The 71532-nt window shown below is 51.0% G+C and overlaps 1 protein-coding gene across 1 annotated transcript; it reads left to right on the forward strand.

The window, feature by feature from the left end:
- Positions 1–4407: 4407 nt before the first annotated feature.
- LOC147120115 (uncharacterized) lies at positions 4408–55720 on the forward strand. Its single transcript, XM_085984202.1, has 6 exons — positions 4408–4511; positions 4640–4764; positions 21786–21908; positions 41789–41991; positions 42187–42313; positions 55577–55720. The coding sequence occupies exons 1-6, from the start codon at positions 4460–4462 to the stop codon at positions 55718–55720; spliced, it is 774 nt and encodes a 257-aa protein (XP_085840328.1). The 5' UTR covers positions 4408–4459.
- The last annotated feature ends 15812 nt before the right edge of the window (positions 55721–71532 follow it).

The following is a 71532-nucleotide window of genomic DNA, read 5'->3' on the forward strand; positions in this document are numbered from 1 at the left end:
CCAGGTATAATGTCAATCTCGATTGACCATGTCAACGATTGACCATGCCAATAATGTCTTTGAAAAACTTCACCAGGTTAGTTAAACATGATGGGCTAGAAATTGCGTCGCGCCCCATTTGGGGCGATAACATTTGCGGGAGTGCAAAAGTATCGCCGGGCGCTACACAATTGACTCCGATGGGAACTTCCGGTTTAGCGCTCTAAGAGGGAAGTGGAGCGCTAAATCAAGCGCTACCACTTCCTTTAGAGCGCTAAAGGGAGCGAGAGGGGCGGTAACAATGTTCCGTGGAGCGCTGCCGGTTTTACAGGCTCCTTCCCTCCCTTAAAGGGAAGGGACAATGCTGCGGTCATTGAAGGCTAGGGCTGGGAATGGTCGTCGACGGCACCTGCGATACGCACATAGCAGCCCCAAGCACTCTATGTGAGTTCAGGGCTGATCAATCGCAGGCTGGAAAAGAATCAAAATCCAGTCTTCTTAGGCAATCCCTCGGAACTGAGGATGACTTGCTTCCACATTAAAAATGAGTTCTCAGGTGACTGATAAGTCCAATGGGGGACCTACAGTCTCTGTCACAGGTGGGGCAGATGGTGGTTGAAGGGGCGGGTGGGTGGGGTGCTTGGGTTGACGTGCGCTCCTTGCACTGCCTGCGCTTGGCTTACGCTTGCTCCCGGCGAAGAGACTCGAGGTGTTCGGCGCCTTCCCGGATGCTTCTCCTCCACTTTGTGCAGTCTTGGGTCAGGGATTCCCAGGTGTCGGTGGGGATGTTACACTTTTTCAAGGAGGCTTTGAGGGTGTCCTTGAAGCATTTCCTCTGCCCACCTGGGGCTCTCTTGCCGTGCCGGAGCTCTGAGTAGAGCGCCTGTTTTGGGAGTCTCGTATCGGGCATGGACCCATCCATCAGAGCTGATCAAGTGTGGTCAAAGCTTCGATGCTGGGGATGTTGGCCTGAGCAAGAATACTGACGTTGGTACGCCTATCCTGCCAATGGATTTGCAGGATCTTGCAGAGGCAGCGTTGGTGGTACCTTTCCAGTGCTTTGAGGTGCCTGCTGTACATGGCCCATGTTTCTGAGGCATACAGCAGGGCGGGTATCACTGCTGCTCTGTAGACCATGAGCTTAGTGCCGGGTTTGAGGTCCTGGTCTTTAAACAGTCTCTTCCTCAGGCGACCGAAGGCTGCACTGGCACACTGAAGGTGGTGTTGGACTTCGTCGTCGACGTCTGCCCTTGTTGACAGTAGGCTCCCGAGATATGGAAAGTAGTCCACGTTGTCCAAGGCCTTGTCGTGGATTTTGATAATTGGGGGGCAGTACTGTGTGGCGGGGGCAGGTTGGTAGAGGACCTTTGTCTTACGGATGTTTAGTGTAAGGCCCATGCTCTCGTACGCTTCAGTGAAGGTGTTGACGATGGTTTGGAGTTCGACCTCCGAGTGAGCGCAGGCACAAGTGTCATCTGCATACTGTAATGCGACGGAGGTTGAACAGTTTCCCGTTTGTTCTGTAAATTAGCTCCACTCCAGTGGGGAGCTTACTGAGGGTGAGAGGGAGCAGTGCAGCAAGGAAGATCGAGAAGAGCGTTGGTGCGATGATACAGCCTTGCTTGACCCCGGTTCGTACGTGAATTGGGTCTGTGGTGGAACCATTGATCAGGATCACAGCTTGCATGTTGTCATGAAGCAGGCGGAGGATGGTGACAAACTTTTGGGGGCAGCCAAATTTGAGGAGGACACTCCATAATCCCTCACGGTTGACAGTGTCGAAGGCCTTTGTGAGATCAAAGAAGGCCATGTACAGCGGTTGGTGCTGTTCCCTGCATTTCTCTTGTAATTGGCGTGCGGTGAAGATCTTGTCCATTGTGCCCCTTAGTGGGCGGAATCTGCTTTGTGACTCTGGGAGGAGCTGTTTGGCCACTGGGAGAAGGCGATTGAGGAGGATTCTTGCGATGACTTTCCCTGTGGCAGACAGCAGGGAAACTCCGCTGTAATTACCGTAATCGAACTTGTCACCTTTCTTGAAGATGGACACAATTACGGCATCTCTGAGATCCCCTGGCATGCTCTCCTCCTTCCAGATAAGAGAAATGAGTTCATGAATTCGCACCAGTAGTGCTTCTCCGCCATGCTTTAGTGCCTCGGCGGGGATTCCATCTGCTCCTGAGGCCTTGTTGTTCTTCAGTTGTCGGATGGCCTTTTCAACCTCATGCCGGGCTGGGGTTGTGCTGAGATGGTGGCGGGTAGCATGCTGCGGGATGGAGTTGAGGACACTCGTGTCGAAGACAATGTCGTGGTTAAGGAGATCTTCGAAGTGCTCTTTCCAGCGGGCACTGACTGCCTCTCTGTCCTTGATTATTACCTCTCCATTCTTGGCCCGCAGTGGGGAAGTGCCTTGGGTGCTTGGGCCGTAGGTGGTCTTGACTGCGCTAAAGAATCCACGCATGTCGTGGTTGTCGGCTAGCTGCTGGATCTCCTGCGCTTTCTCCACCCACCATCTGTTCTTTAGGTCATGAGTTTTTTGTTGGACTTCGGCCTTCAGGCTTCTGTAGAGCTGCTTTCTTGCTCTCGAGTTTTGTTGCTGTTTCCAGATCAGGAATGCCTTGCGCTTGCGGCTTATTAGCTCCTGGATCACCTGGACATTCTCGTCGAATCAGTCTTGGTGTTTCCTGGTCGAGTGACCGAGCGTCTCTTCACAGGTGCTGATTATGGAGGCCTTGAGTGCAGACCAGACGCTGTGGATACACTGTGTCTCTGCATCACTGGGAGTTATCAGGTTATTTGTGAGCTGCAGGCTGAATAGAGCTTTCTTAGCGGGGTCTTTGAGTGCTCCAGCGTTAATTTTCCTGCAGCATTGTTTCTGTTGCCGCCGCTGTTTTGGGGCTACATTGATGGAGATGACAGAGCGGATTAGGCGGTAGTCTGTCCAGCAGTCATCAGCTCCTGTCATGGCACGGGTGATGCGGACGTCCTTGCAGTCCCTCGCTCGGACGATGATGTAGTCCAGCAGATGCCACTGCTTGGAACGAGGGTGCTGCCATGAAGCCTTGTACTTGTCTCTCTGACGGAACAAGGTGTTGGTTATGACGAGGCCATGTTCTAAGCATTTTGATAGGAGGAGGGTACCGTTGAAGTTGGCTTTCTCTACCCCCTCTCTGCCGATCACACCTCCCCAGAGGTCTGCGTCCTTTCCAACTTTGGCGTTAAAGTCGCCAAGGAGGATCATCTTGTCGCCCGTTGGGACTCGGGACAGCGATTGTTCGAGGCTGGAGTAGAATTCCTCTTTGGTCTCGTCTGTGGCTTCTAGTGTTGGGGCGTACGCACTGATGACCGTAGCACACTGGTTCCGGGCTAGAGTGAGTCGAAGAGTCATGAGGCGCTCATTTATATCACTAGGGGAGTCTCTGAGACGCCCAACCAGTTCATTTTTTATGGCGAAACCTACCCCATGGAGGCAGCGTTCTTCTTCAGGTTTGCCTTTCCAGAAGAAGGTGTAACCACCGCCTTGCTCCTTGAGCTGGCCTTCCCCTGCCCGCCGGGTCTCACTTAGGGCGGCACACTGGGGACATTATTACATTTCGGTCTACTTGACACCGACTGCCTCTAATTAGCACTCCCCAAGTGACCAGCCGAGGAGACAACGCCTCCTGCAGCTGCCATTGTTGACGCCTGGTGATGCTGCAGGGGGCGGAAGTGAATTTTACATCCGGGGCGATAATGGGGCGCTACTCATCGGATGACATCACCATCTCCGGGGTGCAGGAGATTGAGGCGGTAAGTTTTAGTGCCAGCGCTAACCCGCCATGGAAGTTCGTGGATGTCGGTAATTTCACCGCGCCTGGTCGGTAAGCACTTCGCGCCCCATTATCACTCCCCGGAGACGCTAACGGGAGATGCAAAGGAGGCCAATCCCTTTCCTGAAAAGTAATTGTTCTTTAACAATTTATCTTTTTTCAAGTATTCAACCAATACATCTGTCAAGTTTGTTTCAAAGACCACCCCTACAAATTACATTAAGCTAACTTGTCTATGTATCCAGGAATGCCCTGCGACCTTTTTTAAAACACTGTAGCTTATGCTAGTTGCTTTCCAATCTTCAAGAATGTCTCCTGAATTCAGTCACTGAATAGTTACTCATTTTGTGTGACAACTTATTGTCTCATTCATTACATTTGGGAAATCACAACACAAACCATTATGAAAAGGGATGGTGAAATATGGCATTTGAAGAGATTACTATAAATGATATACAACAGCAAATTATGTTTTCTGAAAACATATAATTACATGAACAGTGACATCCCACAGAAAGCAAAGGGAGACAAGTCGGTGCTGTTGATGTGGTCTGCTTACATCATTGTTCAATAATTTACTATTACTTTCATGATCTGAAGTATATAAACCCTGAATACAACCCAACAACAGACAGAGAGAAGGGAGAACATACCTCCACCATAGAACAGGCAGAATGAAGATCATTCTCTTCATCCTGGCTGCAATCCAGATTCTCCACTGTTCTGGTAAGCACTGATGTGTTGTTTGGAATTATTATAATAAGATTTGTTCTGATGATGATCAGTTAGTGGTGGCCGATATTACCATGGTCAGAAATGTATTGATCTGCAAATCGCTTTGCTTTTTGATTCAGGACAAGCGTGTGAAATCTGTGGATTTCCTGTGGTTATTGAGGCACTAAATGCTTCAGTTACAAAGCTGAATGAAATTTCTACAATTGACAACCTCTTCGCTGTGACCAAGCGTAAAGTAAATGCTGTGAGTGTCTCAAAACCTGTTTCCCTTTTTTGTCTTTGACCTAGAAATACATTTTTATTATGGGAATGAATTTCATTTGATGACTTTGTAAGGATTTTACTGTGAGGAATGATAACACTATCAAGAGATAGAAAATAATTATATATAGAAAATAAGGACATATCATTAGCACCACGTTGTATTGAGCGAGTTCAGAACATGGCGAGTGAAGCGTTGGGGCATTTGAAAATCAAGAACCGGTCCTGCTAGGTGTACAGAAGCTAATTTGAATAAAGTATTCTGGCCTTTAAATGTTCCCGGCATGCACTTCCTGCCCACCATACTAGAAGCTTAGTAGGTCAGTTAGCACCTGAGAAAGGGGTGGCTGCACAGCCTGTTGAGTCTGTGTGTCCCAGTTATGTTTAGGATCAATCACTGGACACAGACAACAAGAATAACTTTTAACAGGTCTTTACTATTCGAAGGTCAGGGCTGAACTGCCCAGCAAATCCTTGCACAACACTTATATACCGGTGTGGTCACCACTGGTATTACAGTATTACAGTATACAGCAGCCAAGAGAAAGTAGTACATCTCTTAAGGTAGTTCTCTTAAGGTGGAACAGGTTACATACACCACAATCCTCCCTTTTTAGCTTAACAGTGTATATCCCCATTTAACATAACATAATAACATATATATATACAACTTCATGCAAAACAGTTCAAAGATTCAGTCTCTGAGGAGGCCTCCTGATTCGAGTTGGATAACGCCTTTCAGGGGTCTCTGATTCTCGTTGCTGGGGTGACTCATCTAGTTGGTCTCTTATGGATTGGACATCATCATCAGGTACATTCACTTCTGAGGTAGATGCTTCAGGTTCACTAACTTCTTTCACGGTTGTCTCTGCCGTAACCATGGGTTCGACCCTTGTTCTCGATTCTACCAGTTGGTCAGCATGACGCCGTATTACATTTTCACCAATATCTACCGTGTACATCAGGGGTCCTTGTCTGGCCCGAATTGTTCCAGATTGCCATTTCTCGTTTTTATAGTCCCGGGCTAACACTGGTTGTCCTATTTCGAAACTCCGAGTGTTCTTGTTATTTATATGCTGAAACTGTTTGTTTTCAACTTCCCTCCACACATTTGGTTTTAACAAGTCCAACCTGGACCGCAACCTCCTGTTGTAGAACATCATGGCAGGACTTTGGTTTGTCCCTGCATGAGTGGCGTTTCGATATGCCAGTAGGAATTTGTCCACCTTGTGTTGTAGTGGAATCTGATCTTCACTCATGGCCTTTATTGCTTTTTTAAACGTTTGTACAAATCTCTCGGCCAACCCGTTTGTAGCCGGATGATATGGGGCAGAGGTATAATGTTTCACCCCATTCTTCTTCATGAATCTCTGGAATTCTTCTGACACGAACTGCGGTCCGTTGTCTGAACATATTTGTTCTGGCAATCCATTTCTCGCAAATATCGTTCTTAACACCGCGATCGTCTTTTCCGAGGTAGTGGTAGTCATCTTAATCACTTCTGGCCATTTAGAATGTGCGTCCACCGCAATTAAAAACATGGAGTCCATGAATGGACCAGCAAAGTCAATATGTACATGTTGCCATGGGGTTGAAGGCCATTCCCATGGATGCAGCGGTGCAATCGGAGGTGCATTTTGCACTTTTTGGCACCCTGAGCAGCTTTTCGTCAGCTCCTCTATCTGTTGGTCGATACCCGGCCACCACACATAAGCCCTAGCAAGGCTTTTCACCTTGACTCCCCCCAGATGACCTTCATGCAGTTCCTTTAGAACTCTCTCTCTTAACTTAGGAGGAATAATCACCCTTGTTCCATACATCAATGTTCCTTGACAGACGGACAGCTGTTCTCGTCTTGCTGAGAATGCCGGTAACAGTGGATCGCCATGTGCTGGCCATCCCTTCACTGTCACTTCGTAGACCCTGGACAGTGTCGGGTTGTTCCTGGTTTATCTTTCAATACTTGCATTGGTGACTGGTAAACATTCGATGATGGTCGAGTGAAATAACTCAACAGGGTCAACCGTCGGTGCCTCCTCCTCTGTAGGTAGTGGCAGGTGTGACAGCCCATCAGCATTACCATGCTGCTTTGTACCTTTGAATTCTATCTGATATTGATGTGCCCCTAGGAAAAGGGACCATCTCTGGAGTCTCTGTGCTGTCATCACCGAAACACCCTTCTTAGGGTTAAAAATGGATACCAACGGCTGGTGGTCTGTCAGAAGCGTAAACTTTTGGCCCTGCAGGTAATGATTAAACTTCTTTACTCCCCACACAAGGCTGAGAGCCTCCCTATCTATCTGAGCATAGTTGCGCTCAGCGGAGGTCAATGATCTGGATGCGAACGCAACTGGCCTCTCCTGGCCATTTGGCAACTTGTGTGAGAGTACTGCCCCAATACCATATGGAGAAGCATCACAAGCCAAACGAATAGGCAGCGTTGGGTTGAAGTGAGCCAACACTTCCTCTGAGGTGATCAATGCCTTGCTTTCGCGAAAGGCCCTCTTACAGTCCTCGCTCCACTTCCATGGTACTCCCTTCTGCAAAAGAGCATTCAACGGGTGCAGCACTGTGGATAAATTTGGCAGAAACTTATGGTAATAGTTAATCAACCCTAGAAACGACCTCAATTGGGATACATTATCCAGAGCGGGAGCCTTCACAACAGCTTCGATCTTGTCAGGAGACTTATGAAGCCCCTCCTGGTCAATGACATGACCACAGTACGAGATCCGCTTCTGAAAGAATTCACATTTCTGGCGATTAACTCGAAGACCATATTCTTTCAATCTGGTGAGCACCAGTTCCAAGTTTGCAAGGTGTTCCTCGTCATCATCTCCTGTAATCAGAATATCGTCCAGGTAACATTGTGTACCTGGAATTCCCTGTAATACCTGCTCCATGGCCCTCTGCCAAATTGCTGGAGCCGATGCCACTCCAAAAACCAGTCTATTATACCGGTACAAGCCTCTATGCGTGTTGATCGTGAGATACTGGCGTGACTCTTCCTCAACTTCCATCTGTAAGTACGCCTGCGCCAGGTCTATCTTGGTGAAGTGTTTCCCGCCAGACAACGAAGCGAAGATATCCTCAATCCGTGGAAGCGGATACTGCACCATGTGAAGCACCGGATTAACAGTGATCTTGAAATCACCACAGATGCGAACCTTCCCCGGTTCCCCCGGCTTGTTGCTCGATGAACGCTTCATGACTGGGACAATGGGCGTGGCCCACTCACTCCAGTCTACCTTAGACAGTACTCCTGAACGTTCTAGCCCTTCCAGCTCAGCTTCCACAGCAGGTCGTATTGCAGGTCTGGCTTTGAAAAATTTCGGGTTTGCATGTTCTTCAACCTTGATGTTTGCCGTAATTCCTCTCAGTGTTCCCAGTCCTTGTTGGAACACCTCTTTAGCATCGTCCAATATTCTGGACAATCGTTTAGGTTTGACATCTTTTGTACCGGAATCTACCGTTAGTGCTTTTAAGGAATGCCAGTCCATATTTATTTTCCTAATCCACTCCCGTCCCAGTAGTGGTGGACCTCCCTCAGGTAGCACATATGAGTCCATTCCTCAGCTTTCTTTGCCCTTGTGGACCACCTTTACCTCTATCTTCCCGATGGGGTATACTCTTTGCCCCATGTATGTTTTCAATACAATCTCCGTATCCCGTAGGGGAATATGTGGGAATAACCTTTTGTAATCTTTCTTATTCATGACCGTCAATGCCGATCCAGTGTCCAATTCCATTTTCACTTGGACTCCTGCTATCTGAAGTGTGACCCAAATTGTTTGGAGGTCTGCTTCCTTACCAACATTGTGTACTCTTAGACTACCCAGTTCATTACTGCTGGCGTCTGAATCTGACTTCTGTTCGTTCGAACTGTTCTCTGTCACCTTGTGTACCTTTTTGTACTTTTCCTGCGGTGACTTTTTGTTGCTGGTCTTCTTTCCTGACCGGCATACTTTAGCTATGTGACCAAGCCTGCCACATTTTCTGCATTCCTGATTTTTGAACCAGCACTGGTTCTGATCGTGTGTTGTCTTCCCACAACGATAGCATTTTACTGTACTCAAGACCATTTGATTGGTGCAGAGTTCCGGTGACCGTAGCTGCATTTCCGCAGTGCCTCTTGCTGCGGCTTCTTGCGATGCTGCAATAGTGACAGCTTTATCAAGCGTAAGATCATTCTCTTCAAGCAGTCGCTTTTGTGTTCCTTCTTTTAACAATCCACACACAAATTTATCTCTCAGCGCATCTGCTAGCCCTGTCCCAAACTGACAGTACTTCGATAGCTTAAGTAGTTCAATTAAAAATTCAGCGTTGTTTTCATCTTTCAACTGCGTTCTTCTGTAAAATTTAAATCGTTCCGCTATCATCAGCGGCGTGGGGTTTAAATGATTTTTCAGGACAGTAACAATATTCGCGAAGGTCTGATCCGCCGGTTTATTTGGTGATAGAAGGTGCTTCAATAGCCCGTATGCCTTCGCCCCCATTGAGCTTAATAAGGTTAATGCTTTCTCATCATCTGGTACCTTATTTGCTTTACAATAAACTTCCATGCGTTCTACATACGTGGTCCAATCTTCGACATCACTATCAAAGGTATTAATGCTCCCATGTTTAGGCATCCTTGCAAGTTTAAAAATTTTTTTTTTTTTTTTTTTAAATGGCGGCTTCCCGCGCTTGTCTTCTTCCCCCGCCTACTAAAATGGCAGCTTCCCGCATTTGGCGGTCTTTCCCGCGCTCATCTTCTTCCCCCGCCGACTACAATGGCGGATTCCCGCGTTTGCCTTCTTCCCCCGCTGGCTGCAATGGCGATTGCCTTGCTGCTGCCGTTCTCGCCTCCCCAGCGGTTCTCACTCCCCGACGCTGCTTTGCCTTGCAGCCTCGCTTGCAGCCCGGTCCTTTACACCGGCTGCGTTTGAATTCTCCGCGGCTCTCGTGCCTTAAGCTTCTCAACTCCCCGACGCTGCTTTGCCTCGCAGCCCCGCTCGCAGCCCGGTCCTGTACACCGGCTGCGTTTGAGTTCTCCGCGGCTCTCGAGCCTTAAGCTGCCCCAGTCGCTGCGCCTCTCGGCCTCGATTGCAGCCCGGCCCTTTCTACCGGCCATGGTCGAGCTCTCCGCCCTTATTCCTCCGTTTTCCCTCCCCTACTCCACAGTCAACGCGGCCGACTTTCTGCTCGTGTCGCTGATCGGCTTACCCACCACCGTGGTAGAAGGGATGATCACTGCCTGTCGCTGATGGAGGGCTTCGTGGTCAGAATTCTTTTTCTTTTTAACCTGGGTTCTCGATGCCTCCCGTGCGATGGTGCTCAGCAGGATGATGAGGGCGGATGCCTCTTCTCGACGCCCGTTTTGAGGACGAAGCTGCCTTGGATGTAAATTTGCCGCAGAGTAAGATCGGACTCGTCGCCACTGTTGAGTCTGTATGTCCCAGTTATGTTTAGGATCAATCACTGGACACAGACAACAAGAATAACTTTTAACAGGTCTTTACTATTCGAAGGTCAGGGCTGAACTGCCCAGCAAATCCTTGCACAACACTTATATACCGGTGTGGTCACCACCGGTATTACAGTATTACATTATACAGCAGCCAAGAGAAAGTAGTACATCTCTTAAGGTAGTTCTCTTAAGGTGGAACAGGTTACATACACCACACAGCCAAATTTCTAACTAACATGTATTACAAAAACTTCTATCCCCACTGCTTGAAGTGATCAAATTATCTATATTTTATTAAAAATGGTGAGTAGCCTCAAGATTCAAAATATAGTCACGTGACCAATACATTATAATCAGCCAGACATAATGCTACGTGACAGTCTATTGAAAACACAAAAATCCCATGTGTCAACCTGTTAAGTAAAAATCTTGCTGCTGAAAAGCCAAGAAATTGAGGTCAGTTGCAGAAGTCTCCTGAGCGATAGTCACTTCCTTCTCCCACACTGAGCAGGTTTATAGTCCAGCCTCCATCCGCTGCCTGCCGCCCCCCCCACCCTCCCCCGGCCGCTCCCCCCCCTGCAATGAGTATGTTTTGGCTCTCCCCCAAACAAGATTTCAGACCCTTCCCCTCCCCCCCTCCCCCTATTCCCAGCAAGCTTTTGGCTCCTTTCCTCCCAATGAATAATATTTAAGCCCCCTCCCATCTGCACCCGATGGATAAGATTTTGACCCCTGCCTGCCACCACGTGATGGTTCTATTTTCCATTCCAACCCACCCATTGGATGCCAATTACTTTCCCCCATCCCTCATTAGCTGCATTTCCCACTCACAGGCTACCCCTACCACTAATCATTTTTCCTTTTACAGTAACCCTCTGACTGCACATGTTACTTCAACTTTCAAAAAAAGCTGTTGAATTTTGAAGCTAACTGATTACCTTATCTGTGTTTTGTTGGCAGTTAGAAAAGGTCAATGCTAATGTCTTACTATTGTGAGGCAGCAATTCTAATTTCCTATGAGGCAGACTGAGAGCAAGAGCGAGAGTGAGAGCAAGAGAGAGAGACCGATAGAAACAAAGATTCAAATAGAGAGAAAGGTAGGCAAACAGTTTCTTCATTCTAATTTGATTTCTTTCTTTTACCAAAAAAGTTAATTTTAAAAGCAAACAGAAGGGGCTAAATTCGGTAACCCCCAAAAACGGGCACAGGGATCATGATGCGTGATTAACCCATGCCCATTCAATATAGTGCAGGCAGCACACCAACTTCGTGCTGACTGCTCATTTCAATGAGTTCAGCATGCAGCCAGCATGGACCACACTGTTGATTGGCAGTACACATCAGCAGGGGACCCAAAATCATGAGAGGCTAGAACTAGTTAAAGCTAGCCTGCACTGCTTAAAGCTAGTCTGCACCTCTTAAAGGGGAGGTGCATTGTGGCTGGAGCAGGTTTTGGAAGTCGTTCTACAACTGAATCTGACCTGGGAAACACTCAATAATGGGAGACAGCGTGTTCCAAGGTTTTCTGACACTGGCCTTGGTGGAGGAGGTGCAAAGGAGGAGAGATGTGCTCTATCCACAGGGGGCCAGGAGGCCCTCCAGACACACACACTCAGAAGGCTGTGGGAACAGATAGCCATGGGGGTCACTGCCAGGATTCAAGCCCCAAGGACCTGGATGCAGCGCCGCAAAAAGTTCAATGACTTCACATGAGTGGTCAAGGTTATTGATTGCATATTCAAATGCCATATCCTACCAACTGCACCACTAGCCTCAGCCACTGCTCAATGCACCACACCCCCATTACTCACCTACCAACATAATAGCAAAATACTGCGGATGCTGGAAATCTGAAATAACAACAGAAAATGCTGGAAATACTCAGCAGGCCAGGCAGCATCCGTGGAGAGAGGAACAGAGTTAACGTTTCAGGTCTGGGATCCTTCATCAGAACTGGAAAAAGTTGGAAATGTAACAGGTATTAAGCAGGTGCAAAGACGGGGGGGTGGGGGAGGGGGGTAGGAGGGGAGGAAGGAATTGCAAGAACATACTGTGAAAATGTTGTAAATGGGAATGGCAAAATCATACAGCATGAAAAATGGGGGCAGGGATTATTATCTGAAATTGTTGAACTCGATATTGAGTCCGGAAGGCTGTAAAGTGCCTAATTGAAAGATGAGGTGCTGTTCCTCGAGCTTACGTTGCGCTTCATTGGAACAATGTAATAGGCCGAGGACAGAGAGATCAGAGTGGGAGTGAAGTGGAGAATTAAAGTGACAGGCAACTGGAAGCTCAGGGTCACCCTTACGGACTGAACGGAGGTGTTCCGCAAAGCGGTCGCCCAATCTGCGTTTGGTCTCCCTAGCGTAGAGGAGACCGCATCGTGAGCAGCGAATACAGTATATTAAATTGTAAGAAGTACAAGTAAATCGCTGTTTCACCTGGAAGGGGTATTTGGGGCCCTGGACAGTGGGAGGGGAGGAGGTAAAAGGGCATGTGTTGCATCTCCTGCGCTTGCACGGGAAGGTGCCAGGTGAAGGAGAAGGGCTGTTGGGGGTGATTGAGGAGCGGACCAGGGTCTCACGGAGGGAGCTGTCCCTTCGGAATGTTGAAAGGGGAGGTGAGGGGAAGGATGTGTTTGGTGGTGGGATCCCGTTGGAGGTGGCAGAAATAGCGGAGGATGATCCGTTGAATGTGGAGGCTGGTGGGGTGAAAGGTGAGGACAAGGGGAACCCTATCGTGGTTCTGGGAGGGAGGGGAAGTGCTGGAAATGGAACGGACATGGTCCAGGGCCGTGTCAACCACAGTAGAGGGGAATCCTCGGTTGAGGAAAAAGAAAGACATGTCCGAAGCACTGGTATGGAAGGTGGCATCGTCAGAACAGACGCAGCGGAGATGGAGAAACTGGGAGAATGGAATAAAGTCCTTCCAGGAAGTGGGGTGGGAGGAAGTGTAGTCCAGGTGTCTGTGGGAGTCTACCTACTCACCTACCAACAATCTCTATCAATCAGGACACATACCTAACTTTCATAGCTTCACCTCACCCTCACACAGTTACCACTGCTGCAAGCCTCACAGCCACATCTCACATCTTGCACACAATGCCAGCTATTCAACTATGACAGCCACATCACCCAAACAGATTGTACGACATTCACTGACACACTTCCTTCTCTTGCAGGACAATGTGGCACAAAACTAGAGGCAGCAGGAGTTAGCCGACGGGGGACAGGCACGTTTGCATGTCCTAATCCCCATGGAGGAGACAGTGCTGGCCATTATTGGAATTGATTGCTGAGGCCTTGACCAGCGGCGAGCCTGAAACCATAGAAGATGATGGTATCCTCATACCTAATCTTCCTTCTCACATCCCACTTCCCCCTCATCCCACAATCTCTTCTGATTTACAAGCTGCAGATGGTGTATGCATGCACCTCTTGCTTTCCCTCCCTCCCCTCACCACAACCTTACCCTTGTGCCTTTCTCCTTTCAGATACCCAAGAACTGCAACCTGGCCAGGCAGTGGTGGAAGAGTAACAAGACATTGATGAAGAAGAAACACCAACACTTGATTTCACACTCACAGCCATCAGCTCAGATACTGACACTATGGGTAATTTAGAGGATAGCATAGAGGTGGGATCTGCACGTGGTGAGACACCGGGCACGAGTGGCCTGCAGCCAGGGCAGGGGAAAGGATAGCACAGGTGCCAATTCGCCGGAGGCCGAGGTCGCACATGAGTTCTGCTGCAGAGGACACAGATGAGGACTTCGATAGGGTGGGCTACAGAAGAAGGCTGATGGGTATGCACAATAAAACCAAATGTAATATTTCCAAGTTTGCTGATGACACAAAACTGGGTGGGATCGTGAGTTGTGAGGAGGAAGCAAAGAGGCTTCAAGGCGATTTAGACAAGTTGAGTGAGTGGGCAAATACATGGCAGATGCAGTATAACGTGGATAAATGTGAAGTTATCCACTTCGGTAGGAAAAACAGAAAGGCAGAGTAATATTTAAATGGTGATAGATTGGGAAATGTTGATGTACAAAGGGACCTGGGTGTTCTTGTATACCAGTCACTGAAAGCAAACATGCAGGTGCAGCAAACAGTTAGGAAGGCAAATGCTATGTTGGCCTTCATTGCAAGAGGATTTGAGTACAGAAGCAAGGATGTCTTACTACAGTTATACAGGACCTTGGTGAGACCACACCTGGAGTACTGTGTGCAGTTTTGGTCTCCTTACCTAAGAAAGGATATACTTGCCATAGAGGGAGTGCAGCGAAAGTTCACCAGACTGATTCCTGGGCTGGCAGGACTGTCGTATGAGGAGAGACTGGGTCGACTAGGCCTGTATTCACTAGAGTTTAGAAGAATGAAAGGGGATCTCATTGAAACGTATACAATTCTGACAGGGCTAGACAGACTGGATGCAGGGAGGATGTTTCCCCTGGCTGGGGGTTCTAGAACGAGGGGTCACATTCTCAGGATATGGGGTAGGACATTTAGGACTGAGGTGAGGAGAAATTTCTTCACTCAGAGGGTGGTGAACCTGTGGAATTCTCTACTACAGAAGGCTGTGGAGGCCAAGTCACTGAATATATTTAAGAAGGAGATAGATAGATTTCTGGACTCAAAAGGCATCAAGGAGTATGGGGAGAGAGCGAGAATATGGTATTGAGATAGAGGATCAGCCATGATCATATTGAATGGCGGAGCAGGCTCGAAGAGCTGAATGGCCTACTCCTGCTCCTATTTTTCTATGTTTTCTGTGTTTCTATAAAATGCTTGGTGCATTGGGAAGCCTGACAGAAATCCTGCTTGCAATGTTAAGGAGCATGGAGGAGTCTAGCACCAACTTTGCACAGGGTTTTGCACAGAGCTTAGAGCCCATCCTTTCCAGCATGGAAGTGGTGGCCAACTCGATTAGAACACTTGTGGACTCAACCATAATGCAGAGTCTGATGGCCGATGTCTCAGTTTCCATTGCAGCACAAGCAGCAGCCACCCAACATCTGAGTGTTGCAGCGGAAGCACAGATTGCTGCCATCATAGTTCTGGATTATAGTGTTCAAAGGGGCTTGCAGGGTGTCACAGCAGTCCAGCAAAATGTCCTCCAACAGATTACTAGGATTGCTGAGGTGCCGCCCCGGCTGAGTGGCGGTGGATCCGTGGAGCACGAACCTGCTGTCCTCTCTCAGGATGACAGCATTCATCCTCCCACCACTGCCACTCCACCAGTGCCTTGGCTGTCAGCCAGCCAGCCCAGACTGCTGACGCCCATGCTGAGGTGGTGCAGTCCACAGCCAGACCTTCTAAGCCCAGAGATGCTTGAGGTCATCCTCCAAGGCCATCTGCTGTCTCCTCCACCGAAAGTCAGTAGCCTTCCACCATCCATTCTGCAGCCACTGGGATAGCACTGTGTAGGAGCACTAGGACAGGCAAAGACACACAGATGACAGGCACTAAGGGAATGTACAAGGGTGATTAGTTTACGTTTGTGTAAAGTCCGCGCCTCAATAATACACGGACTTCGGGAGAACAGTTTAACAGATACTTTACTGAACAAAAGGCAGCTTGAAACTGAAACTACAGAAGCCTGCTAGTGCCTTTTGTACAGGGGTGGTCACTGCCGGTACTGCAGTCTAAGACCTGTTATTCCCTTAAAGGTACATACACAACAATTCCTCCCCTTTTAGATAAACAGTACATAACATTCATTTAACAACTAAATAATAACTAATCACAATTACAATTTTCTCAGTAATATATACATCAACTGAAATAGTCATTTATAAGTTCAGTCTTTGAGGAGGCATCCTGATCCGGACTGGATAGCGCCTTTCTCGAGTATCCTGTTCTGGCGGTGGAGTCAATTCTGGCTCATTGTCATTGGTTGGTTCGTCAGCTTCCAATACCCCTGCTTCTGAGGTAGACGCAATCTGTACTTCGGGCTCATTAACAGGTGCACATGCTTGTGGTGCAGGTTTGGCTTGTTCCTGTGACTCTAGAATCTGGTCAGCATGGCGTCTCACGATGCACTCTCCAACGTCCACTGTGTACATTAGTGGTCCCTGCTGTGTGCATATCGTGCCTGGCTGCCATTTTTCTGTTCGGTAGTCGCGGGCCAAGACTGGTTGCCCTATCTTGAAGCTCCTGGTCGGCTTCTCATTTATGTGCTGGAACTGCTTATCCTCAACATCTCGTCTTATGTTTGGTTTGTGCAAATCCAAGCAACATCTTAGTCTCCGGTTGAAAAACAGTACGGCTGGAGTTTGGTTGGTCACTGCATGTGTCGCATTCCGGTAAGCAAACAGGAAGTTATCCACCTTGTGTTGCAGTGGTGTGTCGTCATTATACATTGCCTTTAAGACCTTTTTAAAGGTCTGAACAAACCTCTCAGCCAATCCATTTGTGGCTGGATGATATGGGGCAGATGTGTAATGTTTCACCCCATTATTCTTCAGGAACCTCCGGAAATCCTCAGACATAAACTGTGGGCCATTGTCGGAACAGATCTGTTCTGGCAACCCATTCTTGGCAAAGATGGTCCTTAGGACTGCAATAGTTTTCTCCGTGGTGGTGGAGGACATTTTAATGACCTCTGGCCATTTCGAATGGGCGTCCACAGCGATTAGACACATTGAGTCCATAAATGGACCAGCGAAATCAATGTGTACCCGTTGCCATGGAGATGAGGGCCACTCCCATGGATGTAGCGGGGCCTGTGGTGGAGCGTTTTGGACCTTCTGGCATCCTGTGCATCTCTTGGTCATATCCTCGATTTCTTTATCGATTCCCGGCCACCACACAAACGCCCTGGCTAGGCTCTTCATTTTTACCCCTCCCAGATGACCCTTTTGAAGCTCATTGAGTACTCTATCTCTCAACTTGGGTGGAATTACCACTCGGGATCCACACATCAAGGCTCCCCGGCACACTGACAGCTGTTCCCTCCTTGGCGAGAATGCTGGCAACAGTGAGTCGCCATATGCTGGCCATCCCTTCACCGTCAAATCATAGACCCGAGAGAGTGTCGGGTCATTTCGGGTTTCCTTCTCAATACTTGCGTTTGTAACAGGCAAACATTCGACTATGGTCGCATGGAATATGTCCACCGGGTCCACTGCAGGTGCTTCTTCCGCCGTAGGCAACGGTAGGCGCGACAGCCCATCAGCGTTTCCATGTTGTTTCGTAACTTTCTACTCTATGTCATACTGATGTGCCCCTAGAAAAAGTGACCATCTTTGCAGCCGTTGCGCCGTCATCACCGGAACGCCCTTCTTTGGGTTAAAAATTGAGACCAGAGGTTGATGATCAGTCAGTAGGGTGAATTTCTGCCCGTGCAGACAGTGATTGAACTTCTTCACCCCCCACACCAGGCTGAGGGCCTCCCTGTCAATCTGGGCGTAGTTACGCTCGGCTGAGGTTAGCGAGCGCGATGCAAAGGCTATTGGCCTCTCTGAACCATCACGGAATTTGTGTGACAGCACCGCTCCAATGCCGTAAGGTGACGCATCACATGCCAACCGAATCGATAGTGTTGGGTTGTAGTGGGCCAATACTTCTTTTGAAATGATTTGGCATTTACATTCCTGAAAGGCACGCTTACACTCATCACTCCATTTCCATGTTACACCAGTTTGAAGGAGGGCGTTCAGTGGGTGCAGAATTGTAGATAAATTCGGCAAGAACTTATGGTAGTAGTTCACCAACCCGAGGAACGATCTCAGTTGCGACACATTTTCTGGTGCTGGAGCCTTGACTACAGCCTCAATCTTGTCCGGCGACTTATGCAACCCTTCCTCATCAATCATGTGGCCACAATACGAGATTTGTCTCCTGAAGAACTCGCATTTGGGATGGTTGGCTCGTAGCCCATATTCCTGCAATCTCGTGAGCACCTGTTCCAGGTTGGCAAGCTGTTCATTGTCATTTTCGCCCGTAACCAGGATGTCGTCCAAATAACACTGGGTCCCCGGGATCCCTTGCAGGGCTTGTTCCATTGCCCTCTGCCACATAGCCGGGGCCGATGCTACCCCAAATACCAGTCGATTGTACTGGTAAAGGCCTTTGTGAGTGTTTATCGTGAGGTATTTCCTAGATGCTTCTTCCACCTCCATTTGTAGATACGCTTGAGCCAGGTCAATCTTTGTAAAACATTTCACTCCAGATAGTGAGGCGAAAATATCTTCTATCTGCGGAAGCGGATACTGTACTGTGTGCAGGACTGGGTTCACAGTCACCTTGAAGTCCCCACAGATGCGAACCTTCCTTGGCTCCCCAGGCGTGCTGCTCAATGCTTTCTTTATTACAGGAATGATGGGTGTGGCCCACTCGCTCCAGTCCACCTTAGACAGCACCCCCGAACGCTCCAGACTCTCCAGTTCAGCTTCCACAGCTGGGTGTATTGCGTATGGCACCGGTCTGGCCTTGAAAAATTTTGGGGTTGCGTTATCCTCAATCTTTATGGTTGCCTTTACTCCTTTTAGAGTCCCAAGTCCTTGTTGGGACACCTCTTCCGCGTCAGATAGAATTTGTGACAGACGTCCAGGTGCGACGTCATCATCTTTTTTGTCAGTCACAGTTAGTGCCAGAATGGAATGCCAATCCAATTGTAGTCTTCGGATCCATTCACATCCCAATAATGGTGGTCCTCCATCTCGTAGTATATACATGTATAGTTTCTGTGTTTCCTTTCCGTTATATTCAACTGGCACCCTTATTTTTCCTCTGGGGTAGACCTTTTGCCCCGTGTATGTCTTCAATACAATGGACGTGTCCTTTAAGGGTATGTGTGAGAATAGCCGCTCATAGTCTCGTCGATTCATGACAGTTAGGGCTGATCCTGTGTCCAATTCCATCTTCACTGGGGACCCTGCTATCATGAGTGTGACCCAAATGGTTCAGTGATCTTCTTTTGCGATCATGTTGTGTAACTTTAAACAACTTAGTCGCCTGCTCCCGGAGTCCTTATCACTCTCCTGATCTTCTGAACTACTATCTGTCAGTTTCTTTACTTTCCTGTACTGTTCCTTAGTAGTTCTTGTCGTGTTGGTCTTCTTTCCCGACCTGCAGACTCTTGCTATATGTCCCATTTTCCCGCATTGCCTGCATATTTTGTCTTTAAACCAGCAGTCCTTCTGCTTATGGGTTGTTCTGCCGCAGCGATAGCACTTTTCGGCTCTATATGCCATTTCGTTAGCGCTGTATTCTTGTGGTGTCTGTTGTATTTCCGCAGCTCCCCGTGCTGCTGCTTCGTAGGATACTGCCACGCTGAAAGCCTGTTCTAGCGTCAGGTCCTTTTTTGAAAGTAGTCGTTTCTGGGTTCCTTCACTCTGGATCCCGCAGACAAACTTATCCCGTAAGGTGTCTGCCAGTCCTGCTCCGAACTGGCAGTGGTTCGATAACTTGCGTAGTTCCGTAAGATAGTCAGCATTGCTCTCATCTTTGTGCTGGTTTCTTTTATGGAACTTGAATCTTTCTGCTATCAGCAGTGGTGTAGGGCTTAGGTGCTCCTGTAAGATATGAACAATCTCCTCAAAACTTTTCTCCATTGGTTTAGCTGGGGTAATTAAATTCCGCAATAGGCCATATGTACTCGCACCCATCAGATTTAATAATACCGACGCCCTCTTTCCATCAGCCACCTCATTTGCCTTGCAGTACACTTCAATTCTTTCCACATACGTGGTCCAGTCTTCTAGCTCGTTGTCAAAAGCAGTGATACTGCCACTTTTCGGCATCTTGGGCGATTTAAAATGGCGCCTCCCGCGCTTTTGCTTCTTCCCCAATGGAATAAAATGGCGCCTCCCACGCTTTTGCTTCTTCCCCAACGGGATAAAATGGCGCATCCTGCGCTTTTGCTTCTTCCCCTTACTGCCACACTGCTCCTAGCATTCTACGGGGTAATGGCGGCGACCCGCAGCTTTGGCGCATCTCGCTTTCCTTCCCCCCCCATTTAGTTTCTCTCCGCTGTCCTGTTCTCGAGCACCGACCGCGCCCTGTGCGCTCCACCCTCTCTCTCTTGTTTTCTTTTCCCGGCGACGCTGCGCGGCCCGATTTGTAGAGCCGCTCGATCGAGCTTGAGCCCGCCGCAGTCCGGAAGGGTCAGCGCGCTACCTGCTACCAGCATGATTCGCTGGAACCACAGTCTCTCCTGCAATTCTCCAAACACTGATGGATTCTTTGGGCGGTTGCCCTCGGTCGACGCCCGTTGCTCAGACTACGACCTTCCAGGACGTTCCTTTCAGGCGAGATCCCCATGAGATGATGCCACACTGCAGGTGAGTTCGAACTTACTCGCCGCCACTGTAAAGTCCGCGCCTCAATAATACACGGACTTCAGGAGAACAGTTTAACAGGTACTTTACTGAACAAGAGGCAGCTTGAAACTGAAACTACAGAAGCCTGCTAGGGCCTTTTGTACAGGGGTGGTCACTGCCGGTACTGCAGTCTAAGACCAGTTATTCCCTTAAAGGTACATACACAACAGTTTGTATGCAATATGGCATGATTTGATTTAAAATTTGATTTGGAATGTTTACATTGTGGAGGCTTTTATTTTTGCATTGTGGCCAAGCGGACACTGTGATGGTCAGTGGCAGAGGGAAGGTAAGGTTTGGGACTGTTGATGAATGGGGAATTAGGGTTGTGGTTACCGGTATCTTACTCAGATGAGTTCTTCATGGACAGCCTGGCCAGAAAATGGCTGTCTAGGTTGCTTCCTCCCTTACTCTTCCTCCTCTTCCTCTTTTTCCTCTTCCTCTTACTACAGTGGGTAGTCCAAGAGTTAAGAGATAGGTGTAATGATAGGAGTGAGGGGGTGATAGGAAGGGCAGCACATAGTGGAAAGGTGAAGAGGTAGGGGATGTGATGTTACCAAGGAGGTGGCGGAGGCAAGAGTATTTGGGGGATGTGGTGGGAAGGGAGTTGCTGATGGCTATGTTTTTCCTGCAATCCTTACCCCAAGTACAGCACACAGCCATTGGTGGCTCCTTTCCCCACAACACTGTGTCAGGCTGCTCACCAACTCCCACCAGAAGGAAAGAAGCAAAGAAAAAGTGAGAGAAGCAGATGAACACAGAGAAAGAAGCATAAAAAGAAAGAGTTAAGGAGTTAAGTGCAGAGAGCAGAGACTGAGAGGAATGGTAACACAAAGGCAGGTATGAGAAGGGCAATATTCTCTGGTTTACCATGTGCAATGTGCATGAGATTGATTAGTTTTATCATAAATCTTAACATTTTAATAAATCAATGGGGTAGATATTTGTCCTTACTAGGTAGCAATCTGTCAGAGTAGAAGTCAGGAGGATTCTATAAAAGGCAGATCATTGCCCAGGTGCTGAAAACAAAATCTACCCCAATATGTTCACCCATAAATCTGTGCTCAGCATACAACCTTCACAAATCAAATGAATATGCTTCCACTTCCTAACTATAATGCAAAGGAAACTCAGAACATTTCTGTCTGACACTATCATTATTTATAAGTATTATCTCAAACACTTCACTGTGTTTACTTTAAATGACACAAATCTAATGTTTTTTTTGTTAGATTACTCCTTTAGGAGAACGTTTGCTCCAGGTAGACTTAACATTTGATGTACAGGAAACTGTGTGTCTCAAAGATGCTAGAAATTATTCAGCAAAATGTCAACTGAAACCTTTACCAGCTGCTGTGAGTATTAAAATTTCTCACTTCCTTCTTCGTTGTAATAAAACCTTAGACTGGAGGCTTTAGTGCAGTGTTGTCCGATAGAAATCATTGACCAGCTACAGGTTTGGCTGTGGCAACACCGTTTTAGCCACAAACATTAATTTTAGTTGAAAAAATTTGCCTTGCACAAAATACAGGTAAATGTACTTCACATGTGCATATTTACTTAACAAACATCTATTTGCATCAGTAACCAAGGAAGTAAAATACTCACAATGATCCAAAACACTTTGCTTTTTATCTTACTAGTTTATCAATAAATGCACAAAAAGGTTAAAGTACACATGTATACATCGTGTAAATATGAGTGTTGAGATCACGTGCCCAAGGAACGTATTTACTAATCAGAAATGTAATTAGCAACATCTGGATTTGCAATTAGCCACATCCGGCTAGGGTCAAATATATTGGACAATACTGTATTCATGTTTAAGGTAAAATGGCACATACCATGAAATGTTCTGATTGATATTTGTCATTGTCCCCTCACAGCACCCAACTATTTTTTGGCATTATGTCCAGTTCTTTTTTAAATTTCAGTTTTTAGACAATTGGCAAGTTTGTATTTTATTGAAGCATTCTATAGAAACTCTGGTGTATAATTAGATGCCATGCCCATGTTGTACATTTGATGCTCCTGTCTCTGTGCTTCTCTGTAATGATGTTGAGAAAGTATCTTTCTTTCTTCCTCCAGTAATATTTTTTTATTAATTCATGGGATGTGGGTGTCGTTGCCAAGGCCAACATTTATTGCCCATCCCTAGTTGCCCTTGAGAAGGTGGTGGTGAGCCGCCTTCTTGAAGCGCTGCAGTCCTTGTGGTGAAGGTACTCCCACAGTGCTGTTAGGAAGGGAGTTCCAGGATTTTGACCCAGCGACGATGAAGGAATGGCGATATATTTCCAAGTCAGGATGATGTGTGACTTGGAGGCGAACTTGGACGTGGTGGTGTTTCCATGCGCCTGCTGCCCTTGTCCTTCTAGGTGGTAGAGGTCACGGGTTTGTGAGGTGCTGCCGAAGAAGCCTTGGCGAGTTGCTGCAGTGCATCTTGTAGATGGTACACACTGCAGTCACGATACGCTGATGGTGGAGGGAGTGAATGTTTAAGGCGGTGGATGGGGTGTCAATCAAGCCGGCTGCTTTGTCTTGGATGGTGTCAAGATTTTTGAGTGTTGTTGGAGCTGCGTACATCCAGGCAAGTGGAGAGTATTCCATCACACTTCTAACTTGTGCCTTGTTGATGGTGGAAAGGCTTTGGGGAGTCAGGATGTGAGACACTTGCTGCAGAATACCCAGCCTCTGACCTGCTCTTGTTACCACAGTATTTATGTGACTGATCCAGTTAATTTTCTGGTCAATGGTGACCCCCAGGATTATGATGGTGGGGGATTCGGTGATGGTAATGCCATTGAATATCAAGGGGCGGTGGTTAGATGCTCGCTTGTTGGAGATAATCATTGCTTGGCACTTGTGTGACGCGAATGTTACCTGCCACTTATTGGCCCAAGCCTGAATGTCATCCAGGACTTGCTGAATGTAAGCATGGACTGCTTCATTATCTGAGGAGTCGTGAATGGCATGGAACACTGTGCAGTCATCAGCGGACATTCCCACTTCTGACCTTATGATGGCAGGAAGGTCATTGATGAAGCAGCTGAAGATATTTGGGCCTAGGACACGAGTAATGATATATTGGTCTCTATGCCACATTCTGTAGTGACTCATTTAAAACTCAACCACCCACATCCTGCACTAAGTGCCAGTCATCTATCACCACTGATCTTACTGGCCTCCGTAGCCCTCCTATCCCCTAATGCACTGATTTTAAAAGCCTCAACTTGGCTCACAAATCTCTCAAGAGGTAGGTGGTTGAGCTGGCTTTTATAGATGGGGAAAGATGTAGCAACACAAGGGCTTGGGAAGCGAATTTTAACGTGCAGGACACAATGGCTGAAAGCTCTGCTACTGATGGTGGAATGGAGGGAGAAGATCTGCACAGTGGATCAGAGTCAGAAGTGGAGGGTGTCGGCTGGGTTGTGAGGCTAGAAGAGGTTGCAGAGGCAGGGTGGAGAAAGACAATGGAGGGATTTGTAAATGAGAACAAGGATATTCCGTTCAATGTACTGGAGGATGAGGAGGTCATTCCGGACAGGGTGATGGGTGAACAGCACTTGGTACAGGATGCAGGCAATGGGATTTTGGATCAGTTGGTGTTTTTGTAGGCCTACAAGTGGGGCATTGGAGGAGTTGAATCTGGAAGTGGGGAAGGTGTGAATGGAGTTTCAGCAGGGGTGATGTAGGTAGCTGATATTACAGGCATGGAAATAGTTGGTCTTGGTGATGGGTTGGAGATGGGTTTTGAAGCTCAGCTCAGAGCCAAACATCCCAAAGTTCAGCTTGATTGAGGAGTCAGGAAGAGGAGTATAACTGTGGGTTAAATATTTCATAGGAGAAAATGCGATGGCCTGTTCTGAGCTGCAGAATATATTAGCTTAGCCAAAACTTGACGTTTGATGGCAGTCAGACAGCAGTTGAGCTTGCTGACTGAAATACAAAGCTGGGTGCCGTCAGAATACAGCTGCAAGTTAACTTAGGGTGACCATATGTCCCTGTTTTCCGGGGACAGTCCCAGGATGAGGGACTGTGTCCCCCGGACAAACAATGTCCCTGGAAGAGTCCCCGGTTTACAAAACTCGTCCCCAAAGTGTATCCCTGGCAGTGAGTCTACCCCCTGAGCTGTCAGTTTGCGGCTCTAAGGCTAAATTAAACAACAACTTTACAATGGCCAGAGTGACTCCCTGTGCATGCGTGACTGGGCGCTCTTTCTGCACATGTGCCAGTTGTTGTTTCTGAGTTTCTGGCTGGGCTTGTGCTGCTGGATTGTTGGTGCCAGAAGTGCCTGGGAGCACAGCAACTGGAGTGGGTGATGGAGAGGTCACTGCGGAGGGCCCAGTCACAGTCACCAGAGGGAGAGGGGAAGTGGAAGGGAAGTGGTCAGACTGATCCTGGACACTGTGAGGGGGTCAGATGTGAGCTCAGTCACTGGGGGGGGAGGAGCAGGTGTGAGCTCAGTCATGGGGGGAGGGGAAGGTGTGAGCTCAGTCACTGGGGGGGAGGGGCAGGTGTGAGCTCAGTCACTGGGGGAGGGGCAGGTGTGACCTCAGTCACTGGGGGAGGGTCAGGTGTGAGTTCAGTCACTGGGGGAGGGGCAGGTGTGAGCTCAGTCACTGGGGGGGCAGGTGTGACCTTAGTCACTGGGGGAGGGTCAGGTGTGACCACAGTCACGGGGGGGCAGGTGTGAGCTCAGTCACTGGGGGGGAGGGGCAGGTGTGACCTCAGTCACTGGGGGAGGGGCAGGTGTGACCTCAGTCACTGGAGGGGGGGAAGGTGTGAGCTCATTCACTGGGGGGAGGGGCAGGTGTGACCTCATTCACTGGGGGGGAGGTGTGAGTTCAGTCACTGGGGGGGGGGGCAGGTGTGAGCTCAGTCACTGAGGGGGAGGAGTCAGGTGTGACCTCAGTCACTGGGGGGGGAGGTGTGAGCTCAGTCACTGGGGGAGGGGGCAGGTGTGAGCTCAGTCACTGGGGGGGAAGGTGTGAGCTCAGTCACTGGGGGAGGGGGAGGTGTTAGCTCAGTCACTGGGGGGAGGGGCAGGTGTGACCTCATTCACTGGGGGGGAGGTATGAGCTCAGTCACTGGGGGGGAGGTATGAGCTCATTCACTGGGGGAGGGGCAGGTGTGAGCTCAGTCACGAGGGGGAGGGGCAGGTGTGAGCTCAGTCACTGGGGGGAGGGGCAGGTGTGAGCTCAGTCACTGTGGGAGGGGCAGGTGTGAGCTCAGTCACTGGGGGGGGCAGGTGTGAGCTCAGTCACTGGGGGAGCAGGTGTGAGCTCAGTCATGGGTGGGAGGGGCAGGTGTGACCTCAGTCACGGGGGGGCAGGTGTGAGCTCAGTCACTGGGGGGGAGGTGTGAGCTCACTCAATGTGGGGGGAGGTGTGAGCTCCGTCACTGGGGGAGGGGCAGGTGTGAGCTCAGTCACTGGGGGGGGCAGGTGTGAGCTCAGTCACTGGGGGAGGGGCAGGTGTGAGCTCAGTCACTGGGGGGAGGGGCAGGTGTGAGCTCAGTCACTGGGGGAGGGGCAGGTGTGAGCTCAGTCACTGGGGGGAGGGGCCGGTGTGAGCTCAGTCACTGGGGGGAGGGGCAAGTGTGAGCTGAGTAACTGGGGGAGGGGCAGGTGTGAGCTCAGTCACTGCAGGGAGGGGCAGGTGTGAGCTCAGTCACTGGGGGGAGGGGCAGGTGTGAGCTCAGTCACTGGGGGGAGGGGAAGGTGTGAGCTGAGTAACTGGGGGAGGGGCAGGTGTGAGCTCAGTCACTGCGGGGAGGGGCAGGTGTGAGCTCAGTCACTGGGGGGAGGGGCAGGTGTGAGCTGAGTAACTGGGGGAGGAGCAGGTGTGAGCTCAGTCACTAGGGGGAGGGGCAGGTGTGAGCTCAGTCACTGGGGGGAGGGGCAGGTGTGAGCTCAGTCACTGGAGGGGAGGGGCAGGTTTGAGCTCAGTCACTGGGGGAAGGGGCACGTGTGAGCTCAGTCACTGGGGGGAGGGGCAAGTGTGAGCTCCATCACTGGGGGAGGGGCAGGTGTGAGCTCAATCACTGGGGGGAGGGGCAAGTGTGAGCTCCGTCACTGGGGGAGGGGCAGGTGTGAGCTCAGTCACGGGGGGAGGGGCAGGTGTGAGCTCAGTCACTGGGGGAGGGGCAGGTGTGAGCTCAGTCACTGGGGGAGGGGCAGGTGTGAGCTCAGTCACTGGGGGGGAGGAGTCAGGTGTGACCTCAGTCACTGGGGGGGGGGAAGGTGTGATCTCAGCCACTGGGGGAGGGGCAGGTGTGAGCTCAGTCACTGGGGGGAGGAGTCAGGTGTGAGCTTAATCACTGGGGGGAGGGGCAGGTGTGAGCTCAGTCACTGGGGGAGAGGCAGGTGTGAGCTCAGTCACTGGAGCGGAGGGGCAGGTGTGAGCTCAGTCACTGCGGGGAGGGGCAGGTGTGAGCTCAGTCACTGGAGGGGAGGGGCAAGTGTGAGCTGAGTAACTGGGGGAGGGGCAGGTGTGAGCTCAGTCACTGCGGGGAGGGGCAGGTGTGAGATCAGTCACTGGGGGGAGGGGCAGATGTGAGCTCAGTCACTGGGGGGAGGGGCAGGTGTGAGCTGAGTAACTGGGGGAGGGGCAGGTGTGAGCTCAGTCACTGCGGGGAGGGGCAGGTGTGAGCTCAGTCACTGGGGGGAGGGGCAGGTGTGAGCTGAGTAACTGGGGGAGGGGCAGGTGTGAGCTCAGTCACTAGGGGGAGGGGCAGGTGTGAGCTCAGTCACTGGGGGGAGGGGCAGGTGTGAGCTCAGTCACTGGAGGGGAGGGGCAGGTTTGAGCTCAGTCACTGGGGGAAGGGGCAGGTGTGAGCTCAGTCACTGGGGGAGGGGCAAGTGTGAGCTCCGTCACTGGGGGCGGGGCAGGTGTGAGCTCAGTCACTGGGGGGAGGGGCAAGTGTGAGCTCCGTCACTGGGGGAGGGGCAGGTGTGAGCTCAGTCACGGGGGGAGGGGCAGGTGTGAGCTCAGTCACTGGGGGAGGGGCAGGTGTGAGCTCAGTCACCGGGGGAGGGGCAGGTGTGAGCTCAGTCACCGGGGGAGGGGCAGGTGTGAGCTCAGTAACTGGGGGGGAGGAGTCAGGTGTGACCTCAGTCACTGGGGGGGGGAAGGTGTGATCTCAGTCACTGGGGGAGGGGCAGGTGTGAGCTCAGTCACTGGGGTGAGGAGTCAGGTGTGAGCTTAATCACTGGGGGGAGGGGCAGGTGTGAGCTCAGTCACTGGGGGAGAGGCAGGTGTGAGCTCAGTCACTGGAGGGGAGGGGCAGGTGTGAGCTCAGTCACTGGGGGAGAGGCAGGTGTGAGCTCAGTCACGGTTGGGACGGGCAGGTGTGAGCTCAGTCACTGCGGGGAGGGGCAGGTGTGAGCTTAGTCACTGGGGGAGAGGCAGATGTGAGCTCAGTCACTAGTGGGAGAGGAAGGTGTGATCTCAGTCACTGGAGGGGAGAGGCAGGTGTGAGCTCAGTCACTTGGGGGAGAGGCAGGTGTGAGCTCAGTCACGGAGGAGAGGCAGGTGTGAGCTCAGTCACGGGGGAGGGGCAGGTGTGAGCTCAGTCACTGGGGGAGAGGCAGGTGTGAGCTCAGTCATGGGGAGGGGCAGATGTGAGCTTAGTCACTGGGGGGAGGGGTCAGGTGTCAGCTCAGTCACTGGGGGGAGGGGTCAGGTGTGAGCTCAGTCACTGGGGGGAGGTATGAGCTCAGTCACTGGGGGGGGAGGTGTGAGCTCAGTCAGGGGGGGAGGTGTGAGCTCAGTCACTGGGGAGGGGCAGGTGTGAGCTCAGTCACTGGGGGGAGGGGCAGGTGTGAGCTCAGTCAATGGGGGGAGGGGCAGGTGTGAGCTCAGTCACTGGGGGGAGGGGCAGGTGTGACCTCAGTCACTGGGGGGGGCAGGTGTGAGCTCAGTCACTGGGGGAGCGGCAGGAGTGAGCTCAGTCACTGGGGGGGAGGGGCAGGTGTGACCTCAGTCACTGGGGGAGGGGGCGGGTGTGAGCTCAGTCACTGGGGGGGAGGAGTCAGGTGTGACCTCAGTCACTGGGGGGAGGGGCAGGTGTGAGCTCAGTCACGGAGGGAGGGGCAGGTGTGAGCTCCGTCACTGGGCGAGGGGCAGGTGTGAGCTCAGTCACTGGGGGAGGGGCAGGTGTGAGCTCAGTCACTGGGGGGGAGAAGTCAGGTGTGACCTCAGTCACTGGGGGAGGGGCAGGTGTGAGCTCAGTCACTGGGGGGAGGAGTCAGGTGTGAGCTCAGTCACTGGGGGGTGGGGCAGGTGTGAGCTTAGTCACTGGGGGGAGGGGCAGGTGTGAGCTCAGTCACTGGGGGAGAGGCAGGTGTGAGCTCAGTCACTGGAGGGGAGGGGCAGGTGTGAGCTCAGTCACTGGGGGAGAGGCAGGTGTGAGCTCAGTCACTAGGGGGAGTGGCAGGTGTGAGCTCAGTCACTGGGGGGAGGGGCAGGTGTGAGCTCAGTCACGGGGGGGAGGGGCAGGTGTGAGCTCAGTCACTGCGGGGAGGGGCAGGTGTGAGCTTAGTCACTGGGGGAGAGGCAGGTGTGAGCTCAGTCACTAGGGGGAGAGGCAGGTGTGAGCTCAGTCACTAGGGGGAGAGGCAGGTGTGAGCTCAGTCACTAGGGGGAGGGGCAGGTGTGAGCTCAGTCACTGGGGGAGGGGCAGGTGTGAGCTCAGTCACTGCAGGGAGGGGCAGGTGTGAGCTCAGTCACTGCGGGGAGGGGCAGGTGTGAGCTCAGTCACTGCGGGGAGGGGCAGGTGTGAGCTCAGTCACTAGGGGGAGGGGCAGGTGTGAGCTCAGTCACTAGGGGGAGTGGCAGGTGTGAGCTCAGTCACTGGGGGGAGGGGCAGGTGTGAGCTGAGTCACTGGGGGAGGGGCAGGTGTGAGCTCAGTCACTGCAGGGAGGGGCAGGTGTGAGCTCAGTCACTGCGGGGAGGGGCAGGTGTGAGCTTAATCACTGGGGGAGAGGCAGGTGTGAGCTCAGTCACTAGGGGGAGAGGCAGGTGTGAGCTCAGTCACTAGGGGAAGAGGCAGGTGTGAGCTCAGTCACTCGGGGGAGAGGCAGTTGTGAGCTCAGTCAGTGGGGGGAGGGGCAAGTGTGAGCTCCGTCACTGGGGGAGGGGCAGGTGCGAGCTCAGTCGCGGGGGAGGGGCAGGTGTGAGCTCAGTCACTGTGGGAGGGGCAGGTGTGAGCTCAGTCGCTGCGGGGAGGAGTCAGGTGTGAGCTCAGTCACTGGGGGGAGGGGCAGGTGTGAGCTCAGTCACTGGGGGAGAGGCAGGTGTGAGCTCAGTCACTGGAGGGGAGGGAAAGGTGTGAGCTCAGTCACTGGGGGAGAGGCAGGTGTGAGCTCAGTCACTAGGGGGAGGGGCAGGTGTGAGCTCAGTCACTGGGGGAGGGGCAGGTGTGAGCTCAGTCACTGCAGGGAGGGGCAGGTGTGAGCTCAGTCACTGCGGGGAGGGGCAGGTGTGAGCTCAGTCACTGCAGGGAGGGGCAGGTGTGAGCTCAGTCACTAGGGGGAGGGGCAGGTGTGAGCTCAGTCACAGGGGGGAGGGGCAGGTGTGAGCTCAGTCACTGCGGGGAGGGGCAGGTGTGAGCTTAGTCACTGGGGGAGAGGCAGATGTGAGCTCTGTCACTAGTGGGAGAGGCAGGTGTGACCTCAGTCACTGGGGGGGGGGCAGGTGTGAGCTCAGTCAATGGGGGGAGGGGCAGGTGTGAGCTCAGTCACTGGGGGAGGGGCAGGTGTGACCTCAGTCACTGGGGGGGGAAGGTGTGAGCTCATTCACTGGGGGGAGGGGCAGGTGTGACCTAATTCACTGGGGGGGAGGTGTGAGTTCAGTCACTGGGGGGGTGCCAGGTGTGAGCTCAGTTACTGAGGGGGAGGAGTCAGGTGTGACCTCAGTCACTAGGCGGGGAGGTGTGAGCTCAGTCACTGGGGGAGGGGGCAGGTGTGAGCTCAGTCACTGGGGGGGGGAAGGTGTCAGCTCAGTCACTGGGGGAGGGGCAGGTGTGAGCTCAGTCACTGGGGGGAGGGGCAGGTGTGACCTCGTTCACTGGGGGGGGAGGTATGAGCTCAGTCACTGGGGGGGGAGGTATGAGCTCATTCACTGGGGGAGGGGCAGGTGTGAGCTCAGTCACGAGGGGGAGGGGCAGGTGTGAGCTCAGTCACTGGGGGAGGGGCAGGTGTGAGCTCAGTCACGGGTGGGAGGGGCAGGTGTGACCTCAGTCACGGGGGGGCAGGTGTGAGCTCAGTCACTGGGGGGGAGGTGTGAGCTCACTCAATGTGGGGGAGGTGTGAGCTCCGTCACTGGGGGAGGGGCAGGTGTGAGCTCAGTCACTGGGGGGAGGGGCAGGTGTGAGCTCAGTCACTGGGGGGAGGGGCAGGTGTGAGCTCAGTCACTGGGGGGAGGGGCAGGTGTGACCTCAGTCACTGGGGGGGGAGCAGGTGTGAGCTCAGTCACTGGGGGAGGGGCAGGTGTGGGCTCAGTCACTGGGGGGAGAGGCAGGTGTGAGCTCAGTCACTGGGGGGGAGGGGCAGGTGTGAGCTCAGTCACTGGGGGGAGGGGCAGGTGTGAGCTCAGTCGCTGTGGGAGGGGCAGGTGTGAGCTCAGTCACTGGGGGGAGGGGCCGGTGTGAGCTCAGTCACTGGGGGGTGGGGCAAGTGTGAGCTGAGTAACTGGGGGAGGGGCAGGTGTGAGCTCAGTCACTGCGGGGAGGGGCAGGTGTGAGCTCAGTCACTGGGGGGAGGGGCAGGTGTGAGCTCAGTCACTGGGGGGAGGGGCAGGTGTGAGCTGAGTAACTGGGGGAGGGGCAGGTGTGAGCTCAGTCACTGCGGGGAGGGGCAGGTGTGAGCTCAGTCACTGGGGGAGTGGCAGGTGTGAGCTGAGTAACTGGGGGAGGAGCAGGTGTGAGCTCAGTAACTAGGGGGAGGGGCAGGTGTGAGCTCAGTCACTGCGGGGAGGGGCAGGTGTGAGCTCAGTCACTGGAGGGGAGGGGCAGGTTTGAGCTCAGTCACTGGGGGAAGGGGCAGGTGTGAGCTCAGTCACTGGGGGGAGGGGCAAGTGTGAGCTCCGTCACTGGGGGAGGGGCAGGTGTGAGCTCAATCACTGGGGGGAGGGGCAAGTGTGAGCTCCGTCACTGGGGGAGGGGCAGGTGTGAGCTCAGTCACGGGGGGAGGGGCAGGTGTGAGCTCAGTCACTGGGGGAGGGGCAGGTGTGAGCTCAGTCACTGGGGGATGGGCAGGTGTGAGCTCAGTCACTGGGGGGGAGGAGTCAGGTGTGACCTCAGTCACTGGGGGGGGAAGGTGTGATCTCAGTCACTGGGGGAGGGGCAGGTGTGAACTCAGTCACTGGGGGGAGGAGTCAGGTGTGAGCTTAATCACTGGGGGGAGGGGCTGGTGTGAGCTCAGTCACTGGGGGAGAGACAGGTGTGAGCTCAGTCACTGGAGGGGAGGGGCAAGTGTGAGCTGAGTAACTGGGGGAGGGGCAGGTGTGAGCTCAGTCACTGCGGGGAGGGGCAGGTGTGAGCTCAGTCACTGGTGGGAGGGGCAGATGTGAGCTCAGTCACTGGGGGGAGGGGCAGGTGTGAGCTGAGTGACTGGGGGAGGGGCAGGTGTGAGCTCAGCCACTGGGGGGAGGGGCAGGTGTGAGCTGAGTAACTGGGGGAGGGGCAGGTGTGCGCTCAGTCACTAGGGGGAGGGGCAGGTGTGAGCTCAGTCACTGGGGGGAGGGGCAGGTGTGAGCTCAGTCACTGGAGTGGAGGGGCAGGTTTGAGCTCAGTCACTGGGGGAATGGGCAGGTGTGAGCTCAGTCACTGGGGGGAGGGGCAAGTGTGAGCTCCGTCACTGGGGGAGGGGCAGGTGTGAGCTCAGTCACTGGGGGGAGGGGCAAGTGTGAGCTCCGTCACTGGGGGAGGGGCAGGTGTGAGCTCAGTCACGGGGGGAGGGGCAGGTGTGAGCTCAGTCACTGGGGGAGGGGCAGGTGTGAGCTCAGTCACTGGGGGAGGGGCAGGTGTGAGCTGAGTCATTGGGGGGGAGGAGTCAGGTGTGAGCTCAGTCACTGGGGGGGGAAGGTGTGATCTCAGTCACTGGGGGAGGGGCAGGTGTGAGCTCAGTCACTGGGGGGAGGAGTCAGGTGTGAGCTTAATCACTGGGGGGAGGGGCAGGTGTGAGCTCAGTCACTGGGGGAGAGGCAGGTGTGAGCTCAGTCACGGGGGGGAGGGACAGGTGTGATCTCAGTCACTGGAGGGGAGGGGCAGGTGTGAGCTCAGTCACTGGGGGAGAGGCAGGTGTGAGCTCAGTCACGGGGGAGGGGCAGGTGTAAGCTCAGTCACTGGGGGAGAGGCAGGTGTGAGCTCAGTCACGGGGAGGGGCAGGTGTGAGCTTAGTCACTGGGGGGAGGGGTCAGGTGTCAGCTCAGTCACTGGGGGGAGGGGTCAGGTGTGAGCTCAGTCACTGGCGGGGGAGGTGTGAGCTCAGTCACTGGGGGAGGGGGCAGGTGTGACCTCATTCACTGGGGGGAGGTATGAGCTCACTCACTGGGGGGGGAGGTGTGAGCTCAGTCACGGTGGGGGAGGTGTGAGCTCAGTCACTGGGGAGGGGCAGGTGTGAGCTCAGTCACTAGGGGGGAGGGGCAGGTGTGAGCTCAGTCAATGGGGGGAGGGGCAGGTGTGAGCTCAGTCACTGGGGGGAGGGGCAGGTGTGACCTCAGTCACTGGTGGGGGGCTGGTGTGAGCTCAGTCACTGGGGGAGGGGCAGGAGTGAGCTCAGTCACTTGGGGGGAGGAGTCAGGTGTGACCTCAGTCACTGGGGGGAGGGGCAGGTTTGAACTCAGTCACTGTGGGAGGGGCAGTTGTGACCTCAGTCACTGGGGGGAGGGGCAGGTGTGAGCTCTGTCACTGTGGGAGGGGCAGGTGTGAGTTCAGTCACTGGGGGGAGGGGCAGGTGGGAGCTGAGTAACTGGCGGAGGGGCAGGTGTGAGCTCAGTCACTGGAGGGGAGGGGCTGGTGTGAGCTCAGTCACGGGGAGGGGCAGGTGTGAGCTTAGTCACTGGGGGAATGGTCAGGTGTCAGCTGAGTCACTGGGGGAAGGGGAAGGTGTGAGCTCAGTCACTGGGGGAGGGGCAAGTGTGAGCTCCGTCACTGGGGGAGGGTCAGGTGTGAGCTCGGTCACTGGGGGGAGGGGCAAGTGTGAGCTCTGTCACTGGGGGGAGGGGGGGCATGTGTGAGCTCAGTCACGGAGGGAGGGGCAGGTGTGAGCTCAGTCACTGGGGGGGAGGAGTCAGGTGTGACCTCAGTCACTGGCGGAGGGGCAGGTGTGAGCTCAGTCACTGGGGGGAGGAGTCAGGTGTGAGCTCAGTCACTGGGGGGAGGGGCAGGTGTGAGCTTAGTCACTGGGGGGAGGTGCAGGTGTGAGCTCAGTCACTGGGGGAGAGGCAGGTGTGAGCTCAATCACTGGAGGGGAGGGGCAGGTGTGAGCTCAGTCACTGGGGGAGAGGCAGGTGTGAGTTCAGTCACTAGGGGGCGGGGCAGGTGTGAGCTCAGTCACTGGGGGGAGGGGCAGGTGTGAGCTCAGTCACGGGGGGGAGGGGCAGGTGTGAGCTCAGTCACTGCGGGGAGGGGCAGGTGTGAGCTTAGTCCCTGGGGGAGAGGCAGGTGTGAGCTCAGTCACTGGGGGGAGAGGCAGGTGTGAGCTCAGTCACTAGGGGGAGAGGCAGGTGTGAGCTCAGCCACTAGGGGGAGAGGCAGGTGTGAGCTCAGTCACTGGGGGGGAGGGGCAGGTTTTGCCCCCTCCCAGATGGCCTTCGTGAAGCTCATTGAGCACTCTCTCCCTTAACTTGGGTGGAATTACCACTCGGGATCCACACATCAAGGTCACCTGGCATACTGACAGCTGTTCTCTTCTGGATGAGAATGCTGGCAACAGTGAGTCGCCATGTGTTGGCCATCCCTTCACCGTCAAATCATATACCCGAGACAATGTCGGGTCATTTCGGGTCTCCTTCTCTATATCCGCGTTAGTTACTGGCAAGCGTTCAATTATAGTCGAATAAAATATTTCGACAGGGTCCACTGCTGGTGCTTCCTCCGCAGTAGGCAGTGGCAGGCGTGATAGCCCATCAGCGTTTCCATGCTATTTCGTGCCCTTCTATTCTATTTCATATTGGTTCGCCCCTAGAAAAAGGGACCATCTTTGTAGCCGTTGCGCAGTCATCACCGGAACGCCCTTCTTTGGATTAAAGATGGAGACAAGTGGTTGGCGGTCAGTCAGCAAGGTGAACTTCTGCCCGTGCAGATAGTGGTTGAACTTTTTCACTCCCCACACTAGGCTTAGGGCCTCCCTGTCAATCTGGGCGTAGTTACGCTCAGCTGAGGTTGGTGATCGTGACGCAAAGGCTATTGGCCTCTCTGAGCCGTCCGAGAATTTGTGCGACAGCACCGCTCCAATGCCATAGGGTGATGCATCACACGCCAACCTAATTGGTAGTGCTGGGTTGAAATGAGCCAACACCTCTTTTGATGTGATCAATTCTTTGCTCTTCTGGAAAGCTCGTTTACATTCGTCACTCCACTTCCATGGTACCCCCGTTTGCAGTAGGGTGTTCAGTGGGTGTAGTACGGTAGACAAATTTGGCAAGAACTTATGGTAGTACAGGTAGACTATCCTTTATCCGAAAACCTCGGGACCAGCCGTGTTTCGGTTTTCGGAAAATTTCGGATTTCGGATGGTATTTTATAAGACTGGGAAATTTGTCGGGGGTGGGTCATCGGGGGTCCGCGGGTGGTCGGCGGGGGGGTCATTGGTGGGGGTCGTCGGGGTCGGCGGGGGGGTCGGCGGGAGTCGGGGTCGGCGGGGGGGTCGGCGGGGGTCGGCGGGGGTGTCGGCAGGAGTCGGGGTCGGCGGGGGTCCGCGGGGGGGTCCGCGGGGGGGTCGGCGGGAGTCGGGGTCGGCGGGGGTCCGCGGGGGGGCCGGCGGGAGTCGGGGTCGGCGGGGGGGTCCGCGGGGGGGTCGGCGGGGGCGTCAGCGGGGCTCGGGGTCGGCAGGGGGGTCGGCGGGCGTCCGCCGGGGGGTCGGCGTCGGCGGGGGTGTCGGCGGGGGTGTCCGCAGGGGGTCGTCGGCGGGGGTCGGGGTCTTGCGCCACTCTGGTCATGTCGTGCGCACAACTTACGCTGAACGAAAAAACCTTCGGTTTTTAGAGGTTTTCGGTTTTCGGAAGTTCGGATAAAAGGTAGTCTAACTGTATTTCACCAGCCCGAGGAACGACCTCAGTTATGACACATTTTCCGGTGCTGGAGCCTTGAACACTGCCTCAATCTTTTCAGGGGACTTATGTAACCCCTCCTCAGCAATGACATGGCCACAATACGAGATCTGCTTCTGGATAAACTCGCATTTGTGGCGATTAGCTCGGAGCCCATATTCCTTCAATCTAGTGAGTACCTGCTCCAGGTTGGCGAGGTGATCACTGTCATTTTCGCCCATGACCAGGATGTCATCCAAATAACACTGGGTCCCTGGAATCCCTTGCAGGACTTGATCCATTGCCCTTTGCCAAATAGCCGGAGCTGATGCTACCCCGAACACCAGCCGGTTGTATTGGTAGAGACCTTTATGAGTGTTGATCGTGAGGTACTGTTTCGAGGCTTCTTCTACCTCCAATTGCAGGTACGCCTGGGCCAGATCAATCTTAGTGAAGCGTTTCCCTCCAGATAGCGAGGCGAAAATAGCCTCAATCCACGGAAGCGGATATTGTACCGTGTGAAGGACTGGGTTCACTGTCACCTTAAAGTCCCCACAGATGCGAACCTTTTTTGGTTCCCCAGGCGTATTACTCAATGACCTCTTCATTACAGGAACGATGGGTGTAGCCCACTCGCTGCAGTCCACTTTGGACAGTACTCCTGAACGTTCCAACCCTTCCAGCTCTGCTTCGATGGCTTGACGGATCGCATAAGGCACCGGTCTGGCCTTAAAAAACTTTGGGCTTGCATTTTCCTCTATTTTGATCATCGCTGTTATGCCTTTTAGTGTTTCGAGTTCCTCCTGGAACACTTCTTGTACATCAGTTAGCATTTTTGACAGTCGTCCAGGTGTGATGTCGTCATCCTTTTTGGCATCTGCCGTCAGTGCTTGTATGGCATGCCAATCTAACTGTATCTTCCGGATCCATTCACGTCCTAGTAGTGGTGGTCCTCCATCTGGCAATACTTATAGGTCCATTTTTGGTGTTTCCTTGCCGTTGTATATCACGTTCACCCTTATTTTTCCTTTGGGGTAGACTTTTTGCCCCATGTACGTCTTCAAGATAATCTCTGTATATCTCAAGGGTATATGTGAGAATAGCCGCTTGTAGTCCCTTTGGTTTATGACTGTTAGGGCTGATCCTGTGTCCAATTCCATTTTCACTTGGACTCCGTCTATCTTGAGCATGACCCAGCTAGTTTGGTGATCCTCCATTTTGGTTATATTATGTAGTTTCAGACAACCCAGCTCCTTGCTTCCGGAGTCTGTATCACTTTTCTGTTCGTCTGAACTACTCTCCGTCACCTTATGTACCTTTTTGTACTTCTCCTGTGGAGGTTTCTTGCTGCTGGTTTGCTTTCCCGACCTGCAGGCTCTTATTATGTGTCCTACTTTTCCACACTGTCTGCACACTTGGTCCTTGAACCAACAATCCTTATGGTCGTGTGTTGTTCTGCCGCAGCGATAACACTTCACTGCTCCATATGACATTTCATTTGTGCCATATTCTTGCGGTCTCCATTGTATCTCTGCAGCGCCCTGTGCGGCTGCTTCGTGTGATACTGCCATGTTGAAAGCCTTGTCCAGCGTAAGATCCTTTTCTGATAGAAGCCGTTTCTGGGTTCCTTCACTTTGAAGCCCACACACAAACTTGTCCCTTAAAGTATCTGCTAGTCCCGTTCCAAACTGGCAGTGTTTCGATAGCTTGCGCAGTTCTGTTAAATACTCAGCATTACTTTCGTCTTTATGCTGGTTCCTTTTGTGAAACTTAAATCTTTCTGCTATCAGCAGTGGTGTGGGGTTTAAGTGGTCCTGTAGGATTGCCACTATGCTTTCAAAATCCTTTTCCACTGGCTTCTCTGGGGTGACTAGGTTTCACAGTAAGCCGTACGTTTTGCACCCATGGAATTCAACAATACCAGTGCTTTCCTGGCATCTGGCACTTCATTCGCTTTGCAGTACACCTCTATGCGTTCTACATATGTCGCCCAATCTTCGACTTCATCCGCGGGGGGTCGTCGGCGGGGGTCGGGGTCGTGCGCCACTCTGGTCATGTCGTGCGCACGACTTACGCTGAACGAAAAAACCTTCGGTTTTTAGAGGGTTTCGGTTTTCGGAAGTTCGGATAAAAGGTAGTCTACCTGTATTTCACCAGCCCGAGGAACGACCTCAGTTATGACACATTTTCCGGTGCTGGAGCCTTGAACACTGCCTCAATCTTTTCAGGGGACTTATGTAACCCCTCCTCAGCAATGACATGGCCACAATACGAGATCTGCTTCTGGATAAACTCGCATTTGTGACGATTAGCTCGGAGCCCATATTCCTTCAATCTAGTGAGTACCTGCTCCAGGTTGGCGAGGTGATCACTGTCATTTTCGCCCATGACCAGGATGTCATCCAAATAACACTGGGTCCCTGGAATCCCTTGCAGGACTTGATCCATTGCCCTTTGCCAAATAGCTGGAGCTGATGCTACCCCGAACACCAGCCGGTTGTATTGGTAGAGACCTTTATGAGTGTTGATCGTGAGGTACTGTTTCGAGGCTTCTTCTACCTCCATTTGCAGGTACGCCTGGGCCAGATCAATCTTAGTGAAGCGTTTCCCTCCAGATAGCGAGGCGAAAATAGCCTCAATCCACGGAAGTGGATATTGTACCGTGTGAAGGACTGGGTTCACTGTCACCTTAAAGTCCCCACAGATGCGAACCTTTTTTGGTTCCCCAGGCGTATTACTCAATGACCTCTTCATTACAGGAACGATGGGTGTAGCCCACTCGCTCCAGTCCACTTTGGACAGTACTCCTGAACGTTCCAAACCTTCCAGCTCTGCTTCGATGGCTTGACGGATCGCATAAGGCACCGGTCTGGCCTTAAAAAAACTTTGGGCTTGCATTTTCCTCTATTTTGATCATCGCTGTTATGCCTTTTAGTGTTTCGAGTTCCTCCTGGAACACTTCTTGTACGTCAGTTAGCATTTTTGACAGTCGTCCAGGTGTGATGTCGTCATCCTTTTTGGCATCTGCCGTCAGTGCTTGTATGGCATGCCAATCTAACTGTATCTTCCGGATCCATTCACGTCCTAGTAGTGGTGGTCCTCCATCTGGCAATACTTATAGGTCCATTTTTGGTATATCACGTTCACCCTTATTTTTCCTTTGGGGTAGACTTTTTGCCCCATGTACGTCTTCAAGATAATCTCTGTATATCTCAAGGGTATATGTGAGAATAGCCGCTTGTAGTCCCTTTGGTTTATGACTGTTAGGGCTGATCCTGTGTCCAATTCCATTTTCACTTGGACTCCGTCTATCTTGAGCATGACCCAGCTAGTTTGGTGATCCTCCATTTTGGTTATATTATGTAGTTTCAGACAACCCAGCTCCTTGCTTCCGGAGTCTGTATCACTTTTCTGTTCGTCTGAACTACTCTCCGTCACCTTATGTACCTTTTTGTACTTCTCCTGTGGAGGTTTCTTGCTGCTGGTTTGCTTTCCCGACCTGCAGACTCTTATTATGTGTCCTACTTTTCCACACTGTCTGCACACTTGGTCCTTGAACCAACAATCCTTATGGTCGTGTGTTGTTCTGCCGCAGCGATAACACTTCACTGCTCCATATGACATTTCATTTGTGCCATATTCTTGCGGTCTCCATTGTATCTCTGCAGCGCCCTGTGCGGCTGCTTCGTGTGATACTGCCATGTTGAAAGCCTTGTCCAGCGTAAGATCCTTTTCTGATAGAAGCCGTTTCTGGGTTCCTTCACTTTGAAGCCCACACACAAACTTGTCCCTTAAAGTATCTGCTAGTCCCGTTCCAAACTGGCAGTGTTTCGATAGCTTGCGCAGTTCCGTTAAATACTCAGCATTACTTTCGTCTTTATGCTGGTTCCTTTTGTGAAACTTAAATCTTTCTGCTATCAGCAGCGGTGTGGGGTTTAAGTGGTCCTGTAGGATTGCCACTATGCTTTCAAAATCCTTTTCCACTGGCTTCTCTGGGGTGACTAGGTTTCACAGTAAGCCGTACGTTTTGCACCCATGGAATTCAACAATACCAGTGCTTTCCTGGCATCTGGCACTTCATTCGCTTTGCAGTACACCTCTATGCGTTCTACATATGTCGCCCAATCTTCGACTTCATTGTCGAACACTGTGACCCTGCCACTCTTCTGCATCCCTGGGTGTGGTTAGACTGGCTCAAAATGGCGTCTCCCGCGCTCTCCCTTCTTCTCCGCTGGCTCAAAATGGCGTCTCCCGCGCTTCCCTTTCTTCTCCGCTGCGGCCCAAAGGCGTCTCCCGTGCTTTCTTTTCTTCCCCCACGGACGCTGCTCAGCCCTTGAACACCGGCCGCGCTCTGCGCGTTTTCCTGCGCGCTTCTCTCGTTGACGCCGCTCGGTCTTCAACCCCGGCTGCGCCCTACGCGCTTCACCCTCTCTCGTTGACGCCGCTCGGTCTTCAACCCCAGCTGCACCCTGTGCGCTTTACCCTCTCTCTTACCCGTCGACACTGCTCGGCCTTTTTCTGTGCCGTCGGTCAGCTCCCGCCGCCGCTGTCCGGGAAGTGTCTGCGCCGTACCTGCTGCCAAACTGCTGCGCTGGATCGTCGCGGCTGGAGAACCAAGCCCAGCTCTCCAGAGGCTCCTCTGCCTGCTCAAGTCCTCTCAGGATGGTCGACGCCCGCACTGATGGAATCGGCCTTCTTCTGCAGAGTTGCAGGTAGGTTCGAATCACCTCGTCGCCAATGTTGAATCCGTGAATCATTAGGTAGTGTGTCCTTCAAATAATTGACAGAGACTGCAGAGGAACAATCAACAGGTGTTTACTGGATGAGGGTTGCTCTAAAACTAAAAAGTACAGATCCCTACTCAGGGTTATATACAGGTGTGGTCACTGCCGGTACTACAGTATACAGGAGCTGTAAAAAGTAGTTCTCCCCTTAAAGGCACATACACTACAGTACAGAGTCTGTGGTGTGATAGTAAGGGGAGGGGTACAGAGTCCATGGTGTGAGAGTAAGGGGAGGGGTACAGAGTCCATGGTGTGATAGTAAGGGGAGGGGTACAGAGTCCGTGGTGTGATAGTAAGGGGAGGGGTACAGAGTCCGTGGTGTGATAGTAAGGGGAGGGGTACAGAGTCCGTGGTGTGATAGTAAGGGGAGGGGTACAGAGTCCGTGGTGTGATAGTAAGGGGAGGGGTACAGAGTCCGTGGTGTGATAGTAAGGGGAGGGGTACAGAGTCCGTGGTGTGATAGTAAGGGGAGGGGTACAGAGTCCGTGGTGTGATAGTAAGCGGAGGTGTACAGACTATAAGGTTTGATAGAAAAGGGAGGGCACGACGAAGCAAAGGCATCTTTCAGAAAACATCAGAACTATCAATTTGCTACAGAGCTTCAGGATTTGCTGCAACAAATTTGTGTCCCCAAACCTGCTCACTCAGTGGCTTCACTTTTCTGATCCTGTCACATCAATTCAATGATCAGTTCCATTAAGCAAGGCAGCTCTTTCATTTTTGACCCTCCCCCTTCCACTGCTTTAGCAATGCTGGATATCAGAATGCAACAGCCTTCCTGACACCCAGTGTTGTTAAGGTGTTAACAATGGGAAGTATGGTAGATGACAGATTCCTATATCTAATCTATAATTTGTGTTTGGGTGGCCCTGCCGTCCCTCCCAACGGAAAATCCTGGATGTGGCAGTTGAGCTTAGGGAGCAGAAAAGGAATAACATGGATTCGCTCTCCCACACTGATAACCTTGGAAGGCCTCACTGTGGAACTAACATAATATCTCATTAATGTGCAATGCAACATTTACCCTGATGATAAAACAGTCCCGTGTTAATAACACCCCTTGATGTTTAAAATATCCTGGCTCTCAGGCATGTGACCATTAGTTCAATAATCAACTGTCGATGCCCACTCACTGTTACTACTTCTGCAATGTTTCGGTACACTGTTACTGAATTGCAAACCACCCTCTACATCTGTAGGTAACTGCTACTTGCACGAGCCAAGTCACTTTTGAAGCTGGCACGATCAAGCATGTTGAACTACAATGCATGAACACAAGCTTGACGACACCCACAGCGCCCATAACCAATGAACCAACACCAGCACCAACATCAACACCAACTCCAGCACCAACATCAACACCAACTCCAGCACCAACATCAACGCCAAATCCAGCACCAACATCAACAACTCCAGCACCAACATCAACAACTCCAGCACCAACCTCATCAACAACTCCAGCACCAACCTCATCAACAACTCCAGCACCAACCTCATCAACAACTCCAGCACCAACCTCATCAACAACTCCAGCACCAACTTCAACGCCAACTTCAGCACCAACATCAACAACTCCAGCACCAACCTCATCAACAACTCCAGCACCAACATCAACACCAACTCCAGCAACAACATCAACACCAATTCCAGCACCAACATCATCATCATCATCATCATCATCATCATCATCATCGGAAAGCGGCGAATCATCCAAGAAAAGATGGGTAATAATTTTTTCTTTTTGAATTTCATGCTGAATTAAATAATTGCCTGGAATTTCCTGAAAACCAAAGTACAGGGTAATGCCGATTTTCAGCACAAAAGAGTGAACAAATTAGAGCACCAATGTAAGAGATTAGAGACCAGGTAAGGCCTCAGAGCAACGGCGGGAATTTCAGCGGCAGCAGCGGGGCTATAAAAGGCTCCAGAGACCAGGTAAGGCCTCAGAGCGTCAGCAGGAATTTCAGTGGCAGCAGTGGGGTTATAAAAGGCTCCAGAGACCAGGTAAGGCCTCAGAGCGTCGGCAGGAATTTCAGCGGCAGCAGCGAGGCTATAAAAGGCTCCAGAGACCAGGTAAGGCCTCAGAGCGTCGGCAGGAATTTCAGCGGCAGCAGCGAGGCTATAAAAGGCTCCAGAGACCAGGTAAGGCGTACCAGTCTCCGAACTCAGAACTCAGAGGGAAGGAGAGAGGTAAAAAATAATCAAAGTGTGACATCACCAGAAAGCAGGTAAGCGATTGGTTGGTGAGTATTTCTCTTTTTTTAAACTTAAACTCTGTGGTTTATAGTTTCTAAGGTGTGATATTCATCATCTAGAATCGGGGCAGAGGGTATTTTAAAATAATATTAATAAATGTAATTAATTACATAGAATGGGAGAGCAGGTGATGTGTTACTGCTGCAATATGTGGGAGCTGGTGGACACCATTGATGCTCACGGTGATCACATTTGCAGTAAGTGTTGGCTGCTCGAGGAATTCCGGCTCTGTGTTGATGAGCAAGAGTCCGAGCTCCAAACACTGCGACACATCAGGGAGGGGGAGAGTTACCTGGACTCTGTGTTCCAGGAAGTAGTCACACCAATTAGATTAACTAATTCAGATGTAGTCCGTGGTCAGGGACAGGAGGGTGTGACTATGAGTGAGGCAGGTACAGGGATCTAGGAGGTAGTGTTGGAGGAGCCGCAGCCCTTGCTCTTGTCCAACAGGTTCGAGGCTCTTACTCCCTGTGAGGACAGGAGCAGGGACTGCAGGGAGGATGAGCAACCTGGCCACAGCGCCATGGAATGGGGGGCCATTCAAGTGGGGGGAGTAAAAAGAAATGTTGTTGTGGTAGGGGATAGTATCATAAGGGGGATAGATAGGGTTCTTTGCAGCTGAGAGCGAGAGTCCCGAAGGTTGTGTTGCCTGCCCGGTGCCAGGGTTAAGGACATTTCCTCTGGGCTGGATTACTACCTGAGCCACGAGCAAATTTGGCTAGGGTAAATAAAATCAGAGAGTTGAATGCGTGGCTCAAAGACTGGTGTGGAAGAAATGGGTTTTGCTTCTTGGGACACTGGCACCAGTACTGGGACAGGAGAGAGCTGTTCCGTTGGGATGGACTTCACTTGGCCAGTGCTGGGACTAGAATCCTGGCAAATCGAATAACTAGGGCAGTAGAGAGGGCTTTAAACTAATTAGTGGGGGGGAGGTTTCAAGAGAGCGAAAAATAAAAATGTCAGCGGCGAAGGCAATAGAGCAAAGGAGCAGTGGGGAAATTAAAAACCAGAGCATGTCAGGAAGGGACAGAATATATAAAGATAAAGGTAAAGTAGTAAAGGGGGTAAAAGCAGGAATAAATTATCACAAAACATATTTCAAAGTTCTTTATCTGAATGCACGCAGGATTCGTAACAAAATAGACGAGTTGACGGTACAAATAACTGCACATGGGTATGATCTGGTGTCCATTACAGAAACATGGCTGCAAGGTGACCATGACTGGGAACTAAACATCCAGGGGTATTTGACAATTAGGAAGGGCAGACAGGAAGGAAAGCGAGGTGGGGTGGCTATGTTAATAATGGATGGAATCACTGCAATAGGGAGAAATGATATTGGGTCAAAGGATCAGGATAGTGAAACAGTTTGGGTGGAGATAAGGAATAATAAGGGGAAAAAGTCACGAGTGGGCATGGTCTATAGGCCTCCTAACAGTTGCAACTCTATTGGTCAGAGTATAAATCAGGAAATAGTTGGGGCTTGTAATAAGGGAACAGCTATAATCATGGGAGATTTTAACTTTCATATTGACTGGACAAATCAAATTGGGCAGGGCAGGCTTGAGGAAGAGTTCATAGAGTGCATTAGGGATGGGTTCCTTGAGCAGTATGTTACTGTACCAACCGGGGGCAGGCAATCTTAGATCTGGTCCTGTGTAATGAGACAGGATTAATAAAAAATGTCCTAGTACAGGATCCCCTTGGAATGAGTGACCATAACATGGTTGAATTCCAAATTCAGTTGGAGGGTGAGAGAGTTGGATCTCAAACCAACGTACTAAGCTTAAATAAAGGAGACTATGAAGGTATGAGAGCAGAGTTGACTAAAGTGGACTGGGGAAATAGATTAAGGTGTAAGACGGTACAGGAGCAATGGTGTACATTCAAGGAGATATTTCACAACTTACAAGAAAAATATATCCCACTGAGGAAAAAGGGGTGTAAAAGAAAAGACAGCCAACCGTGGCTAAGTAAAGTAATAAAGGATAGTATCCGACTGAAAACAAGGGCATATAAAGTAGTCAAATCGAGTGGGAGGTTAGAAGATTGGGAAGCATTTAAAAGCCAGCAAAGAATAACAAAAAGATTAATTAAGAAAGGGAAGATAGATTATGAAAGTAAATTAGCAAAAAATATAAAAACAGATAGCAAGAGTTCCTACAGTTATATAAAAAGAAAAAGGGTGGCTAAAGTGAATGTTGGTCCCTTAGAGGGCGAGACCGGGAAATTAGTAGTGGGGAACATGGAGATGGCAAAGATGCTCAACAAATATTTTGTATCAGTCTTTACAGTAGAGGACACTAAAAATATCCCAACACTGGACAAAAAGGGGGCTATGGGGGGGGAGGAGCTAAACATAATTAAAATCACTAAGGAGATGGTACTCGGTAAGATAATGGGATTTAAGGCGGATAAATCCCCTGGACCTGATGGCTTACATCCTAGGGTCTTGAGAGAAGTAGCGGTAGGGATTGCGGATGCATTGGTGGTAATTTTCCAAAACTCCCTGGATTCAGGAAAGGTCCCAGCAGATTGGAAAACTGCTAATGTAACGCCCTTATTTAAAAAGGGAGGGAGACAAAAGGCTGGAAACTATAGACCAGTTAGCCGAACATCTGTGGTTGGTAAAATGTTGGAGTCCATTATTAAGGAAGCAGTAACAGGACATTTGGATAAGCATAATTTAATAAGACAGATTCAGCATGGTTTTATGAAGGGGAAATCATGCTTGACAAATTTGCTCGAATTCTTTGAGGACGTAACAAACAGGGTGGATAAAGGGGAACCAGTGGATGTGGTGTATTTGGACTTCCAAAAGACATTTGACAAGGTGCCACACAAAAGATTACTGCACAAGATAAAAAATCATGGGATTGGGGGTAATATACTGGCATGGGTGGAAGATTGGCTATCTAACAGAAAACAGAGAGTGGGGATAAATGGTTCATTCTCGGGTTGGCAATCAGTAACTAGTGGTGTTCCACAGGGGTCAGTGCTGGGACACCAACTCTTTACAATCTATATTAACGATTTGGAGGAGGGGACCAAGTGCAACGGATCCAAGTTTGCTGACGATACAAAGATGGGAGGGAAAGCAGTGAGTGAGGAGGACATAAAAATCCTGCAAAAGGACATAGACAGGCTAAGTGAGTGGGCAGAAATTTGGCAGATGGAATATAATCTTGGAAAGTGTGAGGTTATGCACTTTGGCAGAAAAAAATCAAAGAGCAAGTTATTATCTAAATGGAAAGAAACTGCAAAGTGCTACAGTACAAAGGGATCTGGGGGTCCTGGTGCATGAAACACAGAAGGTTAGTATGCAGGTACAGCAGGTGATCAGGAAGGCCAATGGAATCTTGGTTTTATTGCAAGGGGGATGGAGTATAAAAGCAGGGAAGTCTTGCTTCAGTTATACAGGGTACTGGTGAGGCCACACCTGGAATACTGCGTACAGTTTGGTTTCCATATTTAAGAAAAGATACACTTGCACTCGAGGCAGTTCAGAGAAGGTTCACTCGGTTGATTCCGGAGATGAGGGGGTTGACTTATGAGGAAAGGTTGAGTAGGTCGGGCCTCTACTCATTGGAATTCAGAAGAATGAGAGGCGATCTTATCGAAACATATAAGATTGTGAGGGGTCTTGATCGGGTGGATGCGGGGAGAATGTTTCCACTGATGGGTGAGACTAGAACTAGGGGGCATAATCTTAGAATAAGGGGCTGCCCTTTCAAAACTGAGATGAGGAGAAACTTCTTCACTCAGAGGGTAGTAAATCTATGGAATTTGCTACCTCAGAGAGCTGTGGAAGCTGCGACATTAAATAAATTTAAAACGGAGATAGACAGTTTCCCAGCTGATAAGGGAATTAAGGGTTATGGGGAGCGGGCAGGGAAGCGGACGTGAGTCTAGGTTCGGATCAGCTATGATCCTATTGAATGGCCCTTGCAGTCAGAATCAGAGGAATTTATAATGGGGAACAAAGAAATGGCAGACCAATTAAATACATACTTTGATTGTGTCTTCACAAAGGAGGACACAAATAAACTCCCAGAGATGTCGGGGAACATAGGGTCTAATGAGAGGGAGGAACTGAATGAAATCAGTATTTGTAGGGAAATGGTGTTAAGGAAATTGACGGGATTGAAGGCCGATAAATCCCCAGGGCCTGATAATCTACATCCTAGGGTACTTAAGGAAGTGGCCCTAGAAATAGTAGATGCATTGCTGGTCATCTTCCAAAATTCTATAGACTCTGGAACAGTTCCCATGGATTGGAGGGTAGCTAATATTACCCCACTATTCAAAAAAGGTGGTAGAGAGAAAACGGGGAATTATAGACCAGTAAGCCTGACATTGGTAGTGGGGAAAATGCTAGAGCCCATTATAAAAGATGTAATAGCAGAGAACTTGGAAAACAGCGACAGGATCGGACAAAGTCAACATGGATTTACAAAAGGTAAATCGTGCTTGACTAATCTACTGGAATTTTTTGAGGATGTAACTGGTAGAATAGATAAGGGAAAACCAGTGGATAAGAACATAAGAAATAGGAGCAGGAGTAGGCCAATCGGCCCCTCGAGCCTGCTCCGCCATTCAATAAGATCATGGCTGATCTGATCCTAACCGCCAATCCAATATCACAGAACCATCTCCTGAATCTAACAGAATTAGACACACGAAATAGGAGCAGGATCAGGCTACACGGCCCCTGGGCCCGCTCCGCTACCCATAGGGCCATGACCGATCCGAACCTAGACTCATGTCCAAATTCCTGCCCGCTCCCTGTAACCCTTAATTCCCTTTACTTCTAGGAAACTGTCTATTTCTGTTTTAAATTTATGTAATGATGTAGCTTCTACAGCTTTTTGGGGCAGCATATTCCATGGGCCTACCACCCTCTGAGTGAAGTAGTTCCTCCTCATCTCAGTTTTGAAAGAGCAGCCCCTTATTCTATGACTATGCCCCCTAGTTCTAGTTTCACCCCTCATCGGGAACATCCTCCCCGCATCCACCCGATCCAACCCCTTCACAATCTTATATGTTTCAATAAGATCGCCTCTCATTCTTCTGAACTCCAATGAGTAGAGTCCCAATCTACTCAACCTCTCCTCATATGTCCATCCCCTCATCCCCGGGATTAACCGAGTGAACCTTCTTTGTACTGACTCGAGAGCAAGTATGTCCTTTCTTAAGTATGGACACCAAAACTGTACGCAGTATTCCAGGTGCGGTCTCACCAATACCTTGTACAACTGAAGCAATACCTCCCTATTTTTATATTCTATCCCCCTAGCAATGAAAGCCAACATTCCATTGGCCTTCTTAATCACTTGCTGCACCTGCATACTAACCTTTTGAGTTTCGTGCACCAGGACCCCCAGATCCCTTTGTACTTCAGTACTTTCCAGTTTCTTGCCATTAAGATAATAACTTGCTCTGTGATTTTTCCTGCCAAACTGCATAACCTCACACTTTCCAGTATCGTATTCCATCTGCCAAATCTCTGCCCACTTACTTAGCCTGTCTATGTCCCCTTACAGGTTTTTTATGTCCTCCTCACTCACTACTTTCCCTCCCATCTTAGCATCATCTGCAAACTTTGATATGTTACACTCGGTCCCCTCCTCCAAATCGTTAATATAGATTGTAAAGAGTTGGGGACCCAGCACTGACCGCTGCGGAACACCACTAGTTACTGATTGCCAATCTGAGAATGAACCATTTATCCCAACTCTCTGCCTTCTGTTAGATAGCCAATCCTTTATCCATGCCAGAATATTACCCCCAATCCTGTGATTTTTTATCTTAAGCAATAATCTTTTGTGTGGCACCTTGTCAAATGCCTTTTGGAAGTCTAAATACACTACGTCCACTGGTTCCCCTTTATCCACCCTATATGTTACTTCCTCAAAGAACTCCAGCAAATTTGTCAAACATGACTTCCCCTTCATAAAACCATGTGGTGTGGACTTTCAGAAGGCTTTTGATAAAGTCCCGCATAAGAGATTAGCGTGTAAAGTTAAAGCACATGGAATTGGGGGCAAGGTACTGACTTGGATAGAGAACTGGCTGGCAGACAGAAAGCAAACAGTTGGAATAAATGGCTCTTTTTCTGAGTGGCAGGCAGTGACTAGTGGGGTACCGCAGGGATCGGTGCTAAGACCCCAGCTGTTCACAATATATATTAATGATCTAGACTAGGGAACTAGATGTAATATCTCCAAGTTTGCAGATGACACAAAGCTGGGTGGGCTTGTGTGCTGTGAGGAGGATGCTGAGAAACTCCAGTATGATTTGGACAGGTTGGGTGATTGGGCAGATGCATGGCAGATGCAGTATAATGTGAATAAATGCGAGGTTAACCACTTTGGTGGCAAAAACAGGAAGGCAGATTATTATCTGAATGGCAATAGATTGGGAGAAGGGGAAGTGCAACGAGACCTGGGTGTTCTTGTGCACCAGTCGCTGAAGGTAAGCATGCAGGTGCAGCAGGCGGTTAAGAAGGCAAATGGTATGCTGGCCTTCGTAGCGAGAGGATTCGAGTACAGGAACAAGGATGTCTTGCTGCAGTTGTACAGGGCCTTGGTGAGACCACACCTTGAGTATTATGTGCAGTTTTGGTCACCTTATCTGAGGAAGGACGTTCTTGCCATGGAAGGAGTGCAGCGAAGATTCACCAGGCTGATACCTGGGATGGCAGGAATGATGCATGAGGAGAGATTGTGTCGATTGGGCTTATACTCACTGGAGTTTAGAAGACTGAGAGGGGATCTCATCGAAACCTATAAAATTCTGTCAGGCCTGGACAGACTAGATGCAGGAAGGATGTTTATGATGGCCGTGGAGTCCAGAACCAGGGGTCATAGTCTAAGGATAAGGGGTAAGCCATTTAGGACTGAAATGAGGAGGAATTTCTTCACCCAGAGAGTGGTGAACCTGTGGAATTCTCTGTCACAGAGGGCGGTGGAGGCCAGTTCATTAAATATATTCAAGAAAGAGTTGGATATATTTCTTAAGGCTAAAGGGATCAGGGGATATGGGGAGAAGGCAGGGACAGGGTACTGAATTTGGATGATCAGCCATGATCTCATTGAATGGCGGAGCAGGCTCGAAGGGCCAAATGGCCTACTCCTGCTCCTATCTTCTATGTTTCTATGTTTCTATAATGATAAAGGTAAAGTAGTAAAAGGGGTAAAAGCAGGAATAAATTGTCAGAAAACATATTTGAAAGTTCTTTATCTGAATGCACGCAGCATTCGTAACAAAATTGACGAGTTGAGGGTGCAAATAACTACACATGGGTATGATCTGGTGGCCATTACGGAAACATGGCTGCAAGATAATCATGACTGGGAACTAAACATACAAGGGTATTTGACAATTAGCAAGGACAGACAGGAAGTAAAGGGAGGTGGGGTTGCTATGTTAATCAAGGATGGAATCACTGCAATAGTCAGAAATGATATTGGGTCATAGGATCAGGATAGTGAAACAGTTTGGGTGGAGATAAGGAATAATAAGGGGAAAAAGTCACTAGTGGGCGTAGTCTATAGGCCTCCTAACAGTTGCAACTCTGTTGGTCGGAGTATAAATCAGGAAATAGTTGGGGCTTGTAATAAGGGAACAGCTATAATCATGGGGGATTTTAACTTTCATATTGACTGGACTAATCAAATTGGGTATGGCAGCATTGAGGAAGAGTTCATAGAGTGTAATAGGGATGGGTTCCTTGAGCAGTATGTAACTGAACCAACCAGGGGGCAGGCAATCTTAGATTTGGTCCTGTGTAATGAGACAGGATTAATAAAAAATGTCCTAGTAAAGGATCCCCTTGGAATGAGTGACCATAATATGGTTGAATTCCAAATTCTGTTTGAGAGTGAGAGAGTTCGATCTCAAACCAGCGTACTAAGCTTAAATAAAGGAGTCTATGAAGGTATGAAAGTAGAATTGACTAAAATGGACTGGGAAAACAGATTAAAGTGGAAGACAGTATAAGAGCAGTGGTCTACATTCAAGGAAATATTTCACATCTTTCAAGATAAATATATTCCACTGAGGAAAAAGGGGAGTAAAAGAAAAGACAGCCATCCGTGGCTTAGTAAAGTAATAAAGGATAGTATTCGACTGTAAACAAGGGCATATAAATTATCAAATCCAGTGGGAGGATAGAAGATTGGGAAGCATTTAAAAGCCAGCAAACGATAACTAAAAGATTAATTAAGAAAGGGAAGATAGATTATGAAAGTAAACTAGCAAAAAATATAAAAACAGATAGCAAGAGTTTCTACAGCTATATAAAAAGAAAAAGGGTGGTTAAAGTGAACGTTGGTCCCTTAGAGGATGGGACCGGGAAACTAGTGGTGGGGAAGATGGAGATGGCAAAGACGCTGAACAAATATTTTGTATCAGTCTTTACAGTAGAGGACACTAAAAATATCCCAACACTGGACAAACAGGGGGCAATGGGGGGGCGGGGGGGAGCTAAACACGATTAAAATCACTAAGGAGATGGTACTCAGTAAAATAATGGGACTTAAGGCGGATAAATCCCCCGGACCTGATGGCCTACATCCTAGGGTCTTGAGAGGAGTGGCGGTAGGGATTGTGGATGCATTGGTGATCATTTTCCAGAACTCCCTGGACTCAGGAAAGGTCCCAGCAGATTGGAAAACTGCTAATGTAACATCCTTATTTAAGAAGGGAAGTAGACAAAAAGCTGGAAACTATAGAACAGTCAGCTGAACATCTGTGGTTGACAAAATGTTGGAGTCCATTATTAAGGAAACACTAACAGAGCATAACATAATTTAATAGGACAGAGTCAGCATGCTTTTACGAAGGGGAAGTCATGTTTGACAAATTTGCTCGAATTCTTTGAGGATGTAACATACAGGGTGGCTAAAGGGGAACCAGTGGATGTAGTGTATTTAGACTTCCAAAAGGCATTTGACAAGGTTCCACACAAAAGATTACTGATCAAGATAAGAAATCACGGGATTGGGGGTAATATACTGGCATGGGTGGAAGATTGGCTATCTAACAGAAAACAAAGTGTTGGGATAAATGGTTTGTTCTCGGGCTGGCAATCAGTAACTAGTGGTGTTCCGCAGGGGTCAGTGCTGGGACCCCAACTCTTTACAATCTATATTAACGATTTGGAGGAAGGGACCGAGTGCAACATATCCAAGTTTGCCGACGATACAAAGATGGGAGGGAAAGCAGTGAGTGAGGAGGGCATAAAAAACCTGCAAAAGGACATAGACAGGCTAAGTGAGTGGGCGCAGATTTGGCAGATGCAATATAATGTTGGAAAGTGTGAGGTTATGCACTTTGGCAGAAAAAATCAAAGAGCAAGTTATTATCTAAATGGAGAGAAACTGCAAAGTGCTACCCCAGAGATCTGTGGAAGCTGCAACATTAAATAAATTTAAAATGGAGATAGACATTTTCCTAGCAGATAAGGGAATTAGGGGTTACGGGGAGAGGGCAGGGAAGTGGACGTGAGTCTAGATTCAGATCAGCCATGATCCTATTGAATGGCGGAGCAGGCCCGAGGGGCCGTATGGCCTACTCCAGCTCCTATTTCTTATGTTCTTATGTAAGGATTTTCCCGATGGCGGGGGAGTCCAGAACCAGGGGTCACAGTCTAAAGATAAGGGGTAAGCCATTTAGGATTCAGATGAGGAGGAATTTCTTCACCCAGAGAGTGGTGAACCTATGGAATTCTCTACCACAGAAGGCAGTTGAGGCCAATTCATTAAATATATTCAAGAAGGAGTTAGATATATTTCTTAAGGCTAAAGGGATCAAGGGATATGGGGAGAAGGCAGGGACAGGGTACTGAGGTTGGATGATCAGCCATGATCTCATTGAATGGCGGAGCAGGTTCGAGGGGCCGAATGGCCTACTCCTGCTCCTATCTTCTATGTTTCTATGAGAGCTACAATGTGTTTTCTGTACCTTCATGGCGTGTATTAAAAATTAAGACTTCTTGATTGCATTTTCTTAAACATGCTGGCCTAGAAATTGAGTTTGGGGCGGCCAGCTCGCTCGCGCCCAGAAATTACCGCTGCGCGCGGAGCCACTTGCGCCCACCAGAAATTCAGTTTCAGCGCCCCAAGTCGAAGCCGGCCGCAAATCAAGGGTTTCGGCGCCCCCGCTTGGGGCGCTGAAACTGAATATCGGCGCGCTAAGTGCCGCAGCGCCACCCGCTGCGGAGCGGCAGGCTGCGGTACTGCAGGCCTTCCTCCTTCTCTTAAGGGGGAGGTGCCTGCAACAGCGAGATCGCCGCTCACTAGTGCCGGCAAATGAGCCCGGCACCACGGAGAAGTGCCGGGCTCCCGGAAAACAGCCGGCAATGCCGCGGGGGGGCGGGTGGAGGAGGCCGGGGAAGGAGGTGCGGGCAGGCGGCCGCCGAAAAAGCGGCCGGCCGCACCTCCGCCTTAACTCGCCCCACTACTGCATCAGTTCGGCCCCGTTTTCTGGTCGCTGTTTGCGGCCGCCGCGGAAGAGGCGGCCGCAACTCAATATGGCGGTCGGGCCGGTAGCGGGGCGGTAGCGGGGCACTGTGCACACCGATGACGTCATCGGTGGCGGCGCAGCGCTACTGGCTAACGCCGCCATTACCGCAGCGCTGAATATCGGGGAAAGCTCAGCAAGTGACGCAAAAGCCCTCTTTGGGCGAAAACTGGGCGCAAATCCTACTGAATTTCTAGCCCGCTGTGTCTAATGTGCATTAAAATAGTTTGATGGCTTCAAACTTTAATTTTTTCGCATAAATAGGGGTTTTAAGAAGGAATATGGTGTACATTCATCACTTTCCTGGGGCCCTGATTGTTTATGCTGATTTCCACTTGTTTGATGCGGTTTTTTATATTCTGGCATATGCTAATGAGACTCAAAGAATTCCAAACTAACTCGCCAACGGGAACATTGGCACGAATTTTGTCCTCACTTGACAGTTACGCTGTTTCATGAAATTGCAGACCAAATCATTTGGAAATCACACCTTCAGGAAACAGTGGGAGGAACTATCTAAGTCCTCTGATCATTGGTAGGGCCGAGCATGCAGTTGGTGGCTTGCCAGAATATTATTGGTGAGCTGCCTGTGAAATTCCTCCTGTTAATGCCAATGGACAGATTATTGCGGGCAGTGCACCCATGATTTTGCGATAAGCTGCTCACTGCGTACAAGGCCCAGACTGTATAAAGAGGCCTCGGAAACCTCAGCCCCATTTCTGTAACTTATCAGTGAGACTCAGGGTGGATTCTTATATAAAGCTGGCAGAGTACCACAATAATCAGATCACTAATGACAGCACTTGACATGTTATCAAACCCAATGACTGTGACTGGTTAAACCACAATGCACACTACTTCGTTCAGAAAATGTAGCAGCCAACTTGCTCGTAGTGAGGTCTCACAATTAGCAAATGAGATAAATGGGCAATTAATCTGCTTTGGTGGTGCTGGTTGAGGGAGTAGATGTTGGCCAGGAGAGCTCTCTGCTCTTCTTCTGATAGCACTACGGGATTTTGTACGTCCACCTACATGAGCAGACAGGGTCTCAGTTTAACATCTCATCTAAAGAATGGCTTCACTGACGATACAGCATTCCCTCACTGAAACATTAGGCTAGATTAAATGCTCAGCTCCTGCAGTGCGGATTGATCCCATGATCATCTAACTCCGAGGAAGGAGCTCTATTACTGAGCCAAGCTGACACACCTCTAAAGGATGCAGATTTAAACCTGTCTATGGAGGACACTGCACTGAAGCCCAAAAATGGACGATTGACAAGTTTGACTGCAAGTAAGAGTTGATTGGTTAGTACAGAGGGGGATTCTTCAGATATTTAGGCAGAACTTCGGGTCCCCATGGGCGAGTACGCGCTGGGTACTCACGCGTAGACCCAACAAAAGTGCCGGTTTCGTGCATGCACTGTGCATGCGCGGGAAACCGGAACTTCTGTTCCCTTAAAGGAAGGGGTTCACAGGTCGAACGCGTACGCCGGAGAGGCAGCGCGTACGCCTTGAACTTCCGTTTTTTTTGCAGGTTTCTCTGGGAGGGAAAGTCTCCAGGAGCTACGCATGTAAAAAGCAGTTGCAAGGCTTGCTTCTAACAAGGTAAATGGTGAATTAAGTTAAATTAAAACATTTTTTCCACAGGTTTATTATTTTTAAATACTTTAAAGAAAGGTAAGTTTAATTTTAGCCCCGTTAGAAACTGTAATTATTTTTTCAAAATTTTAAATTATTGTTTAAAATAGTTATTTTATGTAACTTATAGTTATTTTAAAAATGTGATTTAAAAAAAAATGTGTTTGAAGTTTTAGTGATGTTTTGGGGCTGAATTGTATTAATAGAATACAGATTCCCTGCTACCATTGGCTCCCCATGGCCCACGTGATCCCAGGGGACGCATTGAACTAACTGCGCCCTTGGGATACGCAAGCACTGTGCGCCGGCAGTTGGAGCAGGCCCAGGATCGGAATCCGACGCGGGCCCACAGCACAACAGCCGGCGCACTAGGTAAGTGCAGGTCGGGGGCTTGCACCCGCGGGAAGCCCCCGACCCAAATTTCTGGCCCATTCTGTTCTTGAAAAAACTGTATATATAAAGAAAATTGTGTTTTTTCTGGGCTGAGATGTAACTTATGCATTTGCATTTAGAAACGTGGCAGAATAGGAAGAAATAAGCAACGCATGAAGAAATGTGGTTTAAAAGGAAATAGCTGGGTTTGGCAGAGGCATGGTTGCAGAAGAAGTAAGAAATGCAACTGTAGGAGACAACTATATGGCTATAAATCTAGAGGAGGAATCTACACAACTCACAAGGCAAGGAACTGGCGAGAGTAAAATATGGATTTAGTAAGTATCACCAGAACTTATTTGTCACTTTGTGAAGAGTAAATTCGCCTTAATTTTGTCCCATTTCTGTGGTCGCAGAATTACATAAAATTACAGCACGTAAACAGGCCATTTGTAAGTGTTGGAGTTGATCCTCCACGAGCAGTAGTTCTAATCCCATTTGCCCGCCCACTTCCCATATCGATTTATCCTCCTTTCCTTCAGACTCCTAACTAACCTATTCCTAAATGTTGATAGGGTCTATTGCGATGGTTTTATTTTAAGTAATACTACGGATTTGTATTTTTCAATGCTGTTAATTATCTTGTATGTTGCCAGCCCCCCTCCCTGCCGATTACCGGCCCCCCTCCCTCCCGATTGACACTCCCCCCTCCCTCCCGTTTAACGGCCCCCTCCCTCCCGATTACTGGCCCCCTCCATCCTGATTAACGGCCCCCCTCCCTCTCGATTACTGGCCCCCGTCCGTCCTGGTTACCAGTACCCTCCCTCCCGATTAATGGCCCCCCTCCCTCCCGGTTACCGGTCCTCCTCCCTCCGATTAATGGCCCCCCTCCCTCCCGATTAACAGACCCCCTCCCTCCCGATTACCGGCCCCCTCCCTCCCGATTACCGGCCCCCTCCCTCCCGATTACCGGCCCCCTCCCTCCCGGTTACCGGTCCTCCTCCCTCCCGATTACCGGCCCCCTCCCTCCCGATTACCGACCCCCTACCTCCCGATTAGCGGGCCCTTCCCTCCCGATTACCGGGCCCCCTCCCTCCGGATTAACGGCCCCCCTCCCTCTCGATTACCAGTCCCCCTCCCTCCCGATTACCGGCACCCTCCCTCCCGATTACCGGTGCCCCCCTCCCTCCGGATTAACGGCCCCCCTCCCTCCCGATTACCAGTCCCCCTTCCTCCCGATCACCGGTCCCCCTCCCTCCCGATTACCAGTTCCCCCCCCTCCCGATCACCGGTCCCCCTCCCTCCCGATTACCAGTTCCCCCCCCTCCCGATTACCGGGCCCCCTCCCTCCCGATTACCGGCCCCCATCTCTCCCGATTACCGGGCCCCCTCCCTCCCGATTACCGGCCCCCTCCTTCCCGATTACCAGCCCCCCTCCCTCCCGATTACCGCCCCCCTCCCTCCCAATTACCAGTACCCCCCCTCCCGATTACCGGCCCCCCTCTCTCTCGATTACCGGCCCCCTCCTTCCCAATTACCGGGCCCCTCCCTCCCGATTACCGGCCCCCCTCCCTCCGGATTACCGGCCCCCTCCTTCCCAATTACCGGGCCCCCTCCCTCCCGATTACCGGCCCCCTCCCTCCCAATTACCGGGCCCCCTCCCTCCCAATTACCGGGCCCCCTCCCTCCCGATTACCGGCCCCCTCCCTCCCGATTACCGGCCCCCTCCTTCCCAATTACCGGCCCCCTCCCTCCCGATTACCAGTCCCCCTCCCTCCCGATTACCGGCCCCCTCCTTCCCAATTACCGGGCCCCTCCCTTCCAATTACCGGGCCCCCTCCCTCCCGATTACCGGCCCCCTCCCTCCCAATTACCGGGCCCCCTCCATCCCGATTACCGGCCCCCTCCCTCCCGATTACCGGCCCCCTCCTTCCCGATTACCGGGCCCCCTCCCTCCCGATTACCGGCCCCCCTCCCTCCGGATTAATGGCCCCCCCCTCCCGATTACCGGCCCCCCTCCCTCCCGATTACCGCCCCCCTCCCTCCCAATTACCAGTCCCCCCCCTCCCGATTACCGGCCCCCCTCTCTCCCGATTACCGGCCCCCTCCCTCCGGATTACCGGCCCCCTCCTTCCCAATTACCGGGCCCCCTCCCTCCCGATTACCGGCCCCCTCCCTCCCGATTACCGGGCCCCCTCCCTCCCGATTACCGGCCCCCTCCCTCCCGATTACCGGCCCCCTCCCTCCCGATTACCGGCCCCCTCCCTCCCGATTACCGTCCCCCTCCCTCCCGATTACCGGCCCCCTCCCTCCCGATTACCGGGCCCCCTCCCTCCCGATTACCGGCCCCCTCCTTCCCAATTACCGGCCCCCTCCCTCCCGATTACCGGCCCCCTCCCTCCCGATTACCGGCCCCCTCCTTCCCGATTACCGGGCCCCCTCCCTCCCGATTACCGGCCCCCCTCCCTCCGGATTAATGGCCCCCCCCTCCCGATTACCGGCCCCCCTCCCTCCCGATTACCGCCCCCCTCCCTCCCAATAACCAGTCCCCCCCCTCCCGATTACCGGCCCCCCTCTCTCCCGATTACCGGCCCCCTCCCTCCGGATTACCGGCCCCCTCCTTCCCGATTACCGGCCCCCTCCTTCCCAGTTACCAGTCCCCCTCCCTCCCGATTACCGGCCCCCTCCCTCCCGATTACCGGCCCCCTCCCTCCCGATTACCGGGCCCCCTCCCTCCCGATTACCGGCCCCCTCCCTCCCGATTACCGGCCCCCTCCCTCCCGATTACCGGCCCCCTCCCTCCCGATTACCGTCCCCCTCCCTCCCGATTACCGGCCCCCTCCTTCCCAATTACCGGGCCCCCTCCTTCCCAATTACCGGGCCCCCTCCCTCCCGATTACCGGGCCCCTCCCTCCCGATTACCGGCCCCCCCCCTCCCGATTACCGGCCCCCTCCTTCCCAGTTACCAGTCCCCCTCCTTCCCAATTACCGGGCCCCTCCCTCCCGATTACCGGCCCCCTCCCTCCCGATTACCGGCCCCCTCCTTCCCAGTTACCAGTCCCCCTCCCTCCCGATTACCGGCCCCCTCCCTCCCGATTACCGGCCCCCTCCTTCCCAGTTACCAGTCCCCCTCCTTCCCAATTACCGGGCCCCTCCCTCCCGATTACCGGCCCCCTCCCTCCCGATTACCGGCCCCCTCCTTCCCAGTTACCAGTCCCCCTCCCTCCCGATTACCGGCCCCCTCCCTCCCGATTACCGGCCCCCTCCCTCCCGATTACCGGGCCCCTCCCTCCCAATTACCGGCCCCCTCCCTCCCGATTACCGGCCCCCCTCCCTCCGGATTAATGGCCCCCTCCCTCCCAATTACCAGTCCCCCTCCCTCCCGATTACCAGTCCCCCCTCCCTCCCGATTACCAGTCCCCCCTCCCTTCCGATTACCGGCACCCCCCACCCGATTACTGGCCCCCTCCCTCCCGATTACCGGCCCCCCTCCCTCCCGATTGATGGTCCCCCTTCCACCCGATTACCGGCCCCCTCTGTCCTGATTACCGGCCCCCCTCCCATAGAAACATAGAAACATAGAAGATAGGAGCAGGAGTAGGCCATTCGGCCCCTCGAGCCTGCTCCGCCATTCGATGAGATCATGGCTGATCATCCAAATTCAGTACCCCGTACCTGCCTTCTCCTCATATCCCTTGATACCTTTAGCTCTCAGAAATATATCTAACTCCTTCTTGAATATATTTAAAGACTTGGCCTCAACCACCTTCTCTGGTAGAGAATTCCACAGGTTCACCACTCTCTGGGCGAATAAATTCTTCCTCATCTCTGTCCTAAATGGCTTACCCCTTATCCTTAGACTATGGCCCCTGGTTCTGGACTCTTCGACCATCGGGAGCATTCTACCTGCATCTAGTTTGTCCAGACCTGTCAGAATTTTATAAGTTTCGATGAGATCCCCTCTCATTCTTCTAAACTCCAGCGAGTATAAGCCCAATCGAACCAATCTCTCCTCATACATCATTCCTGCCATCCCAGGGATCAGCCTTGTGAATCTTCGCTGCACTCCCTCCATGGCAAGAACATCCTTCCTCAGATAAGGCGACCAAAACTGCACACAGTACTCAAGGTGTGGTCTCACCAAGGCCCTGTATAACTGCAGCACGACATCCTTGCTCCTGTACTCAAACTCTTTTGCTCTGAAGGCCAACATACCATTTGCCTTATTCACCGCCTGCTGCACCTGCATGCTTACCTTCAGCGACTGGTGCACAAGGACACCCAGGTCTCGTTGCACTTCCCCTTCTCCCAATCTATTGCCATTCAGATAATAGTCTGCCTTTCTGTTTTTGACACCAAAGTGGATAACATCGCATTTATCCATGTTATATTGCATCTGCCATGCTTCTGCCCAATCACCCAACCTGTCCAAATCATCCTGGAGTTTCTCGGTATCCTCCTCGCAGCACACACGCCCACCCAGCTTTGTGTCATCTGCAAACTTGGAGATATTACATCTAGTTCCTTTATCTAGATCATTAATGTATATTGTGAATAGCTGGGGTCCAAGGACCGATCCTTGCGGTACCCCACTAGTCACTGCCTGCCACTCGGAAAAAGACCCGTTAATTCCTACTCTCTGCTTTCTGTCCACCAACCAGTTATCTATCCAAGTCAATACCTTGCCCCCAATCCCATGTGCCTTAACTTTACACCCTAATCTCTTATGCGGGACCTTATCAAAAGCCTTTTGAAAGTCCAAATACACCACATCTACAGGTTCTCCCTTATCTATTTTCCCAGTTACATCCTCCAAAAATTCCAGTAGATTAGTCAAGCACGATTTACCTTTTGTAAATCCATGTTGACTTTGTCCGATCCTGTCACTGTTTTCCAAGTGCTCAGCTATTACGTCCTTTATAATGGACTCTAGCATTTTCCCCACTACCGATGTCAGGCTTACCGGTCTGTAATTCCCTGCTTTCTCTCTACCACCCTTTTTGAATAGTGGGGTAACATTAGCTACCCTCCAATCCATGGGTACTGTTCCAGAGTCTATCAAGTTCTGGAAGATGACCAGCAATGCATCTACTATTTCCAGGGCCACTTCCTTAAGTACCCTAGGATGTAGATTATCAGGCCCTGGGGATTTATCGGCCTTCAATCCCGTCAATTTCCCTAACACCATTTCCCTACAAATACTGATTTCTTTCAGTTCCTCCCTCTCATCAGACCCTATGTTCTCCAACATCTCTGGGAGGTTATTTGTGTCCTCCTTTGTGAAGACAGAACCAAAATATGCATTTAATTGGTCTGCCATTTCTTTGTTCCCTATTATAAATTCCCCTGCTTCTGACTGCAAGGGACCTACACTTGATTTCACTAATCTTTTTCTCTTCACATATCTATAAAAGCTCTTACAGTCAGTTTTTATGTTCCCTGAAAGCTTACTTTCATATTCTATTTTCCCCTTCTTAATTAATCCCTTTGTCCTCCTTTGTTGAATCCTTAACTGCTCCCAATCCTCAGGGTTACTGCTTTTTCTGGCCAATTCATATGCCCTCTCCTTGGATCTTATGCTATCCCTAATTTCCCTTGTTAGCCATGGTTGAGTCACCCTTTTTGTTTTATTCTTATCGCAAACTGGGATGAACAACTTCTGTAGTTCATCCATGCGGTCTTTGAATGTTTGCCATTGCCTATCCACCGTCAACCCTTTGAGTGACATTCCCCAATCAATCCTACCCAATTCGCGCCTCATACCACCGTAGTTTCCTTTATTTAAATTGAGGACCCTAGTCTCCGAGTCAACTACTTCACTCTCCATCCTAATGAAGAATTCTATCATATTATGATCACTCTGACCCAAGGGGCCTCGTACAACAAGATTGTTAATTAATCCTCTCTCATTACATAATACCCAGTCTAAGATGGCCTGATCTCTGGTTGGTTTCTCGACATATTGTTCCAGAAAACCATCCCGTAAACATTCTAGGAATTCCTCCTCCACAGTATTTTTACTAATTTGGTTAGCCCAATCTACATGTAAATTAAAGTCACCCATGATGACTGCTGTGCCCTTATTGCACGCGTCTCTAATTTCCCGTTTAATGCCATCCCCAATCTCCGTATTACTGTTTGGAGGTCTATATACCACTCCCACTAACGTTTTCTGCCCCATGATATTTCTCAGTTCTACCCATACAGATTCCGCATCATCAGAGTTAATATCTTTCCTTTCAATTGTGTTAATCCCCTCTTTAACCAGCAATGCTACCCCACCTCCCTTTCTTTTTTGCTTATCCTTCCTAAATATTGAATACCCCTGGATGTTGAGTTCCCAGCCTTGGCCACCCTGGAGCCATGTTTATGTAATCCCAATCAAATCATATTCGTTTACCTCTATTTGCGCAGCTAATTCATCCACCTTGTTCCGAATGCTCCTTGCATTAAGACACAAAGCCTTCAGGCTTGTTTTTTTAATGCTCTCAGACCTATATGAATTATTATTTACTGTGACCATGTTTGATTTAAACCGTTGAGTTCTTTGCCTTCTAATTTTGTTTTTCTCCTTCCTGTCGTTTGCTCGGGCTGCTCCTTCCCGATTAACGGCCCCCCTCCCTCCCGATTTCCGGCCCCCCTCCCTCCCGATTACCAGTCCCCCCTCCCTCCCAATTACCGGCCCCCCTCCCTCCCGATTACCGGCCCCCTCCCTCCCGGTTATCGGTCCCCCTCCCTCCCGATTGCTGTGATGTTTCCTCATTGTTGGTGGCCCCCGCCTGCAGCCTTCCAGCGCTGGCTTTCCTGCTGGCCGGCCAGCCTGTCAATCTGGTCGGCTGCCAGGTGGGAAACAGAGTAAACAAAATGATAATGAGGTCTGGCCATTAAATTAGGCTGGACATCTGTGTCCCTGGCATTTTCCGGGTTTCAACCCCACAAACATGCTCCCCGCCTCCCGGTAATTATTGGGATCATTGAGTGGGATGGAATGTGCCTAACATTTGCCCATATTGGAGGACTTGATAAATCTTTGAGAATGAAAACAATTCATTCCATGTCTTTTATACTCCCTTCACTCACGCAGCTGTGTGTGAACAGAGATAAAAATGTTCCATGTATCTGTGCTTGGTTATTGCAGTAACAGCAAGTGACACTGCCAGAATTAAACAATTAACCATAAATATCCCGGGGGAAACGCACATCCTTTCCAACATCAGCCCATTTCTACACATGTATCCAAGTCAAAGTCATTTTCATTTTACTGAGAAGAGACTTTTCAGCTTGTTGACAAACTGAATAATGTTCACCAAAAACCTCTTAGAAAAATGGTTAACTAATAGCTGAAACTATTGGAAAGTCCCACTGAATTAATTTTGCTGATTAAATTACAGATTTTATAAGATTACTGAAGAGTGGATGGAGATATTGGGGCAAAGGCAGATGGTAATCGTGAAGAAAATTCCACATGGCTTAAACTGTTTAATTTTAAAGCATTATAAGTAGTTTACTGTTTAATTGTTAGTATTTCATACTATTGCTTATTATACAGCTGTTCATGATATTATCACTGCTCAGCAATGTGCCAATTAACTAAATCATGTGATATATTCCATACCAGACGCCAATGTGAACCCGGATAATAAACAGAACATTGCTGTCTAATTATTGTATCACTGGGGCTCTTTCAGTTCTGTAAAATAGTATGAAAAGTAATTCGCACCCAGGGCATTAACTATCTGGGAGATTTCACATCCACAATGGAACTCCCACAATATACAGCAGATCATTAACATCTGTGGTCAGTTGTCACAAATTCCAGCTCTCGGTCAGCTCCATGCTCATGAGAAAGTTCATTGCTTCAGTGAGAGCCAGGAATGAGGATAATTTCTGCATTGCAAAACTGATTAGAACCTTTCTCACCAGTGCCCACATGCATTGTACCTCCCACTGATTGCTCACACAGCAGCTAAAGAACCCAGAGTTCTAGCCTATCAAGGAAAAGACTGGGCCGCCAGAGGGAAGTGTAAAAGTCATGGAGTCGGAAGTTGTTACAAAGTTAAATCTGGAGCCATAGCTGTGCCCAGATTTAGCTGATTGTCTGACCACAGGGTTCAAGCTCTGGTGTAACTGGGCACACCCTATTGTGTACTGTCAACCATGCACCATCATTCTGAATGCAATCCTTTAGGGTTTTTACTTGGGGCTTTCCTTAACTCACTTCCTTGCTCAGGAGCCAATACATCAGTTGACAGATGCATGAGTTTGTGGCGGAGACCACATAGGGACAATAACACAATTCACAATGTATATCCTATTGAATGGCGGAGCAGGCCCGAGGGGCTGTATGGCCTACTCCTGATCCTATTTCTTATGTTCTTATGTTCTTATATAATACAATTCACTATATATAGCCAATGTTGTTATATGTATGTACTTGGTTGGGTTATCGGGGCAGGGTCCCTTTAAGAGCGTCGGTAGCATGATGACATCATGCGTCGGTAGCGTGATGATGTCATAGTCCTGCAGTGAGGTTGAGACCCTCAGTCCTCATGGAGAGTGAATAAAGTAACATGCATTTTGCCTTTGCTGCAACAAAAGTCTCAGAGCCTGTTGATTTCTAGCGACTTCAACATTGGTGACCCCGCTGCTCTTTTGGACGATTCCAAAGACCTCATCCGAAATGGCGACGAACGCCATTTCCGTCAAATTACCCGAGTTTTGGGAACGACAGGCTGCCACTTGGTTCGCCCAGGCCGAGGCTCAATTTGCACTCCGGGACATCACCGCGGACGACACGAGGTACTACTACGTCGTCTCTGCTCTCGGCAGCTCCACCGCGGCCAGAGTCGTGAGCCTGCTCGAGAACCCCCCGGAGCTTAACAAATTCGAAATGCTGAAAACGCACCTTTTAGAAACTTTTGGGCTCACCGAAGCCGAGCGCGCACGCCGGCTTCTCTCTCTAACCAGGCTTGGTGACTCCAAGCCCTCGGAGCTGATGGACCACATGCTGGCCCTCCTGGGCACACACAGGCCGTGCTTCCTCTTCAAGGAACTGTTCCTTCAACAGCTGCCAGGTCAGGTACGGTTGGCTTTAGCCAACTCTTTCAGTACCGATTTCCGCGACCTGGCCAAGGAGGCCGACAAATTTTTCTCCGCTGGGCAACAGTACTGCGCGGCCACACGGAACACTGCCCCCACCGATACAGCCCAACGGCGGCAGCCCCCAAACCTCTGCTTCTACCACGCGCAGTTCGGCCCCAAAGCCAGGAAGTGCCGACCCCCGTGCAGTTTTCCCGTGTTGAAACAAGCGAAAGACCACTCGTCGGCTGCTATGGCGTCGGCCTTTCAGGCAGTTTGTTATTTATTACGGACACCGACTCCGGACGTCGTTTTCTTTGCGACACGGGTGCCCAGGTGAGCGTCCTGCCCGCGTCAACCATAGACATGCAAGGGGGGAACCACGGCCCCGTCCTCGAAGCCGCCAACGGCAGTTCCATCCGCACCTTCGGGAAACAGAGCGTGGCGCTTTGTTTTGGCGGGCAGCAGTTCACTTGGGACTTTGTCACGGCAAAAGTGTCCACCCCCCTTCTCGGCGCTGACTTCCTCTGCGCCAATGGTCTTTTGGTGGACGTCAAGAACCGACATCTCATCAACGCTGAGACTTTCAGCTCGCTCCCGTGTTCCCTCAGCGGGTCCAGCACGACGAAGTTGTCCAGCGCACTCTCGGCCTCCGACGAATTTTCCCACCTCCTCGCCGAGTTCCCGGACCTCACGAAGCCCACATTCTCGTCCACCGCCACCAAACATGGGGTAGAACACCACATCTCGACCACCGGTCCGCCCGTCTACGCCCGCGCTCGGCGCCTCGACCTGGGGAAACTTGCCATCGCTAAAGCCGAGTTCGACACCATGGAGCGCCTCGGCAGCATCCACCGGTCAAACAGTCCGTGGGCCTCGCCCCTCCACATCGCCCTGAAACCAGGCGGCGGGTGGCGCCCGTGCGGTGATTACCGGTGCCTCAATGACGCTACGACCCCCGACCGCTACCCGATTCCACACATCCAGGACATTTCCATCCGCCTGGCCGGGAAAGTGGTATTCTCGAAAGTGGACCTCGTCCGGGGTTACCACCAGGCCCCTGTCCGGCCGCAGGACGTCCCGAAAACAGCGGTGATCACCCCGTTCGGCTGTTCGAATTCCTCCGCAAGCCATTCGGCCTCAAAAACGCCGCCCAGGCTTTTCAACGCCTAATGGACACCGTGTTACGGGACCTGACATTCCTGTTCGTATACCTGGACGACATCCTCATCTCCAGTGCCTCCAGGACGGAGCATGTGTCGCACCTTCGGACTCTCTTCCAACGCCTCAGCCAGCACGGCCTAATCGTCAACCTGACCAAGTGCCAGTTCAGGCTGTCCTCGATCGACTTTCTCGGGCATCGAATCACAAAGGACGGGGCGATGCCACTGACATCGAAAGTGGAGGCCGTGATGGACTTCCCACGACCCCTCACCGTGAAGGCCCTGCAGGAGTTTTTGGGCATGGTGAACTTTTACCATCGCTTCGTCCCCCGAGCAGCCCAGCTTATGCAGCCCCTTTACGAGGCCCTCAAAGGCAAGCCCGACAAGCTCGCCGTCGACTGATCTGAGGAGATGGCCAATTCTTTCACGAACACGAAAAGGGCCCTGGTTAACGCGACCATGCTGGCGTATCCGTTACCTGATGCGCCGATCGCTCTCACCACCGAGACCTCGGACTATGCGGTCGCCACCGTCCACGAACAGTGGGTCAACGGCACCTGGCAGCCGCTCGCCTTCTTCAGCGGCAGCTCCGCCCCAACGAGCGGAAGTACAGCACCTTCGATCGCGAGCTTCTCGGCCTCTACCTCGCCGTCCGACACTTCCGTTTCCTACTGGAGGCTCGCCCATTCACAGCGTTCGTGGACCACAAACCATTGACCTTCGCCATGGCCAAAGCTTCCGAGCCGTGGTCGGCCCGTCAGCAACGCCAGCTGGCCTTCATCTCAGAGTTCACGACGGACATCCAGCATGTGGCTGGGAAAGACAACCCCGTCGCCGACTGTCGCTCCCGAGCCGTCACCAGCGCCGTAACCTCGGCATTGACTACACCCGCATGGCGGCCGACCAGGCCTCCGAACCGGACGTCCAGGCCTACAGGACGGCAGTCACGGGCCTTCAACCTGCGGACGTCACGTTTGACGATGCCGGCACCACACTCCTGTGCGACATCTCCGTTGGGCAGCCACATCCTGTCGTGCCCGACGGGTGGAGATGGCAAGTTTTCGATGCCGTCCATAATCTTTCCCACCCGGGCAGGAAGCCGTCACATAAGCTGGTGGCGGCTAAGTTCATCTGTCACGGGCTCAGGAAAGACGTTCGCGACTGGGCCAGCACCTGCATGGTATGCCAACGCTCGAAAGTGCATCGCCATACTAAGGCCCCGTTGGCGCCTTTCGCGGTGCCCGAGAGGCGGTTCAACCATGTTAACGTGGACCTGGTGGGGTCCCTGCTGCCCTCCCGCGGGTTCACCCACCTCATCACAATGGTCGACAGAACCACCCGATGGCCGGAAGCCGTCCCGCTGTCATCAATGACGTCCGCCGATGTGGCTTGGGCGTTCATCAGCACTTGGGTCGCCCGGTTCAGCGCCCCATCTGACATTTCCTCCGACCGGGGCCCCCAGTTCACGTCGGAGCTCTGGAACGCTGTCGCCCAAGGCCTCGGGTTGAAACTCCACCGCACCACCGCATATCACCCTCAGGCTAACGGACTGTGCGAACGGTTTCATCGCTCCATGAAGGCCGCGCTCCGGGCCAGCCTCCGGGACGACAGTTGGATCAACAGACTCCCGTGGGTCATGCTGGGACTTAGGACCGCCCCCAAGGAAGACCTCCAGTCCTTGTCCGCCGAGCTCGTCTACGGACAGCCGCTGCGGGTTCCCGGGGATTTTGTCCCCAACGCAACGGAACCTTGGTCCGCAGCCTGTCAGCGGTCCGACCTTCTGGACAACGCCAAGGTTTTCGCGCCGGTGCCCATGTCGCAGCATGGCCTCCCGCAGTCCCACGTTCCGCTCGACCTTCGTACGGCAGAGTACGTTTTCATCCGCCACGACGCCCACCGGGGGCCTCTTCGGCCACCCTACAATGGACCATTCCGCGTCCTGGAAACCGGGGACAAGACCTTCGTAGTGGATGTCGGCGGTAAGCCGGACTGCATTTCCGTGGACCGTCTTAAGCCGGCCCACCTGGATCTGGACCGACCTGTTGAGTTGGCACAGCCCCCGAGGCGGGGCCCACCTCCGGTTTCTGCACCCTCAGTCCACCACTGAGCGCCCGAGGTCCCTCCGACGAACCCCCCGGTCCCCGCCCCGGAATTGAGGAGCCGTTCCGACCGTGTGATCCGGCCCCCCCAACGACTGACATTGCCAGTGCTAGTGAATTCTGGGGGCACGTATGTGGCGGAGACCACATAGGGACAATAACACAATTCACTATGTATAGCCAATGTTGTTATATGTACGTACTTGGTTGGGTTATCGGGGCAGGGTCCCTTTAAGAGCATCGGTAGCGTGATGACATCATGCGTCGGTAGCGTGATGACGCCATAGCCCTGCAACGTGGCTGAGACCCTCAGTCCTCATGGAGGGTGAATAAAGTAACACGCGTTTTGCCTTTGCTGCAACAAAAGTCCCAGAGCCTGTTGATTTCTAGCGACTCCAACAAGTTAATGCTTTAGGGCTTCATCAGATATTTTACTCGTGCTTGGCACCAAAGACCACTCCTATAAACATATCCTTGCTCCTTATGAACCGAGTGTAACTTTAGTGCAAAATATCTGTCAATGTAGCATGGTCCACGGATTGAACAGTGACCCTTGTTCCTGTAATTAGCTCACTGGCTATGAATGTAAGGCTATTCATCAGATTTGCTAAAAGTAAAATCATAGGGGATCAGAAAGTCAAATCAGCAGCAAAACAGCATGAAAATAGGCCAACTTTGCAAACTCCTAATAACACTGAACCTGAACCAATGTGTTTAACACAAACTGATACATGAAGCTTAATCTGTCCCTGTGAAGGCCCCAGATATACCCGTTACAAATTTTAGAATATGTAAAGCAGACCCATCAGGAATAGCATTGCCTAACCCACCCATTAGGAGACTTTTCTCTTTCATGATCAGGAATTTACTTTTGCTGTCCAATATCTAGATATGTAATAGTGTAACTGGGGTCTGTAACAGTAAGACCCTCTCGTTTATATGAATTTAGTAACATGATCCTCGTACATGAGAGCTACTCTTTTCTTCCAAAAGGGGGATTGGTTACCACTTTGGTGAGATGAAAGCAGATACAAATCATTAAGTAGTTTTATTTTACATTCAGTAATTGTAACATATGTGGGTAGAACAAATGAAGGACAGAGACACGATGAGTTGCTTGTCCATGTGCTTGCTTTATTAGACCAGAGTGAACTGAGCATGCTCATACCAAACCATGGGATAATATATTACACTGCTTACCCCCTAAAAAAATGTATGTATTCATAGAAACATAGAAGATAGGAGCAGGAGTAGACCATTCGGCCCCTCGAGCCCGGTCCGCCATTTAATGAGATCATGGCTGATCATCGAAATTCAGTATCTTGTCCCTGCTTTCTCCCCATATCCCTTGATCCCTTTAGCGTCAAGAAATATATCCAACTCCTTCTTGAATATATTTAATGAATTGGCCTCAATTGCCTTCTGTGGCAGAGAATTCCACAGGTTCACCACTCTCTGGGTGAAGAAATTCCTCCTCATTTCAGTCCTAAATGACTTACCCCTTACCCCTTATCCTTAGACTGTGACCCCTGGTTCTGGACTCCCCCGCCATTGGGAACAGCCTTCCTGCATCTAGTCTGTCTAGTCCTGTTAGAATTTTATAAGTTTCAATGAGATCCCCTCTCATTCTTCTAAACTCTAGCGAATATAAGCCTAATCGACCCAATCTCTCCTCATACGTCATTCCTGCCATCCCAGGTATCAGCCTGGTGAATCTTCGCTGCACTCCTTCCATGGCAAGAACATCCTTCCTCAGATAAGGTGACCAAAACTGCACACAATACTCAAGATGTGGTCTCACCAAGGCCCTGTACAACTGCAGCAAGACATCCTTGCTCCTGTACTCGATTCCTTCGCTATGAAGGCCAACATACCATTTGCCTTCTTAACCGCCTGCTGCACCTGCATGCTTACCTTCAGTGACTGGTGTACAAGGACACCCAGGTCTCGTTGCACTTCCCCTTTTCCCAATCTATTGCCATTCAGATAATAATCTGCCTTCCTGTTTTTGCCACCTGACGTAATAAAACTCACTGCGCACTTGGTTTGAGCATAAAGCAAGGCTTTAATCAACTTGTTTCAGAACATGGAAGTCCAGTTGTATCCACTAGCTCCTTGCCTTTACAAAATGTCCCTGGCAAGCTGGGGCCAACGCCCGAGCATTTATACTCCTTGGACGGCGCCACCAGCTGGCCGTCCAGTGTTATTTCATAGATAGTTTCTCGATGATGAGATTTATGACACCACCGAAGTGGATAACCTCGCATTTATCCACGTTATACTGCATTTGCCATGCATCTGCCCTGTAGTGTGTGTGCTTTAAGTCAGAACTACTTTTTACAGCTCCTGTATACTGTAGTACCGGCAGTGACCACACCGGTATATAAGCTGTGCGCATGCCTCTGTACCCCAGTCTAGAGATTACCCTCCTCCAGTAAAGACCTGTTATTTGTTTATGTACAGCATCCGTGTAATTATTTATCCACTGAACCACGGATCTAACAGTGGCGACGAGTGTTGATGCGAATCTACCTGCAACATAAAAAAAGAAAAAAAAGAAAAATAGTCGAGTCCAGGAACACGGGCGTCGACCGCGAGCAACCGCCCAGCAGTCAGGCAGAGATCCAACTTTGCTGGGGAGGCTGTGGAGAGCCGGGCTTGGTTCCCCAGCCACAACGAGCAGTAAGAGACCGACGACAGGTCCAGAGCAGACCCTTCCCGAGCAGCGGCGGCTGGAGCCGACCGACGGCAGAGAGAGAGAGCCGAGCAGTGTCGACGGGGTAAGAAAGAGGGTGAAGAGAGCAGGGCGCAGCCGTGGGTTGATCAACAAGCGGCGTCGAGGAAAAATACTGCAAACCGGAGAGAGAGAGAGGATAAGAAACAGCCGGGTTCTAGACTGAGTGGCGTTGACAAATATCAAGAGAAGAACGCGCAGGGCACAGCCAGGGATCACGGGCTGATCAGGGTCCATGGGGCGAAGTGCGGGAGACGCCATTTTGTGCCAGCGGAGAAGAAGGGGAAGCGCGGGAGGCGCCATTGGTGATAGTTAACGCACAACCAAGGATGCCGAAGAGTGGCAGTATCTCTATGTTCGACAATGAAGTCGAAGATTGGGCGACATATGTGGAACGTATTGAAGTGTACTGCAGGGTGAATGAAGTGCCAGATGCTAATAAAGCACTGGTTCTGTTAAATTCCATGGGTGCAAAAACATATGGGTTACTGCAAAATCTAATAACCCCAGAGGAGCAGGTAAACAAGAATTTTGAAAGCATAGTAGAAATCCTACAGGACCACTTAAACCCCACACCGCTGCTGATAGCAGAACGATTTAAGTTCCATAAAAGGAACCAACACAAAGACGAAAGCAATGCTGAGTACCTAACGGAACTGCGCAAGCTATCGAAATACTGCCAGTTTGGAGTGGGACCAGCAGACACGTTAAGGGGCAAGTTTGTGTGTGGGCTACAAAGTGAAGGAACCCAGAAACGGCTTCTATCAGAAAAGGACCTTACGCTGGACAAAGCTTTCAGTATGGCAGTATCACACGAAGCAGCCGCAAGGGGCGCTGCAGAGATACAACGGAGACCGCAAGAATATGGCACCAATGAAATGACCTATGGAACAGGGAAGTGCTATCGCTGTGGCAGAACAACACATGACCAGAAAGATTGTTGGTTCAAGGACCAAGTGTGCAGACAGTGTGGGAAAGCAGGACACATAGCAAGAGTCTGCAGGTCTGGGAAGAAAACCAACAGTAAGAAATCTCCACAGGAGAAGTAGAAAAAGGTACACCAGGTGATGGACAGTG

This window comes from Somniosus microcephalus, chromosome 4 (genome assembly GCF_052327205.1).
Source record: "Somniosus microcephalus isolate GS21.2 chromosome 4, FLI_Smic_1.0, whole genome shotgun sequence".
Lineage (NCBI taxonomy): Eukaryota > Metazoa > Chordata > Chondrichthyes > Squaliformes > Somniosidae > Somniosus > Somniosus microcephalus.

Excerpts from the sequence above, each read along its gene's own strand:
- LOC147120115 (XM_085984202.1), top strand. The coding sequence starts at position 4,460 with ATGAAGATCATTCTCTTCATCCTGGCTGCAATCCAGATTCTCCACTGT. Across the intron at positions 21,909-41,788 it reads TGAAACCTTTACCAGCTGCT|GTAACTGCTACTTGCACGAG; the intron begins GTGAGTATTAAA and ends CTACATCTGTAG. Across the intron at positions 42,314-55,576 it reads AATCATCCAAGAAAAGATGG|GAAATAGCTGGGTTTGGCAG; the intron begins GTAATAATTTTT and ends GTGGTTTAAAAG.